The 69,143-nt window shown below is 54.0% G+C and overlaps 3 protein-coding genes across 5 annotated transcripts in view; all 3 read right to left on the bottom strand.

Annotated features, from left to right (window-relative positions):
• Tbx1 (T-box transcription factor 1) overlaps window positions 1–3,053 on the bottom strand; it is a 9,710-nt gene extending 6,657 nt beyond the window's left edge. The window contains exons 1-2 of one of the 2 annotated variants that reach the window (XM_036197329.1): window positions 3,017–3,053; window positions 316–435 (exon numbers count right to left, since the gene is read on the bottom strand). In XM_036197329.1, the coding sequence (XP_036053222.1) occupies window positions 316–349 (34 nt within the window). In that variant the 5' untranslated portion in view covers window positions 350–435; window positions 3,017–3,053. Of the gene's footprint in view, window positions 1–315; window positions 1,224–3,016 lie in introns of those variants that run through there. The other variant, XM_036197328.1, reaches the window with a different exon arrangement.
• Window positions 3,054–32,964: 29,911 nt separating this feature from the next.
• Gp1bb (glycoprotein Ib platelet subunit beta) lies at window positions 32,965–34,306 on the bottom strand. Its single transcript, XM_036195398.1, has 2 exons — window positions 34,083–34,306; window positions 32,965–33,847 (listed from the first exon to the last, which is right to left on the bottom strand). The coding sequence occupies exons 1-2, from the start codon at window positions 34,285–34,287 to the stop codon at window positions 33,237–33,239; spliced, it is 816 nt and encodes a 271-aa protein (XP_036051291.1). The 5' UTR covers window positions 34,288–34,306; the 3' UTR covers window positions 32,965–33,236.
• Window positions 34,307–34,309: 3 nt separating this feature from the next.
• Septin5 (septin 5) lies at window positions 34,310–42,749 on the bottom strand. 2 transcript variants are annotated; one of them, XM_036195397.1, is made up of 12 exons: window positions 42,586–42,749; window positions 42,420–42,430; window positions 37,881–37,977; window positions 37,698–37,784; window positions 37,355–37,478; window positions 37,130–37,264; window positions 36,919–37,036; window positions 36,728–36,829; window positions 35,948–36,044; window positions 35,680–35,815; window positions 35,394–35,496; window positions 34,310–35,274 (listed from the first exon to the last, which is right to left on the bottom strand). In XM_036195397.1, exons 1-12 carry the CDS (start codon window positions 42,626–42,628, stop codon window positions 35,218–35,220), a joined length of 1,110 nt encoding a protein of 369 aa, XP_036051290.1. In that variant the 5' UTR covers window positions 42,629–42,749; the 3' UTR covers window positions 34,310–35,217. The 2 variants fall into 2 exon arrangements, with proteins under 2 accessions (XP_036051290.1, XP_036051289.1); XM_036195396.1 differs by lacking the exons at window positions 42,420–42,430; window positions 42,586–42,749 and adding an exon at window positions 38,625–38,922.
• Window positions 42,750–69,143: the final 26,394 nt, after the last annotated feature.

Below are 69,143 nucleotides of genomic sequence, written 5' to 3'. Positions count from 1 at the left end.
TGTTTGTTTTGTCGTCCCCCCCTTTACTGTGTTCCCTGACTCTTTTCTAACCATCTTTCCTTCTGCCGGTTCAAAGCCTCCCGTTGCCCTCTCTTTGGAAGACCTTGCTGCTGTGCTCAGTCCCCGAGGTTGGAGTCCCAGAATGGTGGGTGGACTGACTTTGGGGAATACGGCCCTTCCTCCCTGTCCCAGAGTCCTAGCTTCAAGGTTGGCGCCCACCCGGCCTAGAGCTCCTTTCTACCCGCTGGGCCGCAGGGCCTCACAGCAGGGGGCCAGCGGGCGGCGGGCCGGTGTAGACGCGGACAGAAGGCTCACCTTCCATGTCCCTGGTGACTGTGCTGAAGTGCATCCCGGCTGGGGATCCTGGTAGCCTGCGAAGTTTCGCCCAGTCCGAGGGCCTGGGGCCCCGGTGGGCGGTGCCCTCCGAGGCCTCGGCTGCAACAAGAGAGGCGATGCTGAACGCGCTGGCCCGGGCAGACAGCGGGCTCCGCGCGTCCATAGGCGCCCGGGCCTGACCGGCGCCGCCTCCGACTGCGTACGCCCAGCAGAACCGCGCCCAGCCCAGTGCAGGGGGCCCGGGGGCGGAGGCCTGTGGTGCCACTCACAGCCGTCGGTCCCAGGCCCAGGGGATTATGGCGTCATGAGACCCCCCATTTTCAGCCTGTATTGGCCCAGGAGTCCGAACTGCTGAAGAGCCCTGGAAATTCAGAGCCCTCCTGCTTTCCAAGGTCTCTGTCCCTAGCCCCTGCTCCCAGGGCTCTGTGTGACCAACGCCCCTTGAACATCCCTCTGCTTCTGCGGGGGCTGGGCGTCCCCTCTACTAGGCGAAGCCACCACCAGAGTCTACAGCCTCAAAGGAGAAGCCGCTATGTCTCAAGCACTCAGTCCCAGTCTGAGATGGCAGGGCACTGGTGAGGCACTTGAGGGGCTGCCTAAGTCTAGCCCTGCCCTTGGCCCCACCTGCCTCCACCTCCTCCCCAGCGGCCCCTGCACCTGGGTAAGAGCTGCTCCGGCTCTCGCACAGGCCACAGGCAGATAGCCCCAGGGCTGCGGAGTCCTTCGTCCCTCTGTGCCGCAGAGCTGGACCTCACCAGCAAATGCCCCTACAGGCCCCTTGGGTCAGCTTGCTTTCGTGGTGGGGAAGCGAGCCGTGGGACGCCGCCCAGGCCGCACAGCCCGGGAGCCCCAGCGTCACGCGCACCCCGCGCGCACCGCCCGCCTCTGGCCAGGACGCTTTTACATCCGGAGGGTGGGCAGTGCCCGCTCCTCCGACCTCCCTGCGCACCAGCGGGGCGCAGGGAGGGCCGGGGGCGGGGCCTGGCCGGCCGAGGGAGCTGAGGACACGTCGGAGAAATTCAGACCGCATGGTGGGGTGCTGTCCCCTCTTCACCCTGCAGCCAGCCTGCCCACAGCAAGGCCTAACTGCTGGTGCAGGACCAGGCCCTCAGCCTTTGGGCCTCAAGGTCCAAGGTCAGTACATCAATGCCCCTCTTCTTCTGCACCTCCTCTGCTATGTCTGGGGCCTCTCTGACCGGTTCAGTATGCCCATGCCCTTTATGCTCAGGATATGAAGCCCAGAACCTCCCTGACTCTGCTGAAGACTAGTAGACAAGGCCCAGTTTCCAAGGCCTTCCTTGGCCCAGGTCTTCTGCTGAGCTGACTCAGGGATGTGGCAGGATGCAGACAGCCTCTCCTGGGGTGTTTACAATCTCAGGGCCTCGTTTCCTGGGCTGTAGCGGCTACTACTAGGTGGATACTTGAATTCTAGGAAGGGTCAAGGCCAGGGGTGCAAGGAGTGTGTACCCAGGAGCTGTGTGTGATGGGTCGGGGGTGGGTGTGTGTGTGTGTAACTGGACTGATACCCTCAGCCTGCCCCAATCTGCAGCTGGGAGCTTAAGGACATCGCAGGTTAAGAAAGGGAGTCTGTCACCAGGTCATTCCTTGGTTGCTGAGTGGCTGGCCACTCAGGGGACTGATTGTGACCTGTGTCACTGGCCTGGGGGCAGGCCTAAGGAGTGTAGTGTGGAGTCTAGGTGGGCCACAGGTTATTTTCCTCTTCTCTGAGCAGGGATACCCCATTGCCTCCAGAACCCCAGAAGGGACTGCCTCCGTAGGCTAGCCCCAGCCTTGGCAGGTGGGCGGGTACTTAAAGGTCACAGCAGTATGCAGAGATGTAGCAGCATCACATCTTTGCCTACAGAGGCTCTGTGCAGAGATGTAGAGGGAGGGTTCTGGCAGGTGATCTTGCATTATTGGGACGCACATCGTCCCAGGGTGGAGTAGCTGAGCTTTTCCCCAGTACCCCTTCCCAGGGCTGCAGCCAGCTTCTGGGCCCCAATGAGGCCAGCACTGAGAAGTGAAAGTGAAAAACCTCTGGAACCCCTGGTTACTCTGCGTCAGCCCTGGGGTCTGTCTTGATGCCCCCAGCCCTCACCTGCAGTGGTAGGGGAAGTCTCCCTAGTCTCCATTAACCCCTTCCTGCTGTGGCTGCCCTTGGGGGTCAGCAAACACTTCACAGCAAAGACGTAGGCAGGGATGCAAACGATCCCTGTAGCAGAGGCTCGCTGGGAATGGGCGAGGGGCCCCATTTAGCCTCTTCTGTGTGTGGCCAACCCGCTCCACTAGCAGCAGGTACGCACCCCTTTGGTCACCGGCATCCTTTCCTCCCTAACGCTCCTTACGTAGAAAGTCGGAACCCCTGGGAAGACTGGTTTAAGAAACTCGAAACCCTGCAAGTGAGAGTCCACCGAGCCCCAGCTTGCTGTAGAGTAGCGGCCTCTACGGACCTCAGGACCCGGCTCTTAGGACCGCCCCCACCCTGGGCGCTGCCCCGAAACTGTGAGGTCGGTGCCTGTCGCCCAGTAACTGGCCTGAGCTCCTCTCCTCTCGTCGCTGCCTGACGACCGGTTCTCGCCCGCAGCGCGAAGGACCGAATCCCCTTGACGGCTCCACACCTCGCGCGCACAGGTTCAGAAGGAACGCAGAGCCTTACCCTGGGGAAGTGCTCCTCCCTCACCTGCACCGGCCGCCGCTCCCTTCCGCCTCGCTCCCCCTGCCGGCCGCGCTTCCACCGTGGCGGTAGGAGGCCTGGCTGCGAGCCGGTGGTTTGCAGCCCCACGGAGCAAGGCTGCGTGCTCGCAGGGGCCGTCAGCCGCACGTCTTAGTCCCGAGGGCGCAGTGCGTGGCTGGGGCCTGGGCTGCACCCTCCGCTCCTCCACATGCCAGGAAGAGCGAGAAGAGCTATTCTTCAAAGCGGAGGCAGGGGGTTGACATCCCTGACTAGACCATTTCACGGGCCCTAAAACTGAATTTTAGCTTCGAGACTGACGGCTGGTAGGAAAGGAGTGGGGAGCAGAGACTTGAGATGGAGGAGCGGAAAGGGGCTGAGAAGCTGGGCAGCTGTTTTTTGCCTTGAACCCAGGGCCCTGCAGCAGGCCATATGGGCGTCCGGCTGCACCCCAGCACCGTCGCTGGACTCTGCCTCAACTCACACACCCCTTGGTCGGCCATCTGCAGGGTCGGAAGCGAAGCCAGTCGAATTCCTGAAGTTCCCAGTGCGCAGGAGACAGACCCTAGAGAATCCTGCGGGCCTGCTTCGCTGCGGCTCGGCTCCGCCTCCCTTGGGCACACGTGGCTGCCCCAGGGGAGCGGGCAGACCAGCCCCCCACACCCACTGGCCCCACTCCTCACTCCCCGTCTATTGTAAAGACGCGGGCCTCTCAGAGCCCAGCAGCACAAGTCCCTGCGCACCGCCGTCTCTGGCGGCCTGACAGCCCACGGGTCTTAGGGCTTACCGGCTCCCCGAACAAAGTGCGCGCGCCCAGGGGGCTCCCGGCGTCGACCCTTGGCTACTTGGAGCAAACATGCACACAGGTGGATCGGTGCAGAGGACGGGGCGCTGGGGTCGCCTCCTCCAGAAGTCAGAACATGGAGGGCAGACTCAGGCTACGTCCCTCAAGGCGCTGAGGGAGGCTCCGAGAGAGGCTGGGCTTTACCGGTTAATTCACTTCAGGATTGATAGCTGGGAATTGCCTCCAGCGCCTGCCTGCACGCGGCCTCAAGGACTCAAAGGAAGCCGGTGGCCACGCCAGGAACAGCTTCCCCGGCTTCTCGGTTGACGTCGGCGGCTCTGCCTCGGCGCCCCAGACGCGGACGCGCGGGAGTCTCCGAGGCGCCGGGGTGGGAGTTCGACCTTCGCCGGAGCCGGGAGCCGCGGGCCTGCGGGAGGCTCTGCGCTCTTCCCGGTCTCGCAGCCCCCTGGCGGCTGCCTGCGCAGGAATCCAGGCCCCTCGGGCGCGCTCCTCCGGCGTCCGTCCGTCCCGTAGGTGGTTGGCCCCAGGCTGTAACTAAGCCATTCCGGGTGACCCTAGGGAACAAGGCAGATCGGAGACCCCAGCTCTGGAGGCACGCTGGTGAGAAACGTGCCAAGCCGCACAGTCGCAGGGCCCAAATGACTGTGCCCTCCCGCCCTCCCTGGTCTCCAGCCGTCCAGTCTTGGGGAAAATTGTGGGGGTAAGTTGTACTGGGGAGAGCGCTGGCGGCTCGGGATCCCATCGAAATCCGGGTCGTACATCCAGCCGGCGCCTGCACGTGCAACCACTAGCACAAGCGCCGCGTGTGCAAACGCTGTACCCGGCCAGAAGCAGGCGCTGGTGGGTTCTGGTGTGACTTGGAGATAGAGCTGGAATAGGGGCCAGGCCCATGGCAAGAGAAGGGCTGGGGGCACACGGGACTTTTATGAGCCCAGGGACCCTGCCCGGAGACAGTGGAGAGATAAGCACTCCCTCCCTGTCTGGCGGCTCCCTGAGATCTCCCCTTTCTTAACTTCTCCTGCTGGTCTTTGACCCTTTCCTCTCTTGGCACCTTACCTCTCTGACCTGGACCCACTGCTGAAACCTGTCAAGCCCACCCTCCTCCTGTGAAGCCTTTCACCAGAACTTCGTCCAGGAAGTGCTGCCCACTCAGGGCTCAGCACTATGGAGTAGAGGAGTAGCACCTAGATCCACAGAGGAGGACCAGGGGACTCAGGGAGCCATCCTGGTGGCCTGGCTGGGCACCCCGAGCAGGCTTTTGGGCAGCTTGGCCAACAGCTTCCTGTGTGCAGCCTGTACTTTTGTGAGGGCCTGGAGAGTCGTCGGGTCACTTGACATGCTGCTGGCTCCTCTTCACTGAGACCCTTCCTGTGCCCCAGAGCCACCAGGCAAAGGTTGACCCACTTCAGACCCTGAAATGTCTAGGTCCCGAGGCACTGATGACTGCAGGGTGAACAGGGATAAATAAGACAAGAGATACAGTCACAGAAGAGGACTCTCACCTCCTAGGAGGACCACCATGCACACAGCTGGCCTCCTGCCTCCCGCAGAAACAGTATGGCTGCTGTGTTCTGGGCCAAGTGTCGGAGAAGATGTCCAGAGGGAGCTGGAGAGAAGGGTGGTCAGGATGGACGGGCAATACTATCCCCCCAGGTCACCAGGGCCCCCTGCAGGCTAGAAGTCCCCACAACTCTAGAACAAACAAACAAACAGACAGACTGATGGACAGCCTGGGCCTGAGCCCCTCTCCAGTTTCTGAGCCTGTTGATTTAGCTGCCCACTTGGCGGAAGAAGCCAGCCACATGGGGAGTTAGCTGTCCATCTTCTAGCCATAAGAGCCCCTTACCCCAGGTACTGTCAGGCGGAGGTGTGGTACGGATGGCCTAGGTTCAGGCTAGAGGGATGGTGGGAGGTGGCCTGTGGAGTAGGCAGCTGAGGAAAACAGCCTCTTCCCTTACCCTCTTTGGCCACAGCAGGAGATACCACACTGTCTAAAGAAGGAGCCAGCTAGCTCTGAGGAGGTGTGCTGACTCAGGGTGAGTGGCCAGATCTTGCCAAAACATCCAAGCTTCCCCTCGTCTGCAGGGCACCCCAACTGGATAGGGTGCCGCGTGTGCATACTGCCACACATACATGAGCACTTGGGAGCACTGATTTAAACACAAATATGTATGTGAGCATGCATGCTCACACGTGTGAACATACTATAACGTGTCATCATAACTGCCTTCATGCAAAGACTGAACAGGGACAAAGACACATGCACACAGGTACACACATTCATACTGTTCATGCAGACACTTGCCCAGAGCATACACACACAGGGCATCATCACACATGTAGGCTTGCTCTAACTGGCCGTCTCTGATGTTGACACACATTTTGGAAACATAAGTGGACCTTTGATTGACAAGGCCCTTGTGGAACCTGCTGCTGCACAGTAAGGGAAGAACATATTGGTCCATTCATGTCTGCTGTTTGCTAAAGGTAACACTGGCAGGTGACGGGCTGTGGGGGAAGGGCTAGTGTCCTGAACACACATACTAGAGGAGTATCCCACTCGGAAAACACCAGGAAAGACAACCCTTTTGAACAGATCCACCTGGAAGGCCCTTTCCATCCTAAGCTGCTAGTCCTGAGTCTGGCATGTTGGTAAATAAGCCAGTTCTGAAGGCCTAGGATCCTGGTGATCCATCATTCCATATGTTGATTTTCTTATAGATCTTCAAAGTAGCAAAATAAACATATTATACTGAGAATATTTTTTGAAAGATTTAGTTTATTTATGTGTGTGCATGTACGGTTTTGTGTGTTTTATGTGAGCCATGTGTGCAGGACCTGGGAAAGCCAGCAGAGTGGGTCAGGTCCCCTAAAACAGCTGTACTTACTACAGATTGTAGTGAACCACTGTGTGGATGCTAGGATTTGAACTCAGGGCCTCTGCAAGAGCAGCAAGTACTCTTAAACACTGAGCTACCTCTCTAGCCCCCAAACTGAGAACATTTTATTTTTGTTAGAGACAGGGTCTCACCATGAAGCCAATGATGACCTTGAACTCTTAATACTCCTGCATCCACTGCCTGAATGCTGGAATTGTAGATATATAGCACCATGCCCAGCTGAGCTTGAGATTCTTGTGAAGTGAGCCGAACTGCTTGGAGAAAGTACGTGGTGAAACCTTGTCCCATAAGGACTCAGCTTGCCCTGTCCACTCTGCCCTTGGCTATGCCTCCAGGGCTCTGACTTCCCCACTGGCATGGGCTGTGGCCAGAAATCTGGTCTGATGCTTTGAGCCTGTGTGCCCAGTGCCCATGCAGGCAAATCGCTACCCTCTCCCTGGCCCCACTTTTTCAGGAAGTTCCCATGAGCCTGGAATTGAAGCTGGCCAGCCTGTCACAGGCAGCAGGATGCTCCTGCCATACAACAGGGTGGATAAGAGAGCATAGGAGTCTGATGGGCAAGATGAATGGAGTCCCTTTGTCACAGGCCTGAGGAGAGCCAATGCCACCAGGGACTGATGGGAACAGAGGCCTGGGACACAGCCTGGTGGGGGACAATGATGCTGGCCAGGTTCGGCCAGCTCTGCTAGTGCCTTCTAGCACCCCCACAGATATGGAGAAGTCATGGGATGCTGTCCCACAGGAAAGGAGAACAGCTTGAGGCAATGGCCCTGTCTTCTTGACCTTGCAGAGCAGGGAGGAGCCATGAGGGTGATGTGGCCGCTTGTGTGATGGGGCAGGAGCAGGGCTCACTATGGTGAGTGCTGTGCTAAGAGACACACCCTGGTCTCTTCTGCCTCTGTGTTTTCACCTGAACAATGGGAAGAATGTGGGAGGCACCAGAAAATGGACAGAGCAAGCTGTTACTCGGCTCCTCTGCTGATGTCACTGTTCAGACTCCTTGGGCCTTCCTCTGTCCCAGCTGGTCCCTGAGCCGTGAGATGATGGCCATTGCCGGCACTGCACCGCTCAAGTCTGCCTGGGATTGGGAGAGAGTCCCAGGAATACCCTCCAGGGATGTCCAGTTAGGCTTCCTCTGCTCAATTTCCATTGGTCCATGAGTCACAATGCAGCCTGGATTCCCAGGTCCAAGAGCATGGCCCAGCCCCACCCAGGCCCTGACAAATCCCTTTTCTGAGGCTTTGCTGAGCCGGCTTGGAATTTCTCAAAGCAAACAAATGGGGAGCTCAGAGCTGTGGTTCCCAGAGCTAAGGTTCTTCTTGGGTCTGTCTGAGTCTGAGCTGGCTGAGGTTCCAGGCCTGCTGGGCTGCACCCAAGCTCAGAACCTCAAGTCAGGGCAGCACCAGCCAGTCCTGCCTCTTTAACATCAGCTGAGGATGGCAGGAGTCCAGGCAGCCAGAGACCAGGACTCACTGCAGGGACAGCTACTGGAGACCCCCTGGGCTGAGGAATCACTGTAGGCAGGGCTGGGGCTTGTGTGGAGGACAGAGGGTAGCCTGGCTTTATGTGGAGGTGACTCTAGGCAGACATCAGGTGGCAGTGGTGTTCGGACCACAGTAGAACAGGGTGTGGAGGCTTTGTGGGGATGTGGGCATGGGAGAGATGGATTGGGGGAGGGGCTCCAGAGCTGGGCGCTGGGGCCAGGGCGGGCTATCGGGAGGGGGCTCTTGCCAGGTGGTCTTAATCTCTTCAGTGAAATAGGAATCCTGGGGCGGGGCGGGGAGATGGGAGCTGAGACAGCTGTGGGACGGGGGACTGTCCTGACAGCCCCAGGCTGAGTCCCTGTCTGTAGTGCCTTCTCCCTGGATCATCCTGGATCATCCCAGGCTAGGCTGGTTCTGCCATCTCCTCTGCTACATGCTTTGCTACAGGGACTGGGTCCATTCTGCTTTGGTAGAAGCCACTACCCCATGTGGGTGCCCACTGAGCTGTTAAAGGCTCTGAGGTGATGTGAGGGTCATACCCTGGGGGGGTGGGGGGGAGCTCTGGTCAGGCATGAACTCCTCAGCTTCCCCCAGCCAGCTTAACCCCGGGATTAGGAAAGAGGGAGGGTCCATCCTATTTAGTCCTTGGTCTTTTTCCCCAGGAGATTCTCCTAGAGATGGGAAACTGAGACTGAGAGGAGGTCAGGTAGGGAGGGTCACAGGCAGCACGGAGGCAGCATCCTTCTGGGTGTGGTTTGTACCAGCTGTCCTAGGAAGACAGATGGACAGCAGCCCTTATTGGAGTCCTGAAGACAATTCAGCCCCTCCCTCCATGGTGTCTGCCAGGACCCAGTGACCAGAGGCCACCCCACAGTGTGTGGGCAGGCAGGCGCCAGGATGTCTCATGCTTCACTGGGAACAAGCAGGCCCTGAGGCTTTTGGGAGCAACCACGGTGCCCACTGAAGCTGGAGGTCAAGGCACACCTGGAGAAACTGAGGCAGCACTCCCTTAACAAGCCAGCAGGGAGCAGGCCAGGTAGGTGCTCCCGATGGTACCATGTGGGCTTTCTGCATCACCTGTTTGCCTGGGTCTCATGTGGACAACCCCCTGGCCCATGTCCCCTCTGGGTTCTCTGTCCTGCTCCATGGTGAGGTGCACAGATCCAGGATTGTGCTCTGGAGGTTGAGGGCCCTAGGCTCTGGTCTCATGCTCCTTTGCTATCTGGGATCCTCAGAACAGATCTTACCCCACAGCATTTGCCAGTGTGTGACTTTTTCCTTCCAGGCTAGCTCAAGGTCTCCAAGACACCAAAGCTAGGGAACTGGCTCACAGCTGAGAAATGTGCAAAAGGAAATAGATGTCTTGGTGAGTGGCCTCAAAAACCATCAGGGCAGCTGGGCGGTGGTGGCACATGCCTGTAATCCCAGCACTCAGGAAGCAGAGGCAGAGGTTTGAGGCCAGCCTGGTCTACAGAGCTCATTCAAGACAGGCTCCAAAGCTACAGAGAAACCCTGTCTCGAAAACCAAAAAGAAAAAGAAAAAACAAACAAACAAACAAAAAAACCCCATCAGGGAGTGGCCCAAGAGGCCAGTTAAAGCAATGCTCATGAGGTGGAGCTGGGGCTGTGTGGCCTGGGGGTGCATGGAAGTCCCCCTTTGTTTGAGTAGAAGCAGGACCAGCCCATGGGTCCTCTTGCTCCAGAACCCTTGAGTTAGCACAGGCTAGGTGCTCTTGTCACCACTGGAGCTCTGTACCTGCAAACAGGGTGGCTGTCACACCCATCTCACAGGGGACTTCTGCAAAACATTTGCTCTGAGCAGCCAGAGTTTAACATTTGTTTACTTTTAGAGTATTCAAATGTCTTTATGTCTTAAATCAGCAGGTAAGATAGTATGTATTTCTCATGTGCAATACAGCACACTGAGGTGTGTATGTGTACGCTGTGGAAATATCAGATGCCGCCAGCAAATACATGACCTTGAAGAGTTACAGTGCTTGCTGGGATGCTTATCTAGTCTTTTGGCATTCTTCAGGAACATGGTTTATGAACCACAGTCTCCATGCTGTCCCACAACTCTCTTCACCCTGTCAACTGTAACTACTCATCCCAATCCCTCTCCCCAGTCTCCCTCAGCTCTCGGAGTCCTGACGATCTGCACCCCACTCTCTAGGAGATAAACATTTTAGAACAACATACATGAGAACATGTGGAATTTGTCTTCCTGTGCTGGCTTGTCCCTTGACATAGCATTCCCTTTCATCTACTCTGTGGCAAATGGAGATCTTGTTTCTTTTTTTATTTTTATTTGTGTGTATGTACAGATGAGTTTGCATGTTTGCATGTGTTCATGGGCACACATGCATGTGTGTGCATGTCAGTGCTTGTGAGGACAGAGGTCAACCTTAGGGGTGTTCCTCAAGTGCCATCTACCTCATTTCTTTGAGACAGGGTCTCTCCCAGGACCTGGCACTTGCCCATTAGGATAGGTTGGCCGGCCACTGAGCTCCAAGGAGTCTCCATTCCCCCAGCACCCACTTTTTTTTCATGTGAGTGCTGGGATTGAATTCAGGTCTTCATGTTTGCACAGCAAACATTTAACTGATGGAGCTGTCTCCCCGGACAGCCTAGTTTGCTATGAGATAGGGTCTCAAGTACTGCATGCTGTCCTTGAACTCCCTTGTGTAGGCGGGAAGACCATGAACTGCTGATTATTTTGTCTGCATATCCCAAGCGCTGGGATTATAGGCAAGTACCCAAGCCTGGATCTCCATCTTTTCAATGGTTGTATAGTCTACCACTAAAGAGCTCTACTGTGCTTTCTTTTTCCACACATAGTTTGTTGGATGTTCAGTTGTTATCAGGTTTGGGCCATCATGGACAGAGCTGTCACAAACAGGAGCATGCAGATGTCACCTCTTACATTTCCTTTGGTTGTAGATTGCTGGATCAAATGGGAGTTTAATTCTTCTTCTTCTTCTTCTTCTTCTTCTTCTTCTTCTTCTTCTTCTTCTTCTTCTTCTTCTTCTTCTCCTTCTCCTTCTCCTTCTCCTTCTCCTTCTTCTTCTTTTTTTTTTTGAGATAGGGTTTCTCTGTGTAACAATCTTGGCTAGCCTGTAACTCTCTATGTAGACCAGACTGGCCTTGAACTCACAGAGATCCACCTGCCTCTGCCTCCAAAGTGCTGGGATTAAAGTGCCTGGCTACAATACTTTTCACTCCATTCAGCAGTATGTAAGGGTCTCCTTTCTCTATACACTTTATTTCGTGTGTTTGGTGCTAGATATACTGGCCACATGTTTGTCCTTTTTGAGAAGTATCTATTCAGCCTTTTGTTTTTGTTTTTTTGAGACAAGTTGGCATGTGTACCAGACTGGCTTGAAAAACTCACTATGTAGCTAAGGATGATGACCTGGAACTTCTGATTCTCCTTGTCTTTACCTCCCATGTGCTGGGCTTAGGTGTCCTGCTGTGCCTGGTTCCATGCAGTCCTTGAAATGGTGCCTGGGCCTTAATGCATGCAAGGGAAATGCTCTATACACTGAACCACACTCCCAACCCTCTGTTCAGTCTTCCAAGGGGCTTCCCGTGGGATTTTGGAGGTGTGAGGTGGCTGTTTGGTTTTGCGGTTGAGTTCTTTGGGCTCTGCCCCTCCATGGAGAACCGCGGGCACTCTGTGCTCTGCTCACAACTCTTTGCTTTGTTGGTGCAGACGCGTCTAGTTACGTGACATCCCTGCTGTCTGTGCTTTTGACAGCAGCTCTTAGTCTGGGGAGTCTACACGAGGTAGACACACCCTGCAAATACCTGCAGAGCTGCCATAAGGCCATGTTTGTGTTGAAGCAGTCCTTGTGGAAGGGAAGAATGTTCTGAAAGTTTCTTACAAAGAGGTGTGCTTCCCAGAAGCCCTCATTCCCTGTGGGCAGCAGGATAGCACCATAGGGGTTAAGGTAACAGGCATCATCCTGACCCCAGTACTTCCTGGCTTTGCATCCTAGTGACAGAGCCAAACTCTGGTCCCCATGTCAGCATCTGCCCCAGGAGCAGAGACCCACCAAAGCCTGCCAAGATGCCATGGACTCTGAGCCTCACTTTCACTGTACATAGACTGTCCTTGGTAGCCCAGGACTGGAGGTGTATAGTGTGAGCACATGGTAGATGAGGGACTAAGATCAGTTTTCAACATTGCAGTGGAAAGAAGGAAGGAAAGACAGATGGACAGATAGATGGACAGACGAACAGACAGACTGACAGGTTGGACACGGACGTGGGAGACTGTAGCCCTGGCTTACCAGAAGGCTGAGTTGAGAAGTTGCTTGAGCCCAGAAGCTCAGCATCAGACCAGGCAACACAGTGAGATCCCATTTTTAAAAACACTCCAAACCCTGTGTATGTCAATGTATGGTGTGCCCACACACACACACACACACACACACACACACACAGGGCCTTGTGAGAACAGATAGGGGTCTGGAGAGCTGCTCAGCACATAAGAGCACTTGCTGTTCTTGCGGATGACCAGAGTTGGGTACCCAGCACCCATGTGGTGGCTCACAACTGTCTGTAACTAAGGTTCCAGGGGATCCAACATCTTTTCTGGCCTTCTTGGGCACTGCACTCACATGGTATATATACAGGCCTGCAGGCAAGACAGTCATACACATAAAATAGAAATATATAAATCTTTATATAAATCTTAGCTGGGCGGTGGTGGCACACGCCTTTAATCCCAGCACTTGGGAGGCAGAGGCAGGTGGATCTCTTTGAGTTCAAGGCCAGCCTGATCTGCAGAGTGAGATCTAGGACAGGCACCAAAACTACACAGAGAAACTCTGTCTCAAAAAACCAAAATAAATAAAGAAAGAAAGAAAGAAAGAAAGAAAGAAAAAAATATATATAAATCTTAAAAAAGAATCGAAAATGATCATTGAACCTCAGCACACTAGATAACACTTGTTCCATATACTTCATATGCAGACACATGTATGACTGAATCTTCATTTAATACAAATAATAGTTGGATGAATTAGCAAGTGTGCATGCTGAGGACATTGTCTCAGGGCCTGGATACCAGCCTCCTGGATACCAGATATGTACATGTTACCTTTTTAATGTAGCCTCGTGTATCCCTGGCTCTGACGCTAAGGCTGAATGCTTCCAAGTCAGTGTCCAGGCCCTTCTGAATCTCCTGGTAGCCCCCACCTCGCCAAAACATTTCGTCTTTGTCCCAGTCCTCATCCCCAGAGTAGCTCCCATACCAGTGTGGACAGCTAGGATCAAGCATCTTGGATTTCAGATACAGAGACACCCCCCAAACAGTGGCAGCTGACACCTGAGTCCACCCTACCCAGTGGCCAGGAACAGGGGTGAGTGACCTGGCTGAAGACAGTCACCATGGGAAACAGGAGACCTCAGTGTCTCTCCCCTGCTTCCAGAAGGGACAGAACAGGGACAGGCTGTGGGCATCTACATGGAGCTTGGACTAGCCAGGGGTCCCTCCATATCCCAGTCTGGCCCTGCCCCTGAGGTTCCACCCCTCCTGATATCTGCCTGCCTCCCCTGCTGTCCACCCTGCACCCCAGGCAGAAAATGGCATTTCCTTTGGCCCCGCCCCAGGGAGCGGCACAGACCTGGCAAAACAAACAGGCTGCTCCTCCTGTGACTGCCGGCTGCTGATGGATGGCCAAAGTGGCTGGCCGTGCTGATGGACAGCCACTCGTCATGTGTGGGCCAAGCCAGGCCAGCTGACACACAGAGGAGCAAGCATGAGCTGAGGTACTGGCTCCACCTACTCTGAGACTCTTCCAGGGTGGACAAGCAGGGGGCTCCCTGGAGTCACTATCCCCAGTGGTATATGAGAGTTCTACTCCAGGCCTCTTCTGCAAGTGGGGGACAGGCTAGAGTGTGGTCCTTCAAGACCTAGGTGCCACTGTTGCCCAGGACACTCTGGGCCCTGTGGGCTGAGGCTCCCCTCAAGCCCTTGCCTGCACTCACAATTACACATGTGAGCAGGCAGATGGCCCAGGCCCCAGTAGAGCCCAAGCAGGTTTCTTAGTGCTGTGACTGTGGAGTGAACTTGGCATCAGGTAGAGAAAAGAGGAGCTCAGTGTGTGTGTGTGTGTGTGTGTGTGTGTGTGTGTGTGTGTGTGTGTGTCTTGGTGTGTGTACAGAGAAGCATGCCTGGGCTGATGTGTCTCACAGACCTAGCCACCTACAAAGTTTCTAGTTCCATGTCAGACCCTCTGACCTTGAGCACAGTGATGGACGTCTTGCTGTACAGATGGGTAAACTGAGGCTGAGGCCAATCTGGCAGGAAGCGCACAGGCCTGGACTGAGGTGGGCACATGTGCGCCACAGCCCCTGTCTCAGGCAGCCCTTCCCCATCTTCTGGTGATGCTGGGCTCAGAGTCTTCCGGTTCTGACTGCTGGTCACCTGTGGGAGCCCAAGGGACCCCCCCCCCCCCCACCCCCGCTTCCCAGCCCATACATACAGGCCACCCAGCTGGTGACTGACTGGAGAGGAAGGGCAGCTGCAGCCAGGCCTCTGACCCGCCACTGCCCAGCTCCACCAAGGCACGTCTGGCCCAGAGGAAGCTTCTGAGACCCCTACTTCCTGGCCCTCAGAGAGTAGGGCGGCCACTTCCGGCAAGAGCCCTTGGTCCTGCCCTCAATGCCTTCTGCGTGGTCTGTGGTCCCATAGTCCCCCGGTGATGTGTTTCCTGTGATGAGGGGGGGTTAGGGCCGGGACCCAGACATTCATTCAGATCCTGGGTCAACAGGGCAGGAAGCTGGGGGGAGGGGGAGGACTGCACTTTGAGCAGCCTCCCTGGAGCTGGAACTGATGGTTGGGCAGGGTGGTGGTCCCCGGCCAGACCCGTGAGTACAAGGCAGGGGACGGTCTGTGCAGCTGTTGCTTTCCTAGGTGGCCAGACTCGGGAGAGCACCCCAGGACAGACAGGGAGCCTATGGTGGTTGCTATAATATCAATTTGCCACAAATTAGAATCATTTGAGCTGGGTGTGGTGCCGCAGGTCTTTAATCCAAGCACTTCAGAAGCAAAGGCAGGTGGATCTCTGTGAGCCAAGGCCACACAGAGAAATCCTGTCTCAAAGCAGGGAGCCTCACCTGTAGAAGTGGCTTTAATCGATGTGGGACGACCCTTCTCCCAAGCACAGGCAGCACATTCTGTTAGATGTCTTTGCTCAGCCATCTCAGTCTTCCCGAGCTGATGGGTTCTGTTGCTCCTCTGATTCCTTCACTGTTGGCAGAACCAGCGTTAACAGGCTCCTACCATGGACTAAGGACCAATGACTCTTAAGGAAATTTCCAGGTCACCAGCCTCAGATTGGAACTATGGAGGAACCTGGTCTCAGGGACCGAGCAACTACTGGATTGTCACCCTCTCCAGTGTATGACAGCCACAGTTCCCCATGCTGGGGCACCTGGCCTCTCCTGTGTGGAACAGCAGTTGTTACTATTTTGAAGTAAGCTGATTGAATAAATATTATATTTATTCAACTATATATACACATAAATATGTATTCATTCTATCAGTTCTCTTCCTCTACAGAACCCTGACGAATATAGCGGCAGATGATTCCAGAGCAGGGCATGTGTGCAGGAGCATGGCAGATGGCTTGGAACAGGAACCCAGTTGTATCCCTCTGCCTGGGTTGTGCAGCAAGATGAAGATGTCTCACAAAAGCCCTTGGGTCTGGAGTCTGGGGAATCAGATATACCAGCCTGTGGAGTAATGGGACATCCTGCTCCTCCATGTTGGCACGGGGCCAGGAAACCTGGAGTTTGGCTCAGGCTGGCAGAATGGGGTCAGAACTAAGGCCCAAGCAGGCAAGAAGTGTTCCTGTATTTCAGCAGAGGCGATGTGGCTTGTGAGGGGCTACTTCCTGCTTAGCAACATCCTGCGAGACAGCCTGGGTCCGGGCCTGGGGTTCAGGGTACCCCTGACAAGGTGCAGAGAGCTCCATGAAGAAACAAGTGTACTGTCTGCCCAAGTCCCCAGCTATTTTCCTGGACCTGGCCTGGACTACCTAGCTCCCCAGTCTTGCTGGGCCCCCTGAATCTTCCTCAGCCATCACGTCCAACCTCCACGAGTGAATAAGAACCCATTCCCCACTCCAGCCTCACTTCCCCACATGTCCTAGAGCCAGAGCCCAGGCCTCTCTTCATCCACTAGTTGAGGAACAGAGCATGAGGCACTGAGGGACCAGCCATGCAGACATCTCCCCAGAGGCCTCAACACTTGGCCTGAGTCGCCAGGCCAGGCTTGGGCAGTCAGCCCAGCCCAGCTGCCCTTGCTCTGGGCCCCAGGAGGGGGTCAGCAGCTCAGCACCACCCCTGTGGCCTAAATATAACCCGAGCAGGCGGCTGGCCGGGAATAGAGACCTCTGTCAGTCATGAGCAGGTGTGGTAGGAGGATAGTGACTGGTGATAGGCAGCAGGGTGGGTGGGCGGGCAGGCAGCCAGGCACAGGTCATGTGAGTGTCCAGTGGCACAGACTGAGGGTGGAGCTTTGTGTCCTCACAGGACAGCTGGGTGCCCGTCTCAACTGCTCGTCCATGCCCCATGTCTAGGCTGCTGACAGGCTCCCAGGAAGGATGGACACCAAGCCCACCAGTGTGGCTTGGCACTGTGGGTGGCCGCATTCTGGTCTTGTGGGGACAGGTCTGGCCAACCAGTCAAGTGCTGCCACTGAGCAGATTTGAAGTCCAGTCTCTAGTCCTACCCAGTGTTACTCCTTCCTTTACCCAGGAGCTTTCTTCTGCTCCCTCTACCCTCAAGCCCCATCTTGCCCTGTGTTCTTGTCCTCACCTTCTTGCATGAAAGACCCCCCATGGCCCGCAATTCTCATGGCCACCCTGAGCCCCTTGGTCCCCTCCACTGCTTGGCCAATGTCACTGGACTTATGTGTAGCATGAGTCTTAAAAGTCTTATTAATAAAGTCAAACCTGAAGCCAGTTATTTGGGTGAATGCTGGAAGATCAGAGACACAGAACAAGCCACAGTTTCCTCACCTTGCCAGTTCCTCAGCTGGTCTTATTTCCTCAGACTGCAAGCTTCTGAGTCCTCATCCAGAATGAATCTCAGCTGAACTGTGTTGCTCCAAAGTCTAAAAGCTTAACCAGCCAAATGCTTAACTAGCTCTGTTGCCTGGTTTTCACGCCTTATATATCTTTCCTTTCTGCTGTCACTCCCTGAGATTAGAGGCTCGCTTTCTGGGATTAAAGTCGCGTGTCCCCATGCTGGCTGTATCCTTGAACACACAGAGATCCACCTAGCTCTGCCTCCCAAGTGCTGGGATTGATTAAAGGCGTGTACTACCACCACCCAGCTTCTGCTATGGTTTGCTCTGACCCATTTTCTAGCCACCACTTTTGGGTTCTGTATCTAGTGGCTGTCTAGATATATATATTGGGGAACACAATACCACCACACTTATGTTCCAGCCTCCAACTCACAACATGACGGGTAAGGGACTCTGAGCTGTGTGTCACTGTCCCTAAGATTAGGACTCTAAAGAGGTAAGTTTGGCCTGCCCTGTCCACTCTCAGACAGCATCCTGGACTCGAGATCCTGTCAAGGCCTGTCTCTCAAGCCCAGCACTACCCCATCCAAGGCTCTCTCCAGAGCTAAGCCTCCTTAGCACACTCCTCTCCTCTTTTCTGTAACTAAGATTTTCAAACACACTGAAAATCACCACTGAGATCTGGAAGAAACTGAGCCTTCTTGATTTCTGAGTTTGCAAAGACCCTGGGGCACTGATGGCAGTCACCAGGGAGGCAGAGACAGAGGAGATATGAGGCGTAGCCGGGATCTAGAGGTCTCGAGTGACTCTTTGGGAGCAGATGGGATGGTGAGAGCAGACTGAGGGAGAGAATCATCCAGCATGCCCTGGACTAGGGGTTTGTTGATTGAATAAGGGAGTGTTTGTCCAGTCTTTATAGTGTTCCTAACCCTATACTCACCACACTTCTGAATGACAGAATTGAGCCTTGTGTCCAGAGACTGTGGTCTGAAAAGAATCTTGAGGCACTGGTCCTATTTGTCCAGCTCCAGTGACCTTCTGGCATCTCTTGGACACAATGTGATGGGCAGCTTCCTCCCAAGAGATGAACAGCTGGAATGCTGGCCTAGCTGTCCTTACTTTCCAGGGTGCTGGGTAAGATTGCTATCCTGAAGGAGGAGAGTGAGCAGGCGGCTTGGCATGGCTGGAGAGGAGAGGAGAAGTGGGACGCACTGTGTTGAAGCTGTCCCTCCAGCTAGGCCCTTGGGACCCTGAGATGGGGAACCCCAGCTCCTGGCCCTGCCCATACAGGCCTGGGTAGGGGCTCTGGTATGAGCTTGTTTGTTCTTCGGCCCGTCTTTCCAGTTTGGAGTCTGGGTGTGCAAGTGGGGCCAGGGGCCTAGACACAAGGGAAGGGGCTCTGACAGGGTGTGCATGAGGGAAGGGGTGGGGCCGGGTGCTGCCACTGCCTGCTACCCTCACCTACCACTCTGAGCTATCTACCAGGTGGTGACCTGGAAGTGAGGTCCCTGTGAGGACCCCAGGTCTGCAAACCATCTGACCCGTGGTCTTAGGAGTTTAATTCAGGTTCCTCTGCTTGGTCCTTGTAGGGCTCTTGGCCTCTTGTGTTCCTCTGAAGGGGACAGAGAGGGGTCTGCCCACTTCCTTCTTCTAGACCCCAAGTCCTACCCCCTGTACCTTCTTTCCACCCCAACCTCAACTTCCTAAGCACCCTCTCCCCTCTCAGTGATGTCCTGTCCTTTGCCAAGATCTACGTGGAGAAACCAAGGTCCAGAGGATGCAAAATGTGGAGGAAGGAGGTGTCATGGGGCAGCTGTGGCTACTGGAGGCCCTCTGGCTGTGGGATACCTGGCTTCCAGTCTGGGAGGAAGCCCCAGAGGGCACATTCCTGGCTCCAGAATGTCAGGGTGTGCCCACAGACACCACAAAGCTCTGCTTGTGAAGAGTTCAAGAGATTGTGCAATTGGCTAGACCAAGGTCTGTGAACAGTGTCTGTCCCCAGGGTAGAGGACAGGGCAGCAGAGGCCAGTGTGGGGCTGCTCCACCTTCCTGCCAGCACGACCCTTCCTTTGGACAACTCAAAACAGCCAGATCTCAATGTCTACCCAGGGTTTACAACACCAACTTCAGAACTGGGGGAACCGAGGCCCAGGGGCACCAATACCCTCACAGCAGGAGCTGGGGCCTGGTAATGATGGCAGCAGGCTGTCCTGTCCAAGGTGGGGGTTCTCTTGGGGACACAGAGGTGAGCAGTCCCCCTTGGCACAGGAAGACTATGTAGCGATGGTCAGGCCTGGCAGGTTGTGCAGCAGAAGCCAGTAAGCGCAAGCCGCAGGTCAGTGATGAAGCCCAGCAGGGTCTTGTACAGAAGCTAAGCTCAGACTGGCTAGGAACCCCACAGGCAGGTGTGAAAACTCAGATTCACTCGGGCCTGTCTACTCTACCCCAGCCATCCAGAGCTCTGTCTTGTCTGCAGGCCATGGGGTTGGGGCAGAGGGTTGAAGGAAGCACACAGCGAGGTTGGCTTAGGGTCCTGGGAAGGCTGTCTTCTCTTTCTGGGCCTCAGTTTCCCCATCTGTAAAATGGTTAAAAAATAGCCTAAAAAGGGTTGTGACAGGCTCAGGACTTAGGGGTAAGAGTGTGAGCCAGCTTTGCCAATCAAGTACCTATGAGAAACCCAGCCCCTTGTACTCTGAGGGCCAAGGTCTCGGATAGCTGGGCCTGCTAGTATAGTCGGCCCTAACAGACCCCCAGAGTAGCCATCCTCTCTTGGTGTGTCTCCACCAGATGGACTGGTGCTGGTCCAGTCCTGAAACATACCTTAAGATTAAGCCCTCTCTGGTCTTGGTGGCGCACGCCTTTTATCCCAGCACTCAGAGGCAGAGGCAGGAGGAGCTCTGTGCTCTCAGCCAGCCTGGCCTACAGAGTGAGACCCTTTCTCAAACAAACAAAAGACTACACCCTCATCTTTTGGTTTCACTGCCTCAGTGCATTGTCTTCCCACCAATACATGACATTCCAGCTTTCAAGGCTGACTGGAAGGAAGGTGGACTCAGGGAGCCCCGGAACAGAGGCCTGGAGCCAAAGCAAAGCTTCGCGCCCTCTCTCTCTCTCTCTCTCTCACCCAGGCAGAGAGGAATTCTTTCTGTCTGTGAGGGAAGAAACCTGCCTGTTTTTCTGTCCCAATGGGTCAGGCTGCAGCACACAGATCACCATTTTTCATACCCGTAACCCAGGCAGACATCCCCAGTGGGTCTCAAGTCTCTTCCTCACTGGATGGAAAGCTCAGTTCTGAGCGCCAGAGAGCTCCTGCCAGTGGTTCCAAACCAGACCCTGCACGTGGAGTGCCTGCCCTGCTGGTGGCTAAGTGGAGCAGTTGGTTGTACACCTGGGTCTGGGCCAGCTCTAGTGTGAGTTCAAGACTTATGATGGCCTTACCTGGGCTTGGAGACCTGGGAGAGGGACCGTCAGGCTGCAAGTCCGACCAGGTCTTCCTCTTCCTTGCCCAAGAAGTCCCTGCACTCCAGGGTCCCTGACCGTCAAAAATTTCCACCCAGGGGACAGAGGGGCCACCGGGGTCTGCTCTTCTGTGCTGGCCCTGCCCCCATGAGGCTGAATGGGCGCCTTGGCACAGCTCAGGGCCCCAGAAACATTTGCTTTAAGTCTTAAAATATCAGGTTCCCTCATGGCGGGACTTCCCTGGGGGCTGGCAGCAGGCAGGAGGGATTTGAGAGCAAGATTCCTCTTCTGGCCCTGCCCCACTGGCCTCCACTGAAGCCAGGCAAATGTGGGTAAGCCAGCTCAGCTCCCATTCCCCTGTTGGGGAGGGGGCTTGGGGGGAGCCTCCCGTTACCAGTTCATCTCAGCTTCTTTGATGCCTCTCCATCCTCTTCACAGTGTTTAGCCTGGTGCAGGCAAGGCCCTGGCAGCCTCAATATCCCTCATAGTTCAAGCTTGATTCTATAGGACCCAAGACTATCTTTCCGCTGGAGATGATTTGCGTGAGCTCTGTGTACCTTAAGCCTGTGTGCAGCCTTCTCTCAGATAAGACGTGTGATGAAGAGAGGACATCAGGTTAATACAGAGCTCACTATTCTGAGTGACTTTCAAGCAACAGGTGCAACTGCACAGGGGCTTGAGGGGTGTGGGGGAGTTTTCAGATGACTCTGGTGGCTCTTTGGTGCAAAGATCTGGGTACTACCTGGCATCTGTCATGGTATAGAAGGGAGGCTCTGGGCACAGATGAGGGGCAGGGAGAGGATTATAACCTTCCTGGGACACAAGTCCATAGAGGAACTCGGCACAGGTGCCAGTTGAGGATGTGACTGGGAGCTCTTAGTGACTCAGGTGCCAAGAGCAAGGAGTCCTGCTGTACAGTCTGGGGGCAGGAGAGTCTCCCCCAGTAGCTGGTTCTGCCTCTCAGCATGAAAGCAGCTTCCTCCTGCCCTTGATGCCCCCAGGGATCACTGCCAGGAGGAAGGCACAGCCCCCACACATCCCCACTCCCTCTCAGACAGACCACCAGCCTTGGCCCTAGGGACTTAACGTTGATGCAGAGCGGGGAATTGGAGCCAGGCGGCAACAGCTGGGTCCACTCCTGCATCCCCCCCGGGCTACCACTTTCATTCCCAGGCCCCCAGCCCAGCCCATTCCCAGGCTGTACCCACCCCCCAAACACACTGTTTGGGATGTGGTTCCACAAGGCTTCTAGAGGACCACCAGTCGGGGGTGTTGCCTGCCCTTGGCTACCAGGATGCAGGGCCAGCTGTCCTTAGGCTGGCAAAGCTTCATCCCCATGTTCTCAGGCTTGTGTTCACCAGTGAAGGCTCTAAAGAGTAGAAGTCCCCTAGGGGACTCAACAGCTCCCCCCAAAAAGTGGGGGAAGGAGAGAGAGGGAGGGGGAGGGAGGGAGAGAGAGAGAGACAGAGAGACAGAGAGAGAGACAGAGAGAGAGAGAGACAGAGAGAGACAGAGAGAGAGACACAGAGAGAGAGAGAGACTCACTCAAGGTGTACAAGACCTTCAGCAGCTCACTGTGGAAGCAGCTGCCCCCAGATTTGTGCATGTATTGACACAGTCAGTCCTGCTTCCAACTGGTGGGTCTCATCAACCACAAAATAAAAATGTCTTCAAAAGTAAGGCATGATGTTACACACCTGTAATCCCAGTATGCCGGAGGCTGAGGCAGGAGGATCACACATTCCAGGCCAGCCTGGACATGTACTGAGGCCCTGTGTAGAAAAACAAAACAAAAAAATGCTGAAGGCATAATTAGAGACAGAGAACAAACGCAGGACCCCAGGTTTGAGCTCCAGCCCTGCCCCCACCAAAGAAACTAGTAAAAAAGTGTCTGTGCTAAAGATCAGGTTTTGCCTGTTTTCATTATTCCACAAACAACTGCAGTTATCTATAGTAGATCAAGTGTGAGTGAGTGGACCCTAGTTTAAGGTGTGCTCGGCATCCTTGGGCAGTGAGGACCCAAGGGTGATTTGGATGCTGGGTTCCCAGGGACAGCTGCACCTGACTTTGATAGCTCTGCCCTCTCTCACCAGGAGCTGCTCTAGAGAACTTGAGACGGAGCCTGTCCTAGCCTTACTATCTGGCAATTGGGATCTTAACTTCTGCCTAGCCAGAAGACTCTGCTGAGGCACCAAGGTGCCTGGTGCCCCAGCCCTCAGAAGATTTCAGCCGCAGCACCGTGCTGGGCTGTCTGCCTCTCTCGCGTTCTCTGTCGGCTTCCACCTTTAATGGCTCCTGAGGACCTGGCTAGCTGCACCATCTACTCAGCGTTTCTCACCGCCTTCCCATTTGGGACGAGCCTCCTGTTTCACAAGCAGGAAAACTGAGGCCCAGAGAAGCTGTAAAGCTGAGGGTGTGGCTAAATCTGGAGGGATAGAGGTACCCTGTGCTTGCCCACCGTGGATGCCCAGTGACCCAGAGACAGGAGGAAGGGTGAGGACAGGGTGGGGGCCAGAGATGGGCCCCAGAGACCCAGACTACATCCACACTGGGCCTTCCAGCCTGGGTCCCGGAGAAGTAGAGGCTGACGCAGCTTTCTCGGTCCCAGGGAACCAGGCTTAGTGTCTTGGGGTGGGTGGGAAGAGGTCCAGAGCCTTGCAGAGGATTAGGAGGTCGTTGGCACCCCTGCAACCTGAGCTCTGGGAATGGGCATCTGACTCTATGCAGCCTCCTGGATCCCGGAGAAAATCCTGGAGGCCGAGTTAATACCAAGACCAATTTTTATTTCAACAAAGTTAATTCTCAACAATGTGACACAGAGGCAGCGGGATTAACCTGCTGAGGGGGACGGGAGCCCCAACAGGACACTGCCTCTCCCCTCCTTTTCCCCTCCAGCTGTCTCCAGCCAGAGCATGAACAGTTGAGGCAACCCTAGAGCTCCCATGAGGCCCCTCTCCACTCCGAGATGGTCCTAGGGTCCTCTAAGCATCCCACCTTCTCTCTGCCTGACAAAGGCTGGCCCAGCTCCTCTCTGTGACCTGGGCAAGCAGGGCTTGAGAGGGTCTTCTGAGGACTGAATGCGCCCATTCAGCCCTGGAAGACTCCTAGCCACGCCCACAGGGGCTACCTTCGCACCTCTCGGGGCGCACTGGCCAGCCTGGAAGGAATTTGTTGCCGCATTGTGGTCAGGATTCAGGGTCTGGGTGGCATGGTGACACCTCATATCCAGAGATGGCCCCCTCGACCTTGTGTATGAGACATTGTGTGAGGGGAGTGTGTGTCGCCCTCAACCCCACTGAGCATGGCTGAGCACAGGCCTGGCCAGGAAACTTTCCCTGCAGCCATAAATAAATGATCTGGGGGCCATGGAAGCTGAAGGAGGGTCTGGGGCCCTGTCAGAAATTCCCTCTGACAATGGCCACATGAGTGCTGCTGGGGCCGGGGCCAGGCTTGCTGCTTGCTTCCTCCTATTAGGTCCATCTTATCCTCTGTTGTATCCAGCTGTCCTGGCCTAGGTGAGCGCTTACCACAGTAGACAGGCCCTCGGCCTCTGCTATGCCCATGCCATCTCATCAGGCTGTAAACCTGGGCCAGTGCTCAGTATCAGCAGGGGCACTGGGTGGGCACATCTGAGAGAGACCCATAATGAGGGGACAGACGAGGCTGAGGGAAGAGAGCCAGGATTAGAAGGATATTGAGGTTCTCCGAGTATGCCCACGCTAGCCCCTGGCCTTGCTGTGTGGGTACGGCTTGAGGGGGTAAGTGGGGGCCCAAGGGTACTCGCCGACAGACCAAAGTCAAACCAGATGGGCTAGGGGCCCCGTGGGGCAGACGAGCCCATTCGTCACCGTTATCTGCCCCGCCGCCAAAATCACAAACACATTTTTTAGTGAAGGACCGGCTGCCACTGGCCTGCGGGCCCTGATGCCGCCCAGCTGTGGCCACTCTGGGCCTGGAGCCCAAGGGAGGAGTGCCCAGTCCTGGAACCTGTATCCCCAAGCTGTGTTCTGTTTCTTAGAGGGAGAAGCAGAGGGGCCTTGGGTAGGAGGTGGGGTGCCTTCTCAGAAGGCTGGTGGTCCAGCGATCATCTCATGGGTCAGGAGTGGGGCAGAGACCCGGAAACAAAGACAGAATCGGAGATGGTGGCTGGAGATAGAGACTATCACCTGTAGCTAGAACCTCCCCCCAACTGTGGCTCTCCCACAGACAGGCTGTGTGTCACACCAAGCCAACAGGACCCTAAGCTGCTTCTGCTGGTCTAGTCTCCACTGGGCCAGGCTGTGTGGCATGTAGGCCTCCTGGGATACCTCTTCTCAGGCCCATAGGTAAAGGTAAGGCTCGCTTTTCATCTGGTCATCCCCTCAGAGGCTGAAGGCCAGTCCTCTGCTGATATTCTGTGCAGCCCAGCACCTTGGATCCCTGGGCAGGCCCCTGGGGCAGGGGGTACCAGGAGAAATGGCCTGTGACGGGGTGGGCGTCCCCAGGAAAGCAAACAGTGTCAGCGGCTAATGAGCGGGAACCAGGCCCAGGGCCGAGGGCCTGGGGAGGGGCCCCGGCCATCGCTCATCCTGACAGCAGGCGGTGCAGGGGGGGTTGGGAGGGTTGAACTAGGACCAGAGATGGGGAGCCTGAGAGCTGACAAAGGATCCCCCAGAGACCCAACCCTACTCACAGATGGATGGACACACAGGCGGACAGACAGGCAGAGGGGAGTCAGCCAGGCTCCTGCCCCCAGCTGTGGCCCCTCAGGACCTGGCTAGCTCCATCATCTCCCTGTCCATTCCTTAAACCTAGCAGCCACCCTACCACCAGATCTGGCAAAACAAAGGGGGTGTCCAAACTCAGGAGTCCCACAATACATTCTGAAGAGCAGGAATCCTGATCTCTGTCTTCTACCCCATGCCTGCATGGCCTTGAACCTGTTACTCCTAGGCCTCAGTATACTCATATTTGCAAGGCAAAGGCAGCCATGGAGGCAGCCTTCTGGGTGCTGGTTACACCCTCTCTGCATACAGTCTCAGCTGCCTTCAGCCTCCTCCCCCTCCCCCAAATGAGGTTCCCAGCAGGCCCTGTAGCATGCAGTGAGCTGACTTAATGCCCAGGGAACTCAGTCTTCACATCTGCTGTGCCTGGAGCCCGGAAGTTGTCCCCAATCTCCTGGTTGGGAAGACTGAGGAAAGAAGGGAAGGGTGGACAGGCCCTCCCCAGCAGATACGGCTCCTGGATGGTGTCCAGCTTCAGCCTTTTAGCAATACCCAGGCAGAGCTGGCCTCTCACCACTGGCCAGCTCTAAATACCCCAAAATTTCTGTTTCTGAGCTAGGTCTGACCTTGAGCGGGTTCCAGAGCCCCTTCTGGCCCACCCCTATAACCCCACGAAAGCCCAGCGGTATGGCCTGGAGGTGTCTCAGCCTGGAGGTACAGCCATAAATTCACACCACCAGCCGCTGGAGGGATAAATGTGTCATCAACTGCAGAATTTACGACCACTCCCCTGGCCCACAAGGCAGAGAAAACAAGAGTGTACATACACATGGTATGCTGGGCAGGGACAGGCTGCTGCCTGAAGAGTGCACTGTGGGGAGGTAGGGCCTGCTTGGTGCAGAGGACATGATGGACACAGACCACAGGATGAGGCTGGGGGTGCAGGGACATGTACCATGATGTGGAGGTCCGAATGCATTCACCCACATCCCGACACATAGTGAACGCTGTGCTTACATACTCTTAGATGGTGGCCCAGGCCCCATGTCTGGAGACACGGAGACTTGCGATCCAGAACATGTTTGGCTAACTGCATGGCCTTGACTCACCCCTGGGAATAAAAGACTGGGAAGGGGCTCTCTAGAGGCTGTGTGTGCACATGTGTGTGCTCAGGATCTCTACCTCCCGAGGCAGGCCCCATGGAGGGTGGTGGGAGATGGGGTAAACTGCATGAGAGACAAAGACAGAGGTTGAGAGGACACAGGAGTGTCAGGAGACTGTGGCAGGCAAGACGCGGGCAGGTGGTGCCTCAGACCTGTCTGGGGATCTTCGTCTTTGAGGCCTGACCAGCACTGGAGGTGGGGGAGCCCGGCAAGCCAGCCCTGTCAGTTGGCCACTGAACAGAGGCAGACAATAACAACAAGAGATCAGGGCTGTCATTCAGCCTGGTCCCTTTGTAGCCAGCCTCCAGGACCACTGCATACCAGGACACGGGAGAGCCCCGGGCTGCCAGCTCTCTTGGCTCCAACAGAACTCTGTTTCTTGTCATCTGCTGCTTCTGAGCCACGTCCAGTTACCCAGCCCACAGGTCTTGGGGAGGAGTACATCCTCTAGGAGCACTCTAGGAGGACTCTCAGCAGTGGAGTCTGGCCTAGACTTGGGCTGTGGGTGAGTGGAGGCTGAGCCTCTTTCTCCCTGTGGGTGTTGGTCAGCCCTTCCTCTAAGGAGCTCATGCTTTGGCCAGTCCTCCTGATTTTGCCCCATGGGACTTGAAAGTGGAGTCTTCTGGGGCCATTCTGGTGAAGGGTTGGTTGATGTCCAGGAGTAGGCACAGCACAATTATGGCATCCCCAAATAAGGAGACAAGAGCCTCTGATCCACAAGACCCCCAACTCTAGAACAGGTACCTGCCAAAGAGATTTGCTCAGTAGGAAGGAATTTCTGAGACCAGACACAGACACTGGGATTCGCAGTCTAGGGGTCCCTAACTGAGGATTCACAGAGTACAGGCCCACAAAATAGGGACCCTTAAGCAGAGAACCCGGGCTCCCTCTAACATCTTGCCTCACATCTCCCACAGGCAAAGTCCATGGTGTCTTGTGTTCTCCCAGTCCCTACAGGGGGCTGGTCTGAGCTTTTCTAGCCTGGGCCCCCACTCTGCACTCCTACAGGAAGGCGACACTGTCAAGGAGCTGGCAAAAGCACCTCAGTGAGTGCGATGCTTCATACAGTCAACAGCAGGCGAGCTGAGACAGGTGCGGTCAGTGCTCCGCCCCCAGTCCTGCTCAGACAGAAGCCTCTGCCCTGTGTCTGTGAGGACTGGCAGGAATTCTTCTAGAGCATCTTTAAATAAACAAAGCCCAGAGCAAAGCAAACCCCATACAAATCACATCACAATAGATTCCGATGCAGACACTCTGCGGAGTTTGCCTTTGGTCTGCCTGCAGGCCTTAAAGTAGAAGCCCCACCCCAGCACCGGGGCCACAGCTTCCCCACCCGCTCAAGGCAGAGGCCTTGGACAGCTCCACTGTCCAATGCTGCCTGGGGCCCTGCCTCTATCTCACTGCATCCTCAGCCCCCACCATGACTTCCATCAAAGGATGCCACACAATCCAGACAGGAGAATCAGCTGCAGTAGGGAGTAATTTCTCAGGGTTCTGCTCACACATCCTGGGGAGCCACTGGGCCAAGCTGGCCAAGTCCTTCCACGTGTCCCTTTGCCATCCAGAAGGAGACAGAGCCACACCCTGAGTAGAGATAGGACAGGCTGGCTTCTGTCGAAGGGCCCCTTGCACTGTTCTCCAGCTGCACCTGGATCTGCCAGGCCCAGAGCTCTTGATCTGTTTGGTATAGGCAGACAAACACAGCTAGATGATAGCCCTGGGGTCACTGTTGGGAGAGCAACCCCAGAAGAAGGGGCAGCTGGCCCCATGGGATTTGGAGAATCTACCTTCACTGGGTTTGAGGCCAAAAGACCTGAGCTCTAGCCCCAACTTCCAGCCTCTGCCCTCTCTATCCCTCTCCTGAGATGTCTCTAGTGCGTGACTTGAGGGTTTGCTCTGAGGGTCAAGGTGCAGGCTAGCTAAAGCCATTGGGTGCCTCTCAGGCACAATCCTAAGTGTTCCCAAGATCTTTCCAGAGAAGGAGCCCCTGGGGTACCCCCAACCCCATTCCAGAGACAAGTTACAGGGGAAATCTGGGGTTCTTAGTGCGCAAGTGGCCTTGACTCCACACATGGGTCCTGAAGAAAGCTCTTAAGGGCTAGGGAAACTGGCAGTGGGGCTGTGGACTGTGCCCTGCAGGGCTTAGAGCCTGGCCCGGGCTCTCATCAGCCTCTCCTCACACCTGCCTTGGTATGTGTGTGAGGAAGGTGGTTCACTCAAACCTGGGGGCCGGACTTGGCTCTTCCCCCAGCACTCTGGGTAGGGAGCTGACAGCAAGGCAGAATGAAGCAGCCAAAGGGCAGCACTGCCTTGGACAGAGCAGACTCCTAGAGACAGCTTCACTGGGGAGGACCTGCTGATCCCGCAGGTTCTGTGGGACCAGGGGCAGGCTGGCCCTAAGGAGGACACATCACTCCTTGTGACTTTTTCTGTCTTTGAGACACGAGGGCAGTAGGCATGAGCAGCCATTATAGACAGCAGAGCATAGAGGGCTCCAGGCCAGACTACACTGGCCAGGAAAGGCTGGGGGCTGGGAGGCCCCACAAGAGCTATTTAAGGAGGGAGAGACACAGTCAAGGCCGGGCCTAGTCACTAGGATCAGTGACCCCCGGAGACCCTCACTCTACTGGGGGCACTACTCCAAGTGGCCCCTACTGATTTATGGTCCTCCCGAGGGAACTGAAACTTGCTGCAGAGGCCTGGCTCACCACCTCCAGTTGGGGTCAGTAGGGTGGGGACCGCTCTCAGCTGGTTTCCAGATGGGCTTTATGGAAAGGGTACTCGGGGAGCTCAGACACCCCAGCAAGGACTGGTTGGTGTCAGACTGCCTCTAGCTCTATCCTGTCTGTTCCAGGCCTTGTCTCTGTGATACGCGGTCCCTGAAGCCCTTCTTGCCCACCAGTTAGCCCTGGGTGGGTGGGAGTGGGAGCTGGTGATTTATCACTAGCCGCCTGTCTTCCATCGGAAACGCTGGGGGTGGGCGCAGACGCTGCGGTGAGCTATGGGCCACCCACCCCAATGTTGTTGCTCTGTCTGGGCAGCGGGTGCGGGCCTCCCCCTCCTACGTGGCTTAGTCTGCCCCCCCCCCCCATCTTTCCCAGGGCCTCCTCCTTGGGGTGGCTTCAAGAAGGTCAGCCAAGTTCCGAGGTCTCTCCAGGCTATGGAAGACTCGTGGAGAATCCCAATGTTTCCCGGGTCACCAGAGTGGCCAGGAGATGCCTGGGCCGCTTTTTCTGAATCTTTGAGCTTCCCCTCATCATCCAGGGCAGAAATGGCAGGAGTCCAGCGCCCGCTGTCATCAGCCCCGCCCCCTCGCAATGCACACAGCGGGGGGCCAATGAGTGTTTACGGAGCAAACATGGGTGGGTGGGGGGCGCACCTGGACTGGTCCGCGTCCTTCCCGCCAGGCGGAAGAAGTCCTTATCTTTGCGGTTGACCGGCTGTCAAGGATAGGAGGAAGGCACCCTCCCCCCGCCCCCCCGGCACTCATCTTCTCTGCGTCTGTCAGCGGTCTCGCAGCGCTCTCCGCTCCATCCCCCGAGGGAATGACCTGCCAACCCCTCTCGGTGCAGTCTGGACGGTCCCCTGCTCTTTAGGTGGACGTCCTAGGCGTCCTAGAGTTCGCCCAGGCCTTTAAGCTGTGCGCTGAGCTCTGCGTCTTCTGCGGATTGCTAGCGCCCTCTGGTGCCAGTCGGGGCCATGGTGCTTGAAGGGACGACAGGGCTCAGCAAAAGGCGGTTAAAAAAGGAGGGCCACAGCCCCCACCTCCCGCAGCATGTGTCTATTTCACAATGAGGTAGAGGCTTTCTGAGGGACGTCACCGCTCTGCCTATGCCTAGGCTGGTGTGGCCTTGCTGGGACTCCATCTATTCAGCTCCTTGGTCAGTCATTGGCTGGCTGACAGCACAGTGGCTTGACTTCTCTAAATGCACCTCTGGGCCTCTGTTAGACTAGCTGAGGCTGGGAATCGTTCAGTTTGAATGAAGCCTTGGATAGGGAGGAAGGTCTCAGGAGAGAGGGTGGATCCACTGAAGCAGGCAAAGGAGAGATGGGTGCAGCTTGTGGGACAGGTGCACAAAGGCTGGGCCTTACTGGAGAGCTGAAGTCTTGGGAGACCAAGGGATGGGTGGGCAGTGTGGTGTAGTCACCCCTGACTTCCTGAGCTCCAAAGGAAGGGCTCAGAATCAGCCAGCCTGGATCTGTATGTGTGTACAGTACTATGTAAGCCTTTGAGACCGGCTTTGTGACATGCTCATCTGGGAGGAGTCCCAGACCACAGAGGGGACCAGTTGGTGACTGGGGAGGAGACTCCAGGGCAGGTGTGTTGTCTCTGAAGTGGAAGACAATGCTGGAGGCTGGGCCAAGGAGGAGGTAGGTGTGTGCATTCAGAAGCACTGAGCTGGGACCATCCACTTCCCCACACTTGTTGGAGGCTGAGACCCCAGGCTAAGCACGTGGAGGGTCAGCTTAGGGTCAGGAGTTAGAATTGGAGAAATTTCCAGGCCATTAGGCAGGCCAGCTATTGAGGCCAGGCTGGTGTCTTGGCACTGGCCAGTTGAAACATGGAGGGTCCATCAAGAGGGTCTCCTGGGGGAACGTACAGCTGCCCCATTAACCAGGGAACAGGAGGTCCATCCTTGTGTCCGAACTCACTGTGATGCCAGCCCTGTTTCTTCCCTGGTGGAGCCCTGGCTTTTGTGGCAACTGACTTTCAGGATTCCTAAACCCAGAGTCTCAGCAAGACTCTGGTTCTGGAGCCTTCAAGCTTTGTGAGCAGTGAGCACTGAGCCTGGGCTCCTTCCTATGGCTTCTGCTAGGACTCGTCCCACTGCTTAGGGTTACATACTTCCTTAGCTTGGAGACATTTTGGGGCCTCTGGTCACTTTCTTCTAGGCCCCCAAGGGTTCTTAGTGAGAAGGAGAGTGGGGACCCCAGGAAGCTTGTCCCAGCTCTGCTCCATCATAGCCACAGGGAGAGACGGAAGCATGAGATGATTCTTAAAGACCTGATTTGCTCCTCTGAAAAGCAGAAGGAACACCCCTCCCCACACTGCATTCAAATGACTTCAAGGTGTTATCTGTGTGCTTCAACCAGGGGTCCTGAGGGTGACAGGCCACCCCTTGGGAGGGTGGACAAAGAGGACTCTCCCTGATGCAGTGATAAGGCCGGATAGACAAGCACACAGTTCACTGCAGCCCACAATGGGCCGGATGCCCTGCACCTGCCCACAAAGGAGGGATTGGCTTATGCCTCACTCTGACTGGCAGCCTCTAGATAGAATCAGCCTACTAGAGGGTCATCTGTCTTGTCCCACAAAGGCCAGGACAAAGGCCATGTCAGCTACAGCCTCCCCGACCTGGTCAGTGGCGGTCACAGGACCCAGTGCTTCCCTGTGCCGAGACCCAAGGCTCTTCATGAGGATCGACAGGAACAAAAGCTTCCATTATAGAGGCAGCCAGGTGGGACCTACATCAAGCTCAGGACAGGGACCCCTAAGCCTGGTACCTCCAGTGAGGAAGGTGCCATTCTGCTCATTTGGGCACCCAGAAAGGAACCCAGTTTCTCCGCTCCAGAATGGGAACGTGGGAAATGGAGTGCTCCGTGTTGTCCTGAGCAGTGAAGGAGACTTTCTGGAGAGATAGAAAGTGAGCTGTAAAGGGAAGGGAGCCATGGGCCAGGCTAGGAATAGCAGGTGTAAAGGGCGGGAGGCAGGCAGGTGTGCTGCAGCTGGACAGTCAAGGAGGCAGAGACAGGTAATGCGTACTGTTAGGGTGTCTTGTCCTGTCAGAAGGGCTGAGGCTGCTGTGGGTGGGTGATCAAGGATGGGAACACTTGAAGGGCCCAAGGGTGTGGGAAGAGGCCTGGCTCACTCCAGGCCATGTTTCAGAGACTGGTTAAAGTCATATCTGCAGGCCCTTGTATCCTGTCTCTGTAAACTGGCCTTGCCTCCTCTTCCAGATTCCAACTCCCCACTGAGATGGCCCATGGAATGCCAGTGGACCACAGACCACAGTCACCTGTATTCAAGTCACCCCAAGCTCCATCTGTCTCTGGGTGCTCTGATAGCAGTCCACACAGTGGGGGTCACTGACCAGGAACACCTCAATTTCTGAGCTGTCCTTCAAAGGTTCTCATGGCCCTGGCTTCCCACAAGAGCCACTCCCCTGAACATCAAGCTGCCTGCCCATACTGTTTCAAGCTTCCTCAGTGCCAGAGGACCTCTCTGTCTGTAGCATCCTCACTGTGAATGACCTCGAAGACAGCTGGGTAGAGGGAATTTTAATCACTGACTCCTTTTTGCCCCAGGCAGTTTGGCAGTGCATGAAAATGTCCCCTTGAACAACCTCCCCCAGGCCCTTTCTGGAATTTGGCACGGTCAGATGGTACAGAAACCGCCAGATGAGGAGGAGAAAGGTTTATTCAGTGTGGAGTCTGGCAGGGGAGACTGCTCAGTATCGAGCTGGGCCGCTCCACCTCCCTAGGCGCTGAAGGCTCAGGGTTGTTTCACTCCGGTAGTGCTGGCGGCGGCAGTTTGGCCCCACGTGGATTCAGGCCTGCTGAGCTTGGATCTGGAAGATTGGGGGGAAGGGCAGAGGCCGAGGCAGATCCAGGTGAAGGAGAGGGTGCTCCAGCAGGGACCCGTAAAGTTTGCAGGTCTGCGCCTGTCCTTTCTTAGGATGCAACGGCTCCGGCCGGCTCGGCCACCAGCGGGGTTGTGAGCGATAACTCGCGGAAGGCGTGGGCACGCGCGAGCGCACGCAGCCTCCGCAGGCGACCCAGTAGGAGCGCCAGCAGCAGCGCGTGTAGCAGCCCGAGGACCAGCAGCGCGACCTGCGCCACCAGAGCCCCCCAGCAGAGCAGGCCGGGCGCGCACGCTGCCCGCAGCTCTTCCTCTGCCACGTAGGGCAGCAAGCGGCCGCGCAGAGCTGGAGGCGCGACACAGCGCAGGTCGCGGTAGGGCGCACGTTCAGGGCGGCCGGCCAGCCAGGCGCGCAGCGGCAGTAAGCGGCAGTCGCAGCGCCAGGGGTTGGCACCCAGGTGCGCTGCGCGCAGCGCAGGGAGCGCATCCAGAAGCCCGGGCGGCAGTGCCGTCAAGTTGTTGCCGGTCAGCACCAGTTCGGTGGTGTCGGGAGGGAAGGCAGCGGGCAGCGAGGCCCAGGTCAGTCCGCGGCGCCCACAGTCCACGAGCGTCCCTGCGCAGCTGCACGGCGCGGGGCAGCCTGCGGCTGGGAGCCTGGGCCGCGCTAGCAGCAGAAGCAGCAGGCTCAGCGCCCCGCGCGGCCCTGGAAGAGAAGCGCTGGCATGAGCCGCGAGCATCACCGGGAGCACCAGCGCTGCTCCCGCCAGTTCCTAAGGCCAGCGTCCCGCGAGTCCACAGGCGCCTCCACCCCGGCCACCCTGCACGCTGGCTAGTGTTTCCCTCCAAGTCTGACCCAAGCCTTTGCCCTATTGCTGCCCAAACCAGAACACCTGGCGCGGCTCTGTCCAGGAAGCGGCAGACCCGACCCCAGAACTCACGGGAGCCCATGGCGAAAGGATGGCAGCCCAATTCTTTCTGGAGTGGCGATGGCCCGAGACTGCAGCAACAGACCACAGTTCTGCCGCCTGGCCAAAAATAACTCTGGGCCGGCGCGCAAGGGCGTTGCTGTGACAGATAGGGTACTATCGCCAGGGCCCCGCAGGCGTCCCGGGCTTCCGCCCCCGCCCGCTCCCTGGGCCTCATGGAACACTCGGACACTGGCTGCGACGTTCACCAACTTTGTTGTCCTGTCACCAGGACAGGACGCGGCATTCACAACTGAACAAAACAGAGAATGGGGTGTGTGGGGAGGGGACATGCGGGTGGAGAGATGGAGGAGGCCAAGGGCTGGAATCCCAGAGCAACAGAGCTGCTGGGAGAAGACCCTGACCTGTAGGTAGGCATAGGGGACCCGTTCCAGCCGCCCCCGGAGTCCATCAGGTCCACCCAGGAAGGGGGCGTGAGCGGTCTAGCGCATCGCGTCCCTCCCTGCCTTCCTCCTAGACGCTTCTAGGTCTGGGGTCTTCCTAAAGGCCTCAGCCTCCAAGCCCGTGTGCTCTAGTCCTGAACAGAGCGTGGTTTAGTAGCGAGAGGGGGATCTGGCCTACTTCCGTACACAGTAGGACATTAGCATATGCTTCGTAGCCCACTGGAACCCGCAGAGGGGGCCTCCCAACTCCGTCCTGCGGCACTAGCTTGGTTATTGGCCCGAGATCCTGCATCCATGTCCCTCCTCTACCCTGGTTTATTGGCCGCTGGGGCAGTGATCTTTTTAGGAAGAGAGATCTTGGAGATTATGCACAACTTGTTCCCTTAAGACAGGCGGGAGGTGGGGGCCGGGGGCGGCAGGAAGTTGGGGGAGGGGCTGTGGTTCAGACCACTCAGAAGCAGATACAAATGACCGGGAAGGGTGGATGCTGAGAATAAATTAGGGTCATCTGGGGGCTGTGGCTCTGTGGCCCAGGTCTGAACAGTCTGGTCAAAGCCACTTTGGATTGGGGTTAGGTCCAGGCCGTCTGAGATCCAGATGAACCCAGAATTGAATCCAGGACATTCTGAGATCCAGGGGTGGAGGGGCCAGCCCGGAAATCGTCCGTCCGTCTATCCTTGGCGGTGTGGGACCGGGGCTGGGCGTCACTGGTCCTGCATTTGCTGCTTCATCTTCTGCAACATCTCCTGCATGCGCCTTAGCTGGTGGGGGGACGGCCCAAGTCAGAGTGAGGGAAGGCAGGAGGTCTAGCCCCACACCCTGCTTCTCCTTCCTCCCCTTTCACCCGGCAATCATGGCCTCCCTCTCTACGTCCACCCACCTCTTCATCCTTCATCCGGATGAGCTTCTCCGTCTCCGCGTCCGGGGTGGGCAGCGGGAGGATAGGGATGGGGCTCTCCATACGGCTGTCCTGTGTGAGTTTGCTGTGAAACGAGAGGGCTGAGCTGTGGGCAGGTTCAGGTTAGAAGGATGGAGCCGCCAATGTCAAGACGCTGGGATGAGCTAGGGATTGGGGCAAGGTTCTGGTGTCTGTTGGGCAGGGCGGTCTTCCGTGGCGCCAGGGCCTGGCCCAGGGTGGGCAGGTCAGCTCCGGTAGGGTAGCCCACCTGGTCATCTGCTGGATGCAGTGGGCACGGTAGTTCTCGTAGTGCACATCGCATGTCACATCTTTGAGGTCGTGCATGTGAGTTCGGATTAGCATGTTTCGAAGCTTCACAAAATCGCAGTGAGCTTGATTCTCCACTGTGGGGCAGGAGCGGACGGTGGGCAGGCCTTAGCCTCTGGGAGCCTCCTCCTCCTCCTCCTCCTCCTCCTCCTCCTCCTCCTCCTCCTCCTCCTCCTCCTCCGCACCCAGTACTCTCTGCCTCAACTCACCTTCCACGATCCCCCAGGGGTACAGCCGTCCCCGGACCCGCTGCCCCTTTGCCTCCACCACAGTGTTGCTGCCGATAACAGCGAATGGTGCACTTTCCTGGGGAAAGGGAGCAAGGACCCAACCCAGCCCAGCGTTTTAAGAGAGCTGGCTCAGAGGCCGAGGGGGCGTGGCCATTCCAGCGCGGCCACCATCTCCCTCCCAACCCGCACGGCCCCTCTTCTGGTGGTGCCTCTGTTACCCACTAAAGCCACAAACTCTGCATAGCTCAAAGCCCTGGGGTTTCTGCCAGGCTGTGCGCTTCTCTGGCTCCGGAAGCTTCCTGGTGTTTCCTCCATTTTTCAAGGCAAAGCCAAGACCACGCTTACTGGTGGATGGCCCTGCCCATCTGCTCTGGGCCCAGCGGCCCCCTAATTCCTGGCTTTCTGTCATCATCTTTCTAGCCTCCGGGGTATTCAAAGCCAGCGCCCTCTGGACCTCAGAATCTTGGGAACTAGGGCTCCACACAGCCACTGTGCTGATTCTTGGAAAGCAGGCCAGAATGGTACCAGTAAGTGCTCCCAGGAGGTCCAAATGATCCGCCACAGACTAGACAGGGATACAGGAGACCCTTACCCCGTGGCCCTTGTAACAGGGGTTGTAGTCCCTCTTCTCTGGGAACAGATGATTCCTGCCTTGACCTCCTTGGACCTGGGTGCTTAGCCCTCCCCCAGGGCCTGTGTGGCTGCCAGTGTTTTGCCGGCAACCTCCTCTGCCCTTCCCCCTCCCGGCTACTTGCTCACCTTCAGTTCCCGGTCTTGTTGCTTGAAGTCTTCATCTTCATCCGAGTCACATTCTGGAAACTGGTACACATGGATCCCAAACTTGTCAATCTCCTCCCGTATCTGCAGCCGTGGGGCCAGAGCTCAGACTCAGCCCTGGCCGGCTCCCCTGGAGTGTTTGGCCAGGGCCCCCTTAGCTATAGAAGACTCACCCTATCCTTCAGCTTCCGGATCTCACTGGGGACCAGGCAGTCGGCCTTGGCGATGAGTGGGACAATGTTCACCTTCTCATGTAGCGCCTTCATGAAACCCACATCCACTGGCCGCAATCTGCAGAGGCAGGGTGGAGACGGGCGTTGTTGGGGGTGGAGATGCGGTGATAGGGACACCCACCCTGAGCCGGGCTTCGGGATTGCTACGCACCCGTGTCCAAAGGGGGAGATGAAGTACAGGCAGCAGTGCACCCGGTTGTCTTGGATGTTCTTCCGGTTGAGGCCGCTTTCATCTCGGAAGTACTGCTCAAACTGCTGGTCCACATAGTCGGTGATGGGCTTCCAGCTGCAAGTGGATGAACAGTGAAGCCGGCCCTAGAGCGGCCAGGTCGTGGGGCGAGGTAGTGGCGGCTGGGGCAGGGAACCTGCTCCTCACCACTCAGAGTTGTTCACAGCATCCCCAAAGCCGGGTGTGTCCACAATGGTGAGCTTCAACTTGACCCCCTTCTCCTCAATGTCCACGGTGTGTTTCAGGATCTCGACTGTCTGGTTGATGCGTTCTGCAGGAGAAGGAGAGGCAGAATTTGCAGGCCATCTCCACCTTCACTCTGGGCAGCAAGGAGCCTTACCTTACCCACCCTGGCACTTAGGCCTCAGTCTCCTGACTCCTCCTCATCCCCAAATAGGGACCCATGCCTCAAGCAAGTGGAAGGGTGCCCTCTGAGGCTTCCCAGGGCAGGGGCGAGTGAACTGGCGAGGACTGTGTGCCCGCTACTCACCCTCAGCACTCAGCAGCTTCCGGTCCTTGTATAGGTCAGTCAGAAAGAGGCTGTGGACAAGAGTGGACTTCCCCAGGCCAGACTCACCTGGCGTTAAGGAACCGTGAGAGAGTTGGGTTAGATCTGGGTGAGACAGTCTGGCCCATGACCTCAGACGCTCCGCCCACAGGTTTGACCACTCACCAGCCACCATGAGGGTAAAGTCGAAGCCCTTCTTCACCGACTTTCGGTGCACTTGGTTGGGCAGAGTGGCGAAGCCGACGTACTGCTTGTCGATGTCCTGAGGGCAGGGGTGGAGTTGGGGCAGGTCAGGGGCATATCCTAGATGTCTGGGGCAGCCCAAGGCCCTGTCTCTTATGTGGCTCAGGTGAGCAATAGCACAGCCCCTAGCAAGGGGCGTTTCATCAGCAAAGACGGGTGAAGGATGTAGAGCAAAGGCCGGAAGGACGAGGTAGGTGAGGGGGTGGCAGGTAAAGGCACCCCACCCCAGCCTCAGCAGAGACTGGAGACTGGGATGGGGAAGAGGGAATGTCAGCCTCTACAGAGGTGTTCCCCCAGGTGGATGGTGGGAATCAGTACTGAGACCCCCTCAGACACACTCAAGGACCTCAACACAAACTCATCCCCAGACTATCCGAGGTGGGTGGCTTGTCTGGCCCAGATCCAGGCTTGGGGGTGGTGGTTCCTGAAGCAAGCATCCGAGCAGGGGCTATTTATAGACTGCAGTACCGAGCCTCCCCCGCCGCAGGGTCTGCGTTGCCTGCACCCACCCCTAGTGGACATCTGCCCTGGGAGCCCCTGCCACCTTCTCTGGTAGCCAGAGGGTCCTGGCCAAGCAAGCGTGCACGCATGACCCACATTCCACCCTGAAACACACACACACACACACACACACACACACACACACACACACACACACACACACACCTTGAGCCGCCGCTGGGCCTGGGTGCGCGGCGACAGCAGCTGCTCCACCAGGCGGTCCTGGGGTGCTGCCAGTGAGTCCATCGTGGCGACCCTGCGGGCCCTGCCGGCCGAGTTCCGGCCCTACACCGGGGTCAGGCCAGGCGGGGCCAGCGATCTCGAGCGACTGGCGCTGGGTAAATTTGCTCTTAAGCCCTCTTCTGCCTCGGGTTTTGAAGACACGAGAACAGAGGCCGGAAGAGGGAGCATCGCCTACCTGGTAGGCCGCCGACCTCAGAAGTCGTGCGAGCCATTCCCCTGTCTTTGCGCGGGGGGCCGCGAACTGTGGCCGCCTCGAGGCTCAGCAGCGGCTCGCGCACTGGAGCCCGAGGCGGGGCTTCGCGGACTCCCGGCAGCGGTGGCGGGGACCGCCCCGCCCGCCGTCGCCGGGAAACGGTCGCCTGGAAATTGGGCCGCAGGCGGAGCCTCGAGAAAACGGCTGCGGAGGGCAGGGCCCAGCAGAGGCGCGCGGGCGGGGGCGCCGCGTGGACCCGGAGCGCAGCCGTGGCACCGAGGTCGGGTCCCGACAGTCGGCAGGCGGGCGGCGAGGCGTCTGCGGTCGCGGACCAGCCTCCCGGACGCCGCGCGGCTGCCGCCCACCAGAGGGCGCTGCAGAACGCTCCGGACCCACGCGCAACCGCGCGGGAAGCGGCCCCAGCCAACACCTTGCCGTCCTCGCACTTCATCCGAACCCCCACAACCGTGCCATGGCTACCAAACTACCCACCGACACACCACTTCCCACTCCCTGAGGGCTCACTCTCTCCTAACACCTGCGTGTGCGTGTGCCTGTGCCTGTGATTGGGGAGAATTCTTTTCCCCGCGTGGCATCTTCATATGTGCTGATGTGCACCTTTTCCTTACTGAGTCCTGCCAGGACCTGGTCCGGATCTCGTTCTCCCCCTGCTTAGCATAGGTTATAGTGGGGGAGGCAAGGCAGAGTGGCACTGGCCTTTAATACCAGTACTGGGGAGTCAGAGACAGGTGTATCTCTATGAGTTCGAGGCCTGGTCTACATAGTGAGTTCCAGGACAGCCAAAGCTACATAGTGAGACCCTATTTCAAAAACCAAAAGACTAGATAGATAGATAGATAGATAGATGATAGATATTTACTTATTTTATATCATGTGTATGAGTATTTTTCCTGCATGTATGTATTTATGTGCAGCACATACATTCAGGCCCGAAGAGGGCATTAGATCTGTCTCAAAAAACAAACAAAAGCGTGCAAGGGCATGCAGTGGTCAGAGCTCAGATGACCCTCTTCCTTCCTAGCTTGTAAGCCTTGGTCAGGCCACAGTTAGGCAGAGCCTCTGCCCACAACATGCCGTTGCTTGAGGTACCACATGTCCCTGGAATCATAGGATGCTGATGAACTGGGAAGTCACCAACCTTTCCTCACCCCTTTCAACCCCACCAGAATCAGAGCACACCAGCCCCAGGCGGCAGGAAACTAGACAAGCCACCCTCCCAGTGGCTGAAGGACCAGGAGACCTCTCTCCCACGCAGGAACCACCCCTCCTCCAGGAAGGCTCTCCCCCTTGGCTTCTTGGAGGGGCCTCCACCCTGGGTCTTGCTATGGGGCCTGAGGGTGACTGGCGCCTGGGGAGGAGGGGGAGCCCACAGCACGAACAGGAGGACCATTCATCCCGGGGCTGAGGAGCAGCCTCCCAGTTCTGGCTCCCAGAAAGTGGCTCCTGGCTCCTGCCTGACCTGCAGGAAGCCTCCAGGCTGAGTCCACCCACCTTCCCTGCCCCCACTGCTGCAGACACAGCTCTCAGCCCGGCATCCACCCAGATAGGTGGTATCTCCAGCCTAGGGCATCTCTGGAAGACCACACAGCCCTGGCCTGGGCCACACCCTGATGCTGAACAGAGCTAGTTGGTCTTACACTGCCCCTTCACTTGTCCACTGGGAAGGTACATGCTCTGGTGAAGTTCAGGGCAAACAGCCAGGGTCCTGCTCCCCATTCACAACCTGTCTGAGTATCACCCACTCTGGCCATCATAGCCTGCATGTCTCATGGAGCAGCCCTAAGGAACGTGTGCTCTGCACAACCCTTTTTCTAGTCCCTGAGGCTCAACAAATACTCCTCAGGGATATGACGCCATATGACACAGCTGTGCCCACCTCTTCGTGCGAATGAGACGCTTGAGTTTTTTCCATCCTTAGAATTCTGAGTAGGCACAGCTGACAGTGGTCTGTCTCATCACTGCCCAAAAAGGGGTGTGAGGGAAAAGGGCTGACAGACAACCTCCTTCCAGAGACTACTGCTCTGACCCCTCCCCCCTGTGTAGAGTAAGAAAGAGACCTGGTAAGCCCTGTCTCTGTACACCACAGTGAGCCCTGAAGGCACTGTGTACTGCTTCCCCCAGGCCCACGGGGTCTCAGCCCAAGCACCTGAACTCTGGCACTTTTCCGGGGCTCCCTCCATCTGCCATGACCCAGTGCCCCAGTGCTCTCTTCCTTTGGGCCTGGGGCTAGGGGATGGTGTGAGGCTGGCTCCTAACTGACCTCAGAAGATGGGCGGATGTAGGCATGAAGGGCTCATAATTCAGCGGGAAGGGAGGGGGGGGTCCGCCATCCTGGCAGCAACGGGCAGGAGAATGGTGCTGAGCAGCAGGTTACCCAAGGCAGGTGACTTGGAGGACCTTCCGGAGGCCTGGGAGAAGCCTGGGTCCCTGCCTCCCCAGCCTCTGGCTGCTTCCCTTACACAATAGCCAGGCAACTGTGTCCCCAGCAGGCTTTGTCTGGCCTGCTGATGAGGATGGGGAGGCAGTTCTCTAGGAAAGCTCCTGGGGGAGCCCCTCCCAACAAGCCTCACCAGTCTTGGGCGGGGCATGTCCCTACCAGGGGACTCCAGCTCATCCCATCTGCCAGCTGCTTTTGCTTTGCCCACTTCACTCTGGTCTAGTTCGTACCCTGGGGTCCACCCAGCAACAACGCTCCGTCCCCAGTAAGCCTGCCAAGGTCTTCTGGTGTCAGAACCACCTCCCCCCCCACCCCACTTCTTCCTTCAAACAGGGCCTAACTCAAGCCACCCAGGACAGCCACTTGGGTCGCCCACTTCCACACCACTCAGCTTTCACAACCCTCAGCTCCTTTGGGTTTTCACAGGGTACCCAGGCCAGCTTCTCAGTCACCTGGCACTCTTATAGGGGTGGGGATCAGGCTAGTCCTTTGGAAGGCCACAAGCCTGGCTATACCCAAGGGTTGGAGAACCAGTGCTGGGCACTGGGATGACTCAGATAGTGAGCGGTGGAAGTTTCAGCTCTCGGAAGAGGCCTGCGGAGGACTAGTGAGCATGAATTTATGTGTGGGAGAGAAAAGCACAAAGGTGCATGGGCATGAAGTGGGGTAAGCAGAAGCCCCCATGATGCTGCTCAGAGGACTGGAGGACCCCCCACCCCGTTCCTGGCCTGTCATAACTACAGCCTCACCCTGGACCCCAAGCACGTGGCCTTCTGGTTAGGTTAGGAAGGAGATGCTGGCCCTGGACCAGAAGAGAGAGGCCCTCAACCCTGGGGCGATGCCTAGGCCCCTGCTATGCAGGTCAGGGAACCAGGCGCGGTGCCCACTCTTCCCCTCCGTAGCCCCAGGAGCGGCGGCGCTGCCCCTACAGATAATCGATTATCGCCACGGGGCTGGGTGACGGCCGGCGGGGGCGGGGTCACGCCTGGGCGCCACCAGCATCCGTGCCACAATGGGTGACAGCCGGCCGGGTCTCACCACCAGCCGAGCGGCGCGGCGCCGGTACCTGTTTGTCCTCTGCGTGGTCGGGGTCGTGGTCCGGGGCGGGGCGGGTCCGGGCGGGTCCGGGCCGGCGGCGGGCAGGGGAGAGACGGAGACAGACGGTGAGAGGCGGGCGGGCGGGCGGCGGGGACAAAGGCGCGCGCGGGCACGCGGACAGGCGCTGGGCTCACCTGGGGTCGCCAGCTTGCTCTTGTACCGCAGTCCTGTGCTCATGGTGGCCGCCGGCGGGGGATGTGTGGCTGGCGGGCGCGCGGGCGGGGCGCGGCGACCAGCGGTGGAGGCCGAGGCCGGCTGCGGGGTGACCCGCCCCTCCGCGCCGCCACCACCCGCTCCGCCCGCGCGCCCGCCAGCCAATCGGCGCCCGCCGCGCCCACGCGCGACCCGGAGCGGCCGGTGGGGGCGGGGACTGAGGCGTCCCGCTGTGGTCCCCCCAGGCCTTTGGTTCTCTCGGCTGCAGCCGGGCTATTCCCACGGCCGAGTCCGGAACGCCCCCTCCCCTTCCTGTCATCTAGCCCGGGCCTGGACTCCGCGCTCTCTTGGCTGTCGCTGGAACCCATATCCTGGACCTCTGACCTTCCATCACTGTGGCCATTCTATAAGGCCTGTCCCAGGACTGTGCTCGTCAGCTTCATGCAGCTGATGCATGAGTTCAGGGGTTATAGGTACCCCCCTTCACCCCATTGAGATGAACCTGGGGAGGGCAGGCCTGGGAGCCCTGCTCCTGGTACTGGTTGTTGGGCAGAATCCAATACCCGAGCTCTCCTCCTACAGTCATGCTGGGCACCCTACTCTAGAAGCAACACACACTTGGGCAAGATGCAAAGCAGGGTGTGGTTGCATGGCCTCTTTTCCTGTACTTGAGGTGTGGGGCCAAACTGGCACAATCTGAAGCCCACCTTACCCCTTCTTGCTCTAGCTCTGGCCCCTGGTGTTCTGTGTGCTCTCCTCAGCTATCAGCCTGGCAACTGGGGGGAGCTGAGGGGCACCATGAAGCCAGATTCGGGGTTAGAGTCCCACTTTTACATGAAGATGCTGTGACCTTGTATCTTCAATAAGTTGATAGGACTAAGTGACCCATGGTGCGAATGCTGTGCCTACCTTCTGTGTTGATGTCACATTCCTAGGTGCCATTGACCTACCCGTCACCAGAGAGTCTGTGACCAGTGCAGGGACTTTCCTCTGTCCCAGGCTCTCATCTGCAGCCGCAGGATCAGATGGGTGAGTCTGTGACACACTGCGGTACTTCTTTGGAGTCTAGAGGGCACTCACAGTCAAATGCTCATCAGTTTGTACTGCAACACTGGACTAATTCCTCCACTAAATGTCTGCACGTCGTTGAGGTCTGGCCTCACCATTGAACTTTTCATGGGGTTTTGGGGAAACTGGATCTCTGATAAAGGAATATAGGCAGTCCCAGGCAGTGGCGGACACACTCAAAGGGCCAGGACTTCTGAGCATGGCACTTAGTGGTCCTGTGAGTCTGGAGACACCCATGAAGGAAGAGTGGGGCATTTAGCATGTGTTAACCGTTTCTGTCACTCTAGCGGTAAAAACCAAGTGGGGGAGAGAAGAATATCCTCGGGGCAGAGGAGGCCACTCCTGGTGGCCTCTAGTTAGGGCTTGCATTTGGCCTTGGGGGAAGTGTAAGAGAGAGGCCTATGTGTAGGAGAGGGCTAGATTATAAAACAATTTGGAGGATCCCTCAACACAAAGGGCTTGGTTAAAAAAAAGATTAAGAAAAAGAAATACTAGTATAACAGTTCTGGAGATGGGAGATGAATGGATGAGCTATGCCGTGTAAACACAATTTTTAAAAGGTAAGTATATTTCAAAGATTATGTTTCAAAGAAATGCAGTTGGGCTAGGGACCAGTGCTTGATGGGAAATGAGTAGACTGGTGTCACTGAGGCCTGAGAGCCACACTTTGAAGGATGCAGTTGGGGCAGCCTGCCTTGGTACCACATGTAAATATACCCGAGGGTGCTTGAGATACCCAGGCTGGGGGGAGAGTTGGGATCTGCTCCCTCGTCCTAGGACCCTGGTCATCTATGGCTGTAAGTAAGCCTTGGGGACAGCTTCAGGACACCCACAGAGGAAGGAGGTTGTCCTATTATGTTGTGACTCAAGAGATACTACATGCACAGGGGACATTTCCGAGCTCAGGAAAATAGGCCACGAAGGCATGATCAGCCATGAGATTTGTGGGACCTGTCCCCGGTCCTGCCATGTGGACAGTGCAAGCGTCACAAAGGTCAGAGACTCTTAGCCAGGGGCTAAGGTGTAAACAGAATTCCTGTTTGGCTTTTGCCCATCTGAAAACACAGCGGGCAAGGCCTCTGGTGGGCTTGGTCAGGTGTGAGGGAGGCAACAGGAGTGACGGACACCACAGTGACCTCTTCAAGATGCTAGGGCTTTAAGGGAAGCCACCTTCCCGGTGGGCACCTGCTTTGCCTTGCTGTCACACATGCTGGCTTGTAGTGTAGAGAGAAGTAAACAAAAGACTCCTGCGTGGGGAAATGCTATTTTTTTTTTTAATTCATAAGGAAAAGAAGTTAATGAGTGAAAAAATAAGCCACACCACGAAAAATCTGTTCAACCAACTTGGGCTACAAATAGCTCACTTTTTAGAGATTTTTTTCTTCTCTCTGTTAAACCATGCTGTGTCTTCCCCTCAGCACAAGACTGCAGAGGGAGCAAGCTTTTCCCTGACATCATAAGGCCTGCTGGGGGAAGCAAGAAGCTCTTGGGGAGACAGCGAAACCTAGTGACCACGCCAGAGCAAACGAGGCGGTGACAAGGGTCAGCGTTTAGAGGTGGGGACTTTTGTCCTTGGTGACATGGAGATGGGAGCAACTGGGACCAAAATTCTAGACTGTTTACTGCATCCATCCCTACTGTTCACTCCTGAGGTGGAGGGCTGAGGTCAAACCGTTTGCAGGGGCTGAGACCCCGCCGCCCCACAACCTTCTACAGGGTCTCCCCCATAACCACCTCAGGCAGGCCTGGCTCGAGCTAAGATCCTGGTTCCTTTTTTTTTTTTTTTTTAAATAATTTTTTATTCTTATTTTATGTACACTGGTGTTCTGCCTGCATGTATGTCTATGTGAGGGTATCCGATCTTGGGTGCTGGGAATTGAACCCCAGGCCTACTGGAAGAGCAGTTGGTGCTCTTAACCACTGAGCGGTCATCTCTCCAGCCCCGTTCATGTGCCAAAGCACAGGACAAGTGCAGGTCAGAAAGAACCGGGGATCTGCATGCTGCTAAAACCAGGCCCGTAGAGTCAGCCTCTCTCCAGACCCCAGCCCAGCCAGGGCCTTGACTGCTCACACAGCCCACTATGAACTCATGGTCCTTCATTCCCACTCCCTTCACCTGCCAGCTAGTCTTTGTCTTCCTATGGGTTTTGTTCTCACACTGTCCTGGCTGCTGCCACCGCCCTTATGGAGCCAGAAGACCTAGACTCACCCACTTGCACTGGAGGGCTCTGTTCCAGGAAGGGCTCCCTTCAGTTTCCTGCCAGTGTGCCCTGGGGTCTGCACTGCCCCTACGTGTAGTGCTGTCCCACAGATCCGCAGTGCTGTTGCCAGCCCCTCCTGTCCAGACACCCTCCATGATTCCCTCTTCAGCAGAATCAGACAGTTGTTCACATGAGTTCTGTTGGGCTCCTAGTGCTCAGCCCAGTCCAGCACTCAGGGAAACCTTGTCCCATGCTTGCCTCAGAATCATGGCAGGTGGAGTGGGAGTGGGGAAGGTCAAGAGAATCAGAGAGTAGGAGGCTGCAGACTGCAGGGTCTGGAGACCAGAACCGCTCTCCCTCTGCAGGGCTGCTTTTGTGCATGCATTCATCTTGCAGAGGGGCATCTATGGGAACTCCAGACCCTGGGACATCCTCCCTGCCCCCAAAGGCAATGGTTGTCTCAAAACACAGGGAAATGTGAGAACACAAAAGTGTTCTAGAGAACCCTTTCTTGATTTCCTTCGGGAGGAAGGTAAGGGGCTCACGCAAGTCCTCATCACCAAAACGAGTGGTTAGAAGGGCGCAGAACCCCAGCAGTCTCTGCGGGTTGGAGAGACAGGGTGCAGTCCAGGCTGGGACCCTTGGACGTGGGGACTGTATCAGACAGGGCTGCCTGTCACTGAGCTCTCCAGGATGCTCTATACACCTCTGGGTGCATATACAGGGCTGGACACCTCCCTGCCAAGGTACCCCACACCTCTGAGGTTGTCTGACCTCATTGCACTTCCAGGGCTTTTTGGAAAACCATAGATGGAAGAAAACGAGGAGTGACTTAGGAAACGGTGCCAACATCGTGGTTCTCCCAGAAGCACAGAGGCACAAACAAACAAACAACCAAACACCACCTTATCGACTGTAAAGATGGTCCAGCAGTCAAGAGCATTTGATGCTCTTGTAGAGGATCCAAGTTCCCAGCATCCACACTGGTGGCTTTCAACTAATTGCCTGTAACTGCAGTCCAGGTGATTCAAGCCCCCTTTCTGCCCGCTGCAGGCACCTTCACAAATGTGGTGCACATCCACATGCAGCCACCCACATATACAGGTAAATCAAAATAAACACAAGTCTTTTCTAATAAATTTCACAAGAATGTGTGCTTTGGAAGGAGATGGTGCAGAGGCTGGAGCAGCAGTGACATTGATCATGAGCCATCAACTGCTCAGAGAGGAATCTGCTCTGTCTGTCTTGGCACTGGAGTTCCTAGGGCTCACTCCAGCTCCTCACTGCATCCCACCTCCCAGACCTGACCTGCAGGTGCTAGGCCACTGACAGATCTGGAAATCTTTCTGGAATAAGTAGGACACAAAGCAGAGGTCTGGCCTCCACCCAGTGGGTCCAGAGGGTCGGATGCCACAGTGGCCTTAGCACCTTCTGTAGCAGGCACAGACTCTAACCCAGCACTCCACCCCAGGCACTGGCTGAGGGTCTAGCCTTGCTCAGGGCTGGTGTGGAGTCAGGGCAGTGCATGCAGAACAGCACCAGGAAGCAGCCACCAGGGCCACACTAAAGGTATCCGCCGCTTGAGTTTTGAGGTTTCCAGTGGAAAACACTGGAGGTCTCAGCTCAGTCACCCATTGCCTCTTTCCTGCCTTTGACTGACTGTGCTGAGGGACGCCTTGGTCTGTGGAAGTCAGCCATGGACAGACATAGGGAGATGAAGCAGATGCCACCAGCAGTCCCACTGTCCTGGATGGAGACCTGCTCATACTTTAAGGGTGCAGTAGGGGCTCTGCTCAGTCCCTATTTATTTCTATCAGGTATTTGCTGTGTGTCTGACAGGTCAGAGCCATGTACCATTGAGTAGAAGAGAGGCATACATTGTGCCAGGGTGTCTTTAAGAGGTCCCGTGTAAGCCGAGTGGAGTGGTACAAGCCTTTAATTCCAGCATTTGGGAGGCAGAGGCAGGCAGATCTCTGTGAGTTCGAAGCCAGCTTGGGCTACAGAGTGAGTTCTAGGACATCTATGGCTATACAGAGAAACCCTGTCTGGGGCGGGGGGATCCCATGTAGACAGGAGATACAGATGCATGAGCTTCTTGGGACTAGAAGGAGGTACTCCAGACCTCACAAGAGCTCAGAACAGTGAGGGGCATGGCCACCAATCTAAAGCTGCCCAGCATCCCTGAGAATGGCTTAGTTAAGCTTCGATCCAGGAAGCACTGCAAAGTTACACATGGAGGAAGAGACGCTGCCAGACCAAGTTGGTCTTCTGTGCTTCTGTACCAGCAAGAGCAGGGTCATCAGACAAGACAGCCCCGGGGGCTCTGCCAGACCTCCTGCCCAGGGTCTTGGCTCACTCAGACACTATGACAGACTTGCCAAAACAGGGCTCCCTGAGGCCCCTGTTATATGCCGGTGGTTGCTGTCCCTCAGTGTGGGCAGAGGTCCAGTCCCATCTCTCCCTGTCTGTGCCTCAAGGAGCTGCACCCTGGTGTTACCTGTTTGTTTTTATTTTCTTTATGATAGTTACACTAAGTAGCCTAGACTGAATTGAAATTCATGATGTTCCCGTTCAACCTCTCCAGAGCACTGTGATTGTAGGTGTGTACTGCCACACCCACCTGTCAGGGAGAGAGAGTGAAAGGGAGAGAGAAGAGAGAGAGGAATCTGAAAATGGGAACTCTTCCAAAGAGCAGCTAGTCAGAGGCAGGGACTGAAGAACCCTGAGACCTGGGAATTGTCACATGTGGCTCTTCTAAGTAGCCTCCAGAAGGTCTCCCTGCCTTTAGCCTGGGCTATCCCCAAAGACTTCTGCCGCTAGGCTGACTGCAGGGAGGGACACCACTGTCACTATCCTGTTTAATCCAGTCGGTCTCTGGCACCTTGCAATAGTAGGCTCAGCAAACTAATACTGTCTTAGTGTTTGACAGTGTAAAGCACTGTAGGCCAAGTGGCATAGAAGACATGCTGAGTCTCTAAATGAACATTTCTCTATCCACAGATTAGTGCAACTCTCAGATCTCATCAGAGGAGTCTCAGTGCAGTGGATGGTGATTCATGCAGAAACACAGCTGGTCAAAGTCAGAGCATAAGTGTCTCTGCAGTGCTCAGCCATAAGTGGGGCTTCTGTATCAAACTCCCCAAATTCAGGGACCGTTTAGGAAGAGGGGACAGGAAGGTCATAAGAGCCAGAGGCAGGGAGCAGCAGGGTTAAACAGTGTCTTCTGAACCAGATGGGACCACTGCAGTCATAAACTCAAGCAGTCATGGTTGCCTGCACGAGACCTGTGCAAGATCAGGTCAATTAGCATTCTGCCTCGGAGAGGGGAAGGACTTATAAAAGCCCCACCCATAACTGAGGAACTGTGACAGACAGACAGTGGCTCCTTCGGGAGGCGGGGTTGGTTTTCATTATGGCTCCTGGTGGGTCACCCATGCTCTAGTGGACGGCCCACACTCATGAGTACATGTGCAGCATGGAGTTGACTTTGTGAGTTAATAAAAAAGAAAGGGGGGAGGGAGAATTGGCTAGAGAGATGGTTCAGTGGTTAAGAGCACTTGCTGCTCTTCCAAAGGACCCAGGTTAGAGTCCCAGCACCTGCATGGTATCTCACAACTCTCCATAACTCCATAACTCCAGTTCCATAACTCTCTTCTGAACTCTGAGGCTACCAGACATACATCTGAGCAACACACACACATAAAATGAAAAGTAAATCAATCTGAAATAAAAAAGGACATGATGTTGGAGGGGGTAGGGAAGTGGGGGCTGGATCTGAGAGGAGTTGGGGGAGAAGAGGGGGGTGAATATGAACAAAATCATGGCAAGAATGCACGAAATTCTCAAGGAATTACTAAAAATATTACACTAAAAAGAGAAGTTGAGCCAAACAGTGGTGGCACACATCTTTAATCCCAGCACTCAGGAGGCAGAGGCAGGTGAGTCTCTGAGTTCAAGGCCAGCCTGGTCTACAGAGGGAGCCCCAGGACAGCCAGACATACACAGAAAAACCTTGTCTCGGAAAAAAAAAAAGGAAAAGGAAAAAATAAAAATAGAAAAGAAAGAAAGAAAGAAAGAAAGAAGGAAGGAAGGAAGGAAGGAAGGAAGGAAAGAAAGAGAGAGAAAGAAAGAAAGGAAGAAAGAAAACTTGGTTCCTAGGGTGGTGGTTGAAAGGTGGTGTGCCCTTCAAAGGTCAAGCCTGGCAGGTTGCTGGAGGTACTGTTCTCAACAGAGACTCGTGATCCTCACGGGTCCTGGATTTCTCAGATGAGGGAGCCAGTGTCTGAATTTCTGTCCTTCCTGTTCAGGATGAGGTCACTCAGTCCAGCACACGCTGGTGCGTTTCTCCTGGCCATGCCATAGCGCAGCATCAACATGCCCTCAAACCTCTTTTAAAAAAATCTTTTTTTCCCAGAGCTGAGGACCGAACCCAGGGCCTTGCATTTACTCGGCAAGCGCTCTACCACTGAGCTAAATCCCCAACCCCTAAAATTTATTTTTTAAATTAATATTACTATTAGTGGGGGGGACGTGTGGTGGTCAGAAGACAACTTTGAGGAGTCGTTTCTCCCTTCCACATTTAGGTGGGATCTGGGAATAGAACTCAGGTTATCAGGCCGGTATAACAAGCGCCTTTCTCCGATGAGCCATCTTACCAGCCCAAACCTTTTTTGTTTGTTTGTTTTTTGTTTTTGTTTTGGTTTTGGTTTTTCGAGACAGGGTTTCTCTGTGTAGCTTTGCACCTTTCCTGGATCTCGCTCTGAAGACCAGGCTGGCCTCGAACTCACAAAGATCCGCCTGCCTCTGCCTCCCGAGTGCTGGGATTGTTTTTGTTTTTGAGACAGAGTTTCTCTGTGTAGTTTTGGTGCCTGTCCTGGATCTCGCTCTGTAGACCAGGCTGGCCTCGAGCTCACAGAGATCAGCCTGGCTCTGCGTCCCGAGTACTGGGTTTAAGGACATGTGCCACCGCTGCCCGGCCAGTCCAAACCTTTTTTTCTTCAGTGGCCTACATCAGGTATTTTGTTACAGGGATGAAAAGCTCACTGACACAGACATTGTGTTGAGAAAATAAGCTTCCTGCTTCCCCTCTGTCCCACACCACAATCCACACAGGCTGTGGTGGCCTAAGAGGTGTGAGAATTTTTCTCCACTGGCAAGCAGACAGTTCTGCAGCGACCCACAGCCCACTGTCCCCAAATTTGATTTCAACTTGGGATCTGCAGGCTAGGCTGAGAGTTCTACAGCCCCCTCTTAGGATCGGTTAATTTGTTGAAGTCAGGGAATGTTTATATTTACCATTTATTTTAAAGAACATGACAGATTACAGATGAAGGGATGTAAGAAGGTGTGGGAGGAGGGAGTGCGCTCCGTGTCTTTGGGCACCACCCTCAGACACCCCGTGTGTGTGTGTGTGTGTGTGTGTGTGTGTGTGTGTGTGTGTGTGTGTGTGTGTGTGTGTGTGGTGATTTGGACACTCCCCTGTCCTTTTGTTGCCTTGCTGGGAGCTCACCGCATGTCTAAAGCTAAAATAGCCTGGGCGGGGATCTCAGCAGGGCCTGTCTCCTTGAGCATTCTCTGAGGCCTTTGTGGCACTCCTTCCTGGGGTAGCGGGTAGGAAGAGTTGCTATGAACTCTTCCTGTCAGGGAGGAGATTCCAGGAGCCATGGCCTGCCACAGGGAGGGAGCTAGGAGCAAGAACCTTGGAGGAGTTACAGGCAGTGTTCCAGCCCAGTGACTGAGTCACTGCCCACCCACAACATCGTCACCCACGTGTGCTCGCTTTACTTATTTATTTGGACAAGGTCTCACTATGAAACTCTGGCTGGCCTGGAACTCTCTATGTAGACCATGCTTGACCTTGAACTCAGAAATCCACCTGTCTTTGCCTGTTAAAATATTGGGGTTAAAGGAGTGTGCCACTGTGCTCGCATCCCAACATGTGCATTTGAGAGACATTCAGACTGGAGCACAAGGGTGCTGAGTGCGAGAGCTGTTCCTAGACACTCCCACCATCCACCTTCGACAGTCTCTGCTCTGTTATCTGATCTCAGGCACAGGAGTCCAGTTCAGAAAGGACAGGTCAGATCTATGCTGATCCCATGTTTCCTTCAAGGGAAAGCTGGCTCTGCACACACTCCTGGTATCCCTTGAACTTGGTATCCTGGGAAACTCAACCATGATCCTCAAAATGGTTACTGGGAGTATTCTGGGGGTGCTTTATGAGACAGAAATTAGGGAGAGGGCTCTTAAAGGAGAAAGAGAATCCCAGGCAAAGCAGAGAGGCCACCTGCCTTGGAGAGCCAGTCTGCCTGTGACAGGGAGCAGTGACTGGAGTGGTCAAGAAAGTGTCACCTCCAGGCTGATCAGTAGGGTTGGGTGCATCGTGATTGTCCATTGCTGGACCCAAGCCTGTCCTGCACACAAGCACTCTGAGGTCAAGGGACCTCAAGACAGAAGGTAGGCTAACTGAGAACTTACATGGAGCTGCTCCAATACGAGGCCCAACCAAGCCCAGCATCTACCTTTGGGACAGGGACTTGGGTAGTGACATCTTCCATCTCTTCCAGAAGATATCTCCTGAGTCACAGTTGTTTCACAAGGGCTGGGTCCTGGTAGCCCTTTGTCTACCAGATAGGTGGGTGACCAGGGCCACTCAAGTAATTTCTTCTAGAGTCCTCAGCAGGACGCACAGCTCTCTGGTGGGGACACAGCCTGACTACCACGGCAGAAACAGGGCAAGGATTCCTTCTTCATGACTTAGAGGGAAGCCACTTGGGCTCTATACAGTCCTTGGTGGCAGTCCCATCAGCGACCCTGGTCTGGGCAAGAAGAGTCTGAACTCTTAGGTGCGTGGAAGTTCCAGACTCAAGGAGGGAAATGGTGGCCTCCCATCTGCCAGACAACTGCGCTCAATGAGGAAACCTAAGGCTAGTCCCAGACTCATATCTAGCTGCCATCTATGGGCACCGTCTGACACTGCCCACCTGGCACATGTCCCTGCTATGTTCCACTCCCTACAACAGCTTCCAATGGAACTTCATTGCTATGACAACTTGAAAACCCATGTGATTTAAGTGCTCTTAAAAAACCAAAATACTGGGACTGGAAAGATGGATCAGTGGTTAAGAGCACTTGTTGCTCTTCCAGGGGACCCAAGTTCAATATCCAGCACCTCCATGGTAGTTTACTACTATCTGTAACTCCAGTTACTGTTGTTTGAATCTTGATGGTCTTTTAATAAAAAGCCCAGTACCAGACATTGGGGTAAAAGCTGAAATATCAGAGAAGCAGAGCAGCCAGCCACTAGTTCTCACCTCTACAAAATCCTCAACCTAAAGAGAGTGAGTTCCTGTTTTCTCACACCTTATATACCTTTCTTTCTGCCCTGCCATATTACTTCCCGGGATTAAAGGTGTGTTTGCAGGTGGTCATCCAGAACTGGAGAAACTTTTGACTACAAGTTCCAGGAGATCTGACATCCTCTTCTGTTCTTTTTGGGGCTCCAGACACATGTGTAGGCAAAGTGTCCATATTCACAAAACAAGCAAGCAAGCAAGCAAGCAAGCAAGCAAGCAAAAGCAGCTGAATTACCTTACAGTTCCTTAACCCACTCCCTCAAGACACCCCCAGAAGTGCTTAGCAGCAAAGGAAAGCACCCATCTGTACATCCCTGGAGGCGCAGGGAAGAGGAGGGGTGCAGGCTGTTCACCAGACACTGGTCCTCCTTAATGACCACCTTCACCATCCTCCCACCCCGCCCCCGGTGATAACCACCAGGTCTGAAGGTGACCAGATCACTCCACCTGCCGAGGCTCAGGTAGGTGTGTGGGAATGGTCCAAGCTTCTTGCATCGCATGCCCTGAGTACAGGCTCTTCAACTATGAGATGCCAACTGACCTGGCTCTTTGAAGGTAGTGAGATGGAAAGGGGTAACTTAGCCTAGTGGCAGAGAGAGAGAGAGAGAGAGAGAGAGAGAGAGAGAGAGAGAGAGAGAGAGAGAGAGAGAGAGAGAGAAACTGCCAGCAACAGGAACATGGGGGTTTTGCCTATTGATGTTCCTGCTGTCTGTCTACAGCAAGATGCGTGCTGTTTGTCAGTCTGCTCAGGGCTGTGCTGCAGACTGTGACATCAATAGGAGCTGGGAACACTCTCAGGGGCAGGACATTTGGAGACAAATTATGTTAGTGTCACCTATTAGCTTACCATCCCGTAGTACTCAGACATCTTGCCTTCTGTGCTCTAACTTCTGGTCTCACCTGTCTCCCCAGATGGCTGTATGATTTCTGCGAAGCCAGTCATCAGGGGTTGTATAATTAAGAAATTGAAGGCAGAGCCAGGCGGAAAGGCGCAAAGCTACACAAAGAAACCCTGTCTCGAAAAACCAAAAAAAAAAAAAAAAAAAAAAAAAAAAAAGAAAGAAAGAAAGAAAGAAAGAAAAAGAAAGAAACAGCCATAAGCCAGGCATGGTCACTTATGTCTTGATCCCTGTGCCAGGAGGTTGATGTAGGAGGATTGCTGTGAGTCTGAGGCTAGCCCACTACATCCTGTCTCAAAAAAACAAATCCCAGCACTCGGGAAGCAGAGGCAGGAGGATCTCTGTGAGTTCGAGGCCAGCCTGGTCTACAGAGTAAGTTCCAGAATAGTCAAGGCTACATAGTAATATCCTGTCTCAAAAACAAAATATAAATAACCAAGCAAAAAGAGCCCCCCATTTGTGAGTGTGTACACACACACACACACACACACACACACACACACACACACACACCACAAACACTTGAACTATACCCACAATTCCATTTTGATTTACTTTTTGTAGAGGGAACAAGATTGAAGCTGAGGTTTTGTTTGTCGATGTGTTAGGTGACCAGTTAGATACTAGTGGGATTGGAGGACACTGGGGCCAGACCCCTCTTATAGTCAACATCTTGTGAAACCCAGACTGCAGGCTCTAAATTCTGCCTAGTGGCAAAGGACCTGAGTCATATCTCTGGTTCTGGGAGGAGATGCAACATCCTGAACTGCTCAGAAGGTCGTTAACAGACGACTATCTACACCTGGTTTCAGGAGCCCTGGACCTCATAAATATTACTCTCTGGAGGAAGCTTTCAGATAAAGAACAAAGGCACACAACTATTTCCTCCTGTAGGGGTCATATCCAACAGGCTGTCGGTCACCCTGACAGGAAATCTGCTTGTTCCCAGACATTAGCAAGTTTAAATTCTGCTTAAAATGTAGACCAGGTGGCGGTGTCTTTGGCCATTGTCAATTCTCACCCCATGAAAGTGTATGCTGTTCTGCTCTGCAACAGACTCCACCTATCTTTTACACTGTGCTTTCTGCGTCTCATCTGAACTCTTTCAACAGAGATCATGGTGTGGACGTCCAAACTGTTTCCTGGCTTTAACTATGACAAATACAATTGCCATGAGTAGGTGAGTACAAATAAATCTCTATTTGGACCTATATTTCTTTTCATCTGGCATACACTTGGGAGCAAAATGGTTGACTCATCTCAGTGGTATATATACATAACTTTATAAGAAACTTCAAAATGAGCCGGGCGGTGGTGGCGCACGCCTGTAATCCCAGCACTCGGGAGGCAGAGGCAGGTCTGTGAATTTGAGGCCAGCCTGGTCTACAGAGCTAGTCCAGGACAGGCTCCAAGGCTACAGAGAAACCCTGTCTAGAAAAACAAAAAGAAAACAAAAAAACAAACAAACAAACAAAAAAGAAAGAAAGAAAGAAAAGAAAAAGAAATTTCAAAATGGCTTCCAAAGTGATTTTACTGTGTGGTATCCACACCAGCACTTACGAGAGTCCCACTGGTTCTGTGTTCTCACCAACACTTAGCACCAGCCTTTTATTTTAGCTGCTTTAATGGGCACATAGACACATCTTGTCACATTTTTCCTTTGTGTTTGCATGTTGACCAGAATACCAAATCCCTCCTCACTCCTTGTGAAGGACACGCATTTGTGAATCTTCTTTAGTGAAATGTCTGTTCAAATCCTCTGTCCATTCAGGGATGATGAGCTGGCTCATTGGGTAAAGGTGTAGACATCCAGCTGGATGACATGAGTTTGATTCCTGGGACTTACGCAGTGGAAGGACGGAACCCATTCTTGAAAGTTGTTGATGTCCACAGGTGCCATGGCACACATGTGCATGTGCACACTCACACAATAAAGAAATAAGTGTAATTTAAAAATTGAAGAGAGATGGTTCAGTGTGTAAGTGCACTGGCCACTCTTGCAGAGGGAGTGTGTAAGTGCACTGACCACTCTTGCAGAGGGAGTGTGTAAGTGCACTGGCCACTCTTGCAGAGCACTTCACTTCCATCCTCAGCACTCACACTGTGGCTCATGACCATTTTAACTCCAGTTCCAGAGGATGCAGCACCCTCTTCTGGCCCTTGCAGCCACCAGGTATCACATGGTATACAAACATACATGCATGCAATGCACACACATAAAATAAAAATAAGTATATTAGAAAAAAGCTAAAAATAAAAGAAGTTCTTTGTCAGATGTTTTCTATCTAAAAATGATGTCTTTTGGAGAAACAGATATTTATAATTTTGATAAACTCTAACTTTTTTATTTTTATTTATTTATTTATTTTTGTTTTTCAAGACAGTATTTCTTTGTGTAACAGCACTGGCTGTCCTGGAACTCATTCTGGTCTCCAAAGCTACAGAGAAACCCTGTCTTGAAAAAACAAAACAAAACAAAACAAAACAAAACAAAACAAAACAAAACAAAAGCCGGGCAGTGGTGGCGCAAGCCTTTAATCCCATCACTCGGGAGGCAGAGGCAGGTGGATCTTTGTGAGTTTGAGGCCAGCCTGATCTACAGAGCAAGTTCCAGGAAAAAGCATCAAAGCTACACAGAGAAACCCTGTCTCGAAAAACCAAAAAAAAAAAAAAAAAAAAACCCCCAAAAAACTCCAAAAAACAAAAAAACAAAAACAAAATTAACAAAGCACATTATATGACATATATATGTATATATATATGTATATGTTTATATATATATATAACTTTATTCTCTCTTTAAAGACTTTATTATTTTAAACTATTTTGTATGACTGCCTATACACAGTTTCTTTTCTTTCTTCAGCACCTAAGCACCTTGTAAAGCATGCTGTACCTTGTTAGAGGTTGTCTGTGTCTGGATCTGAATTTACTGAGCAGCATTCTCTGACCACATGAGACAAATCTTAACTGTTAGGTGCCACTAGGCCTCCACTGTGTCTCTAGCTGCTGCACCCCTTGGTTCCCTGAGAGCCTAGCCTTATGCTGGCGGTTACCAGTGGGAGCCACGTTTACCACGTTTTTCAACCCAGCTCAGGAACTTTCTGAACCCACATTCCAGAGTCCCTGTAAGCCACAGCTGACTGTTGTGAGCGCTCAAGGAGAGGTCCAGGAAGTGACTGAGGAGGCTTCTCTGTTCCTGTGATCATGCCACATGTTGGACACCAAATGTAGCAGTACTTTCTTGTTCGAACTACCAGCTCCCAAATAATGACATAGAGACTTCATATTAATTATGAAAGCTTGGCCTTTAGCTTAGGCTTATCCCCAACCAGCTCTTTTTGTTGTTGTTGTTGTTATTTGTTTGTTTGTTTGCTTGCTTTTTTCGAGACAGGGTTTCTCTGTGTAGCTTTGCACCTGTCCTGGAACTCACTTGGTAGCCCAGGCTGGCCTTGAACTCACAGAGATCTGCCTGGCTCTGCCTCCCAAGTGCTGGGATTAAAGGTGTACGCCACCACCACCTGGCCCCAACTAGCTCTTATAACTCAAATTAACCTGCTTCCATCAATCTCTCCAGCTCCCCCACATTTCAATATATTATCTTCTGTAGGGATCAGAAATCTAACAGGGCTTGACCCCGGTGACCCTGGGGACCTCCCGTGGCTGGAGCAACCAGCTAGCCATCTTCCAAGGTCTCAGGGCTTCTTCACCTCCTGCCTGAGACTTCCAGATTTACTCCAGGCATAGCACTATGCTATCCTCTCTGGCTTGACTGCAGCCGCTCAGCAGCAGAATTGATTTCCGGAGTGTCTTGTTTGTCGGTCAGGGAGCCTATAACTACCACCCAGCTTCCAGAGGAAGAACCATGTTCCAGAAGAGGGTGTCATGGCTGTATCTGAAAAATCAAAAACCAAAAACCTGTAGATTCTCATCCTTTCATGGGGGGAGGAGGGCTGACTTTTAACCTCTCTTCTGTAGCCCCAATGACCATCTTGGTCAGTCTCTCTGGGTGGCAGCATGTCATAGACAGTGGGGGTGGTTGTTTGGACTCCCAGGTCCAGGCCAGGGTGAAGGCAGTAAAACCATCCAAGGTGTGGTGTGTGCGTGCGCTCGTGCAGAGGTCTGGGAGACACTACTCAGGGCTCAGGTGGCATGGTGCGCACAGGACAGGTGTCGAGACAAGGAAGGCTTGGCAGTGTGGGTTTGCTGTCAAGGGCTTCGGAATGCCCCGCTGCCTTCTGCAGCTCTGCTCCGCCTGAGAAAGGCCCACCCATACAAACAAGGGTGTTTGGGTTGGCTGGGGCCCCAGAACATGACTCCAAACTGGATGGAGCTGTCTCCGGCTCCAGAAAAGGCACTAGGAAAGAAGGCACCTTCCATGATGGCAGTGAGGCCTGATCCTGACTCCCGGCACAGCCAGGAAATGGGGCTCCCATGCTGCGATTGGCCAGTTGTCTCTGAGGTATCAACGCCCCAGAGGCCTCCAGAGTTTTTAATGACATCAGCGGCTTCCTGTGCAGCAGACCCCTCCTCTCCACAACACAGCATCACTAGAGAGAGGTGGAACTGCCTGAGTCCAGCCTCGGTGGGTGGCAGGGTGGAGGGGGCGGGGGCGGGGGCGGCAGAGACAGCCTGAGTCTTTCTGACACCATCTCTTTCCCCTCAGTAGTAAGCCTTTGCACATCTTGTCTAGAGGGACCAAGCTCTGTCCCCATGGTGTTTGTTTAAGCTTGTCCTTGGCCTGTAGAGGCTGGCTCTTCCTGCAGCCGACTCACCCTGGCTGGTGCTCTCCCACCCCATGTTAGTGGCCCTTCTGCACACTTCATATTCCCAACATTTGCAAGTCTTGCCCTGGACTGAATCGCGTCCTGGAGAGCAGGGACCTAGGCTGTCTGCTTCACTCTGCTTCCTATGTGTGTACCAGGGACGCAGTGACGCAATGACGCAGTGACGCAATGACACAGCAGTGATGCAGCTTCTCCCACACAGAAGCAGGCACAAGGCCATCTCCTGATTTTTGTTTTTCATTTGCTTGAGTGTAAGGGGTATGTCAAGACCCATCTGTGAAGCACTAGGGACTGAGGAATCTGCAGCTGGGCTGGGGGCATGGCTCGGTGGGAGAACACCATCTGCTCTAGTGTCCTGGGACTGGGACTGCCATGATGGAGTGCCACAGGCAGAGCCCTCCAGGCTCTCTCCTGGGCTTTCCTCTGTCTCCACAGGCGCTTCCCGCTGGGCCTGCTCCGGACATCCTCCTCTCACAAGGGCCCAGGTCACTTTGGACAGGTGACCTCATTTTAACTTATCTATTTGATGACCCTGTCTATTTGTGGCTGAGCTGTCTGGCCTGTGGAGCTTTATCGTGGCACTATGTGAAAGGCTCAAGTGAGGAGGTCCCAGGCAACTCTGTCGCCTGCCTTAGCTCCTTTCACTGCTGAGCTCAGGCGGGTTTACCTGCCTTCAATGCACAGCCTCCAATATGAGGCCTGCCGTGCTTTCCCTCACAGCACAGACTGCTCACCCACAGGGTTGGTTGGTTGGTTTGTTTCATGCTGAGAATGGAGCCCAGAGTCTTTCCCATGCTAGGCAAGTACTGTGTCTGGCCTGGATCCCACCAAACCAGGTTGGCTTTGAACTGGCTGTGGCTGGGGTTGCAGGCTTGCACCACCAAGCCCAGTGTGTGCTTGTGTATGAGTGTGTGTTGTTGTTTTTTAGGATAGGATCTCATGTATCCCAGCCTGGCCAGGAACTGCCTATGAAGCTAAGGATGACATCAAACTCCTAATCTCCCTGCCTCCACCTCCCACGTACTGGGATTGCAGACATGTATGCAGGCATGCACCAATATTCCCAGCTATCCTTTTTTCTTAGACTACATCTGTATGGAAAATGTTCACAGAGCATTCAGAGATTTTTAGTACATTCACAGCACTAACTCCAGATTATTTAAAACTGGAGTGTATCCCATATGCCATAGATTTATGGCATCTGCAGCAATGTGGATAAGCCTTGGAAATAATACAGTAAATGAAATCAGCCAGTCACAGCTGGGTGTGGTACATTCTGAGTATGATGATATATTAGTACTCCCAAGGCAGAGGCAGAGGATCAAGAGTTTGAGGACAACCTGAGACACATAGAGAGTTCAGGGCCAGCCTGGGCTACACGACACACTAAGAGTGAGAATGTAGCTCAGTGGTAGTGTGCTTTCTTGGTACTCATAAGGCTCTGGCTTCAGTCTGAAATGTCACAGGTATCCCACCTCCAGAAGCCACTCACAAAAAAGACACTCTTTATCAGAGCTGTGCAGAGTCATCAGACCCTTGGGGACAGAAAACAGAATGCGGAGTGCCGGGGGCTGGGGACAGAAGAAAAGTTTAGAGTTCAGTGGGGCTGGATTTCTATTTGAGGGTGATCAGAAAGAGCCTTGAAGATGACTGTGCTGAAGATTTCTCCACAGTAGGAATGTTCCCAGTGCCATAGACCTGCTGGGAGGTGGTTACAATTGTAAATGTAGGTTTGAATACAATTTTCAAAGTTATTAAAAGCCTATCAGAAGGTTGCAGGCAAATGAACTCTGCTGTATGTTTTTAAAAAATGGCAAAGGGGATTGGGGATTTAGCTCAGTGGTAGAGCGCTTGCCTAGCAAGCACAAGGCCCTGGGTTCGATCCTCAGCTCAAAAAAAGAAAAAAAAATGGCAAAGGGGCTGGGCGTTGGTGGTGCACGCCTGTAATCCCAGCACTCGGGAGGCAGAGGCAGGTGGATCTCTGTGAGTTCAAGGCCAGCCTGGTCTACCGAGCAAGATCCAGGAAAGGCGCAAAGCTACAGAGAAACCCTGTCTCGAAAAACAAACAAACAAACAAATGGCAAAGGCATTCAGTTCCTGTGCACACATACAAACATACTTATGCTGTGTATAGGGCACTTGCAACAGGGTAACCCTGTGGACAATGGGTGGGCAAGAGGGATGGCAGGAGTCTCCACGCACACACTATGCTTCTGGAATTTTAAAAACAGGGATTCTGTTACATAGTGGGGAAAGATTTTTTTTTTTTTAATTGCCACATCAGGCCAAGCCAGGAAAAGGAGCCAAAGCTCTGGGTAAGAGGCCACCTTGCCCTGGGGCAGGGCTCAGCAGGAGAAGCTAGCTCTGCAACCCAAGCTGCTCTAGGTGCAGGAACCGCCCTGGAAACTGGTAGCTCCTGCTCTGTGAGTGTAGACTTGCTGCACTGGGTCAGCAGGCAGCCATGGCTCCTCTCTGGGTATCACAGCCTCAGGACTCCAGTACTGTGTGGAGGGCCAGGTGGGCTGGCTCAGGAGCAGTGGGAATCTCCGGAGGACACACTCCACCTGGCCAGAAACCTAAGGACTGCCCTGTACGAAAACGGTGGAGGGGGTGAGGAGAGAGAGGTGGGGTCCATGTCAAGACAGTTGAAGTCATCTGAAGCCTGGACCGCTAACCTATGGGAGAGCTCCGAAACAACAGGGCCTTTGATTCGAATCCAGGCCCCACACGCTTCCTCTGCCCTTGTTAAATGCAGTGTGTGTCCCCTCGGAACATTTCTAAGTTGGACATTTGAGAAGCAGAGGAAAGTTCACCACTGAGAAGAAAAAGCCATTTTGCTGTCTGAAGAATAAACAGATTTCTCTCAGCCAAATGGGCGAGACCAATTTTCCTAGATCAAATTGCCAAAGCCATGGAAACTTCCTGTGCTTTCTTGCGAGCATGCCAGCTACCGCCAGTGCCTCACCGCGATGCTCCTTCTACAGAACAAGGCTTCTCTGGGGAGGGAGGGGGCCCTTCAACAGGAAGCACAAGGTCCCTGGTAGATACATGGCCACCCTCTACAGGCCTCAAGGTGAGGTAGCCCAAACACTGGCCTGGAATGATGGAAGGAAGGCTCAGCCTAGATCCAACAGGGTAACCACAAATGACGTAAGGCTTCTGAGTGCCTGGGAAGTCACTGGCCCATGTGTATGACACATGTCCAACTTGGAACAAGTATGTGTGATCTGCTCTGTTGGTCATCTGTGTGCACTGATTGTGTGCTTAGATTATTATATTCTTTTTTTTTTAATTATTTATTTATTATGTATACAGTGTTCTGCCTGTGTCAGATCTCGTTACAGATGGTTGTGAGCCACCATGTGGGTGCTGGGAATTGAACTCAGGACCACTAGAAGAGCAGCCAGTGCTCTTAACCACTGAGCCATCTCTCCAGCCCAGATTATTTTTGATGTGTTAAGTTTGGTTATTAGGTATGACGATTATTACCTTTTCTTTAATGTGCACTGTGGTTTGGATCTTGAAGGCCCCCAAAGGCCCATTAAAAGCTTGGTCCCTCCCTGTGACATGCTGTTGACATGATGTTGAGGATGAAAACCTTTAAGATGTGGGGTCTAATGAGAGGACATTAAGTCAAGAGGGGGTGTCCTTCAAAGGGATGGTGGATCCTGTCCCTTCCTCCCCTCCCCTCCACTCCAACCCTCTTTCTGAGACAAGGTTGGAGTCACTGTGTAGCTGAGGAGACCCTGAATTTCTGATCTTCTGCCTCTGCCTCCCAAGTGTTAGGGTTACAGACATTTGCCACCATGCCTGGTTGTGGGGTGCTGGGGATGAACCCTGGCTTCATGCATGCTCAGCAACACTCGATTCAGCAGGTGAGCCACACTGCAGCCCCATTCCCTCTCTTTGCTCCTTGGCCACGCCATGCTTCCTTCCATGCTTCAGGGGCACATACAGGGTCCTGTGGAATCCTTAAAGCTGTGAGTCAAAACAATCGATCTCTGTTTCTGTCTCTCTCTCTCTCTCTCTCTCTCTCTGAAATAGATGAATTCAAGGCCAGCCCCGAGGAGAGAGGCTATCTCTGTCTGTGACCTCCATCCTTGGAGGCTCAAGATTCAGAGGGATTTTACAGGAAGGACAGTTTATGGTGAGGCAACAGCAGGAACTCAAGGTACAGAGGGATTTTACAGGAAGGATGGTTTATGGTGAGGCAACAGTAGGAATTCTCTACAGCATCATCTTCATTTCTGTTTTGAAAGTCAGCTGGAGCCTAGCTCTCTTGGGGCAGTCCTTGCCTTGCGTTTTCTTTCAAGACAAAAAACTAAATTCATGTAAACCAAGGGATGAAACTTTTCTCTTTATAAGATGATTGTTGTTGGGGTTGGGGATTTAGCTCAGTGGTTGAGCATTTGCCTAGCAAGTTTTGCTCTACCTGAGTTCAGTCCTCAGCTCTGAAAAAAAGAAAAAAAAAGATGATTGTTTTGCTGGGCAGTGGTGGTGCATGCCTTTAATCCCAGCACTTGGGAGGCAGAGCCAGGCTCTGTGAGTACGAGGCCAGCCTGGGCTACCAAATGAGTTCCAGGAAAGGCACAAGGCTACACAGAAAAACCCTGTCTCAAAAAACCAAAAAAAAAAAAAAAAAAGAAAAGAAAAAAAAAAAAAGATGAGTGTTTTAAGTGATTTGTTACAATGCAAAGCAAATGCAAGGTGGTTCTTCAAAAATTAAAAAATAAAAATAAAAAAATTCTATATGGGGCGGTGGTGGTGCACGCCTGTAATCTCAGCACTCGGGAGGCAGAAGGAGGCAGATCTCTGTGAGTTCAAGGCCAGTCTGTTCTACAGAGCTAGTCTGGGACAGGCTCCAAAGCTACAGAGAAACCCTGTCTCAAAACAAACAAACACATTCTATATGCTTCTATGGAATGATATTGTTCATCTTTTGTTGCTATAACAAAATGACAGAAGTAATTCATATACAATTTATAAACAATTAAGGTTTCTTTTGCCACATGTGGTGGTGCACGCCCTTAATTCCAGCACTTGGGAGGCAAAGGCGGGTAAATCTCTGACTTTGAGGGCAACCTGAGCTACAGAGAGAGTTCAAAGGACAGCCAGAGCTACAAAGAAAAACCCTGTCTTGAAAAACCAAACCAACCCAACCAAACAAACAAAACACACTGTTTCACCGTGTAACCCTGGCTGTGTAGACCAGGCTGGCCTTGAACTTCCTCTGCCTCCTAAGTGCTGGAACTAAAGGTGTGTACCACCACTCCTGCCACTTCATCTTTTTTTTTTTTTTTTTTTTTTTTTAAATTTAAGGTTATTTTCTTACTGTGTATGGGCATTTTGCCTGCATGTATGTGCACCACATTCACTCAGTGTCCACAGAGGCCAGAGGAGAGAGAAAGCATTAGATCCCCTGAGCTGTGAGCCTCCATGTGGGTGCTGGGAGTTAAACCCAGGTCCTTCCAAGAGCAGTCAGTGCTCTTAGCTGTCTCTCCCTCTTCTTACAGAGCTGTTGAGAGTCATCTGAGAGCACACTCTCACGGAAGTGTTGACAATTTGGGAATGGGTCCAAGTTTATCTGGAGACTTGACATATAGCAAAGATGTTATCTCAGATCACTGGGGAAAAGATGGGCTATCTAAAAATAAGTAACTTTAAAACAGACAGACGTAAGTGGACAATGAGGTGGCATGTCTGTAATCCCTTCCCTTGGGAAGCTGAGGTGAGAGGATAGTGAGTTTGAGGCCAGCCTGGGCTACAAAGGAAGACTCTGGCTCAAAAAAGAGATTCAGACTCCATGTGGAAGAAGAAGCGGTGATGTTATTAATGATATGCCAATCCAAGAGGCCGCAAATATAATTAATAATTACATGGCCATTTATATATTATATTAACATGCTACTACCACTAGATATTTAATATATAATTATGCATTATTAGATGCATTTTTTATTTGTGTGTAGTATTATAAAATAATATATAGAGACGTCAAAGTATTTTTCAGAGCTGCAGGACTGAAAAGCACAGGCTGAGCTTTTCCTGTAGCTTTAGGAAGCAAGGAAATGCCGAAGCCCCACAAGGGCACATGCAAAGGACATAAGAGCCACCTGCTGTGTGGGGAGCTGTGGTACTGACAGACCGTGGCTCTGTACTAAACCTATAAGCCCATGCTTTAATGAAGAAGCAGGACAAGGAGACTGCCAGCTGTGGGCATGGGAGGAGGGAGCTGGGAGAACCTTTGCCTTGCAGCCTCTCTAGTCACAACCCATCCAGCGAGCACCAAGTGCCAGGAAGTCTCTGGGTGACAGGTGTGGACCCGGTGTTGACTCAGCCTCGGGTGGAGACACCTGGCAGATATGCTTGAGCCTAGGAGCGTTGTGAGCCCTGAGAAGGACTTAGTGTGCATCTTCACATGCAGCCATGTTGTTTCACATAGGGACAAATGGCCAGGTGTGTCAAGTGAGGGACATGTGCAGAACAGATGGCCTCTGTGCCTAGGAGGAGACAGGAAGAGCTCAAGGCACGTGGGGATGGAGTGGAACTATGGTCTTGGGCTGGAGAAGCACACATTTCGGCATGATTGGTGAGATTTGCATAAGGCAGCCCTTTACTTTTTGAAGACTTCTTGACACTAGCTGTCAACTGTGGTCTGAAATACTGAATGGAAAATTTCAGAAATAAATAATTAATATATTTTAATAACTTATTGCAGCATATTTTTTAACTGATCCAACTTTTGGTCATTATTGTTAATCTGATGTCTCTAATTTATAAGTTATTTTTTTTTGCAGGAATATGTACATAGAAAACACAGTTTATGTGGGGAAACTGACGTTTCAGCATCCAATGGGCTGCTGAGAGAGGAGAAGGCATGTCTGGGCTATGGGCTTGATAAGGGGCTGGAGAGATGGCTCAGCAGTTAAGGGCTCTTGCTGCTCTTCCAGAGGCCCCAGTTCCGTTCCCAGCACCCACATCTGATGGTTCACAACCACCTGGAACTCCAGCTCCAGGGGATCAACTTCCTCTTCCGGCCTTTGCCCCACCCACCCAGCACATACACACAAACAAAACAATATTGTGTCAGCAGCAAGCATCCTGAATTTCATACTTGAGCAGTCCGTGGTGTTTTAAGACCTGGGGTAAAGGCTGCTGATGCATGCTGCTGCCTGTCAAGGATCTTGGTACAGCAGTGAGTGCGTGGTGCAGGTCTACACAAGCACCGAGGAGAGAAGAGTGAACTGGTTTGCCTTGGGGAATGGGCTAGATGTCCTCTTGTGGGTCATGGCACCAGAAGTCTCTGGCTCCTGGGAAGGGAGACTGTGGACCTGTGGGGAGCATACAAGGTGCTTCTGACACCTTCAAACACCCAGCTCTCTGCATAAAGACCAGAAAAAAAAATCCACAGGATGTGTGTGTGGGGGGTCACACAGGTCAGAAAAACCATGGGGGAAGGTTGCAAGTGCCACATATGGGGTAGAGCATGTGCCTGTATGAGGTCCTGGACTTCACCTTAGCACCTAAAAACAAATCACCCAGGATTCCTCAGGACTTAGATCTGCCTGCCAGAGCGCTTTCCCCATGCCATGTTGTAAGCAATGTCCTCCATTGGTTCTGTCTTGGGGGTTAATTTGTCTCGTATTCTTTTAAAAATCTGTTTTCATTTGTGTGTTTGTGTGCCTGCTTGACTGTCTGTGCACCACGTTTGTGTGGGTGTCCCCAGAGGCCAGAAGAGGGCGTCAGATCCCCTGAAGCTCAAATTATAGGCAGCTGTGAGCTGACGTGGGTGCTGGGAATGGAATTTTGTTCTTTTGTAAGAGCAGTACATGCTGCTAACCACTGAGCCATCTGTCCAGCTCCAGTCTAGCCTCATCGTTTAGCAATCCGTTTATCAGCCCCAAATTCTGGCATTACAGGCATTTGTGACCACCTCTAGTCCATATGTCACGTTTGTGGAGAGAGACCCCAGGCAGTTTTGAAGGACTATTGCCTCTGTGATTTAGGGAGGTGACTGTGGTGCAGCAGATCCCCAGGAAGGCCAGGGTAACCAGGTCTGTCATCCAGGAGGCTGCAGACATATTGCCTAGATCTTAGGGTCTGGTCAAAGAGATTTTGAGGTGCCAGTGAACCCAAAAAGGAGGAAGGAAGGGAGGAAGGAAGAGAAGCAAGCAGGAAAGGCAAGAATACCCCTCAAGTGCAGAACTGAAGAGTCAGCCATGAGGCAACTCTAGCCACTGGTACCATTTTAAAAAGGCTGTTTCCACACTAATGGGTTGTAACCACAAACAGAAGAGCAAGTCATAGGCTCCAAGGCTGCAGACTACCCCTGCCGTGCTGTGGGGGCCCCTCCATGCACACACACCCCCACCCAGTTCTAGGTCGAGCTGCCAGTGTTGACTCTAAGCAGGAAAGACAGGTGATGGCGCCCATCAGTGTATTCAGCCTTACAGGCAGTACACCCAAGCTTCCCTGACAGGTTCCTGAGGGCGGGGGCGGGAGATAGGGGCAGCCCCCGCCCTAAGTGTGTGGCAACACTCAGAACCCTGTTGCAAACTGCAAGCGGTTTCTTTGGTAACGACAACCAGTGAGTGTAGAGAGGATGGAGGGAGGAAGATGAATAACTCCCTCCTGTGGGCTGTCCTTGTCAGAGGGGAGGCAGCGACAGCAGGTGGCCCTGCTTAGTAGCCCCTTGTAGAGGACAAGGAGCCTCTGTGGGGGAGCTTGTCAGAAGCACGTGCAGGGGTGGGGTGGGGTAGGGGAGCTGAGAAAGGGAGGTGAGCTCTGCCAGGCTGTGGGGTTCGGGCTGGGGGGGAGGGGGGCTTATGAACAGCACAGAGGATGCAGTGGTGGCCACAGGCTCCAGAGAAGTAAGGCGGGCAAGACTGAGCACAAAAGAATACAACCCAAAGCTTGTTCTTCAGTCTGGTTTCCAAGCTTAAAAGCTTTGAAAACACAGCACTGTGCTCTGCTTCTGAATGCCTTCCTCTCTGAGGGTGGCCCTGCACTTTGTAATTAAAAAAAAAAAAAAACTACAGATGCCGATTTATTGCTAGACAGACTCCCAGCGAAGGGGTAGGCTGCAAGATTCAGATTAGTTCTGCAGGACCAAATCACACATTACTGCCTGTTGTGCACTTGGAAGATTTTTAAATTGAACTTTTTCCTTTGGGATAATGGTAGATTCACATGCAGCTGTGGGAAGTAACAGAGAGGCTCCTGGTATCCTGCACCTCATTCCTCCCAGTCCTCACACTGACCTTGGTGCCATCAAGTCCGGGCAGTTTCATCACACAAGCCCCTTCTGTCCCACTCTCTCCAGCCTCCAGGAACTAATCTCCACATCTGTAATTTTGTCATTTCAACAGTCCTATGAATAGACATGGAACCTTCGGGACTATGGGCATGGTTTTCTGGATGTCCGTCCAGGCTGATGGATCAGCAAAGCACTCACTCACTTTCCTAGCCATCACCTCTTCACACTTCCCACAGCCACATTTTGTACACATATAAACCAGGCAAGACAACACACACTGGAAATTTCAGCACCCAGGAAACTGAAACAGGAGACTCAAGAGTTTGAGTTTGTCCCTGGCTACATAGAGAGACTGACGCTAGGGCTGGAGAGAGAGCTCCGTGGGTAAAGGTGACTGCCACTGCGCTGATGACTTGGGTTTTAACTCATTATATGAAAACATGGTGGAAGCAGAGAACTGACTCCAGAAAGTTGTCCCCTGAGCTTCACTGATGCTCACACCTCTCTCTCTTACACATACACACACACACACACATACATACACACACACAAGCATGCATGCACGCATGCACATATACACACACGCACACATATACATACACATATACACACACATGCACATATACATACACACATGCACACACATACATACACACACACAAGCATGCATGCATGCATGCACATATACACACACATATACATACACATATAAACACACACATGCACGCACATATACATACACACATGCACACACATACATACATATACACACACACACACAATTAGGAAACAACAACAACAACAACAACAACAAAAAGAGTTCAGCTGGGCAGTTGTGGTGCACGCCTTTAGTCCCAGCACTCAGGAGGCAGAGGCAGGCAGATCTTTGTGAGTTCGAGGCCAGCCTGGTCTACCAAGTGAGTTCCAGGAAAGGTGCAAAAGCTACACAGAGACACCCTGTCTCAAACCCACC

Source organism: Onychomys torridus, chromosome 8, assembly GCF_903995425.1.
Source record: "Onychomys torridus chromosome 8, mOncTor1.1, whole genome shotgun sequence".
Lineage (NCBI taxonomy): Eukaryota > Metazoa > Chordata > Mammalia > Rodentia > Cricetidae > Onychomys > Onychomys torridus.
Note: the sequence above shows the minus strand (reverse complement) of the source record. Positions and strands in the feature narration are given on the sequence as shown.

Bases quoted from the DNA above. Each gene is read 5' to 3' on its own strand.
- Gp1bb (XM_036195398.1), bottom strand. From the start codon at position 34,287: ATGAGGCCCAGGGAGCGGGCGGGGGCGGAAGCCCGGGACGCCTGCGGG. The intron at 33,848-34,082 runs GTGAGTTCTGGG...CTTCTCTTCCAG, and splicing joins TCCTTTCGCCATGGGCTCCC to GGCCGCGCGGGGCGCTGAGC.
- Septin5 (XM_036195396.1), bottom strand. From the start codon at position 38,705: ATGGACTCACTGGCAGCACCCCAGGACCGCCTGGTGGAGCAGCTGCTG. The intron at 37,479-37,697 runs GTGAGTAGCGGG...CTTCTCCTGCAG, and splicing joins GAAGCTGCTGAGTGCTGAGG to AACGCATCAACCAGACAGTC. The intron at 35,816-35,947 runs GTGAGTTGAGGC...CCTGCCCCACAG, and splicing joins CCCCTGGGGGATCGTGGAAG to TGGAGAATCAAGCTCACTGC.